Raw genomic sequence first — 72,089 nt, 5'->3', positions numbered from 1 at the left:
TTCTAAGGAGATTTTTGACAGACAATATTTCAAATTTTCCTTTCACACACCAAGGGCTTGTGGTTTTTGGTCCTCTGGGATTTTATTTCCCTCATATCATAACTCATGCGTGTGGGTGTGTTTCAGGAGCCAAACGTCAAATCTTGACAGTTGAGATGGCCCGACTCCAAGCCTCAGCAGGCGATCACTGCCACATGATAAACGGCGGAACACGCTGCCAATGTGGAGATGCCGACAGATTGATACAGGTCGTTCAAGGACAGAAATCACGTCCTGACATATCAGGATTTTCCCAAAAAATGAAATTAGATTATAATCTACACATGATCCGAGTCTGATCTTTCCCATTGCACGTCTAACATGCAAAACCCATCAGGGACGAGTTGAAAAAATACCTTCCTGTTGTGTAAACTCCGGCTTAGATTATCACATATAATCTAATTTCACAGTAATGCTAAATAGTTCCAATCAGTGGGACGATTTGTGTTATAGGATGAAGTGATGAGCATTTCAATTTTTCATCGAACAAGCATTGGTCTCTATTTGGCGACTAAGTCAGGGGGCTCACAAAGTGTGTGTGTGTGTGGGACGAGTAAATTCTGTCTTTTGTAAGGATTCACCACTTTCTAATTAAAATACAATTTAACAAAACAATTTATTTTGCAATTGTGAGAGGAAGTAGCTAATTTCCTGTGATGCAGGGGTCTAAATGAAAATGCAGCATTTTCGACTTAATTTAGATTCTCAGATATTATCAAAATGTAAAACTACTAATCTTACAACTACTTGTATTTTAGACAAAAAAAAGATATACCTTTAAAGGGTTAGGTTAAGACGCTTGTGAGCTTCTCACTCATATGATGAAACGGAATGGGATTCACAGAAATATTCACGCAAAAGGTGGATTGCATAATCGGAAATATAGTAGACATAATGACATACAATAAAATAAAGAATGAAACAATAATTGTTTTTACACGGTACACCTGGATACATATTACATTTTCAATTTATATGCTTTGCAGCAAATTTCAGCCCTCCAGGCAAATATGCTTACTAGGCTGGGTCCATTTTCTCTATTTCATTTCACTCTGGGGATTCTAAGGAGATTTTTTACAGACAATATTTCAAATTTTCCTTTCACACACCAAGGGCTTGTTGTTTTTGGTCCTCTGGGATTTTATTTCCCTCATATCATAACTCATGCGTGTAGGTGCGTTTCAGGAGCCAAACGTCAAATCTTGACAGTTGAGATGGCCCGACTCCAAGCCTCAGCAGGCGATCACTGCCACATGATAAACGGCGGAACACGCTGCCAATGTGGAGATGCCGACAGATTGATACAGGTCGTTCAAGGACAGAAATCACGTCCTGACATATCAGGATTTTCAAAAAAAAAAGAAATTAGATTATAATCTATTATAATCGATTTTTCCCATTGCACGTCTAAAATGCAATACCCATCAGGGACGAGTTGAAAAAAAACCTTCCTGTTGTGTAAACCCCGGCTTAGATTATCACATATAATCTAATTTCACAGTAATGCTAAATAGTTCCAATCAGTGGGACGATTTGTGTTATAGGATGAAGTGAAGAGCATTTCAATTTTTCATCGAACAAGCATTGGTCTCTATTTGGTATTTCCAAACGTAGTAAAAAATAATGAGGACAGTTTTGAGATTGGCAGTTTGACTATAGAGCAAGCTGTGTGCATGCACACACACATGACACACACAACACACATGCAGACACACCTACACACACTCACAGGCACACACTGGAAGCTAATACTTATAGTTTGCTTTACAATTTACCCAAATGCTTGTGTCTTTAATTGTGTTCTGCTTTTCCATTCCTTTTGTTAGTTTTGATAATTTATTAAGCAGTGTAAATGTGGCTTTGCAGGTTCAAACTAAATTGAATTTGGTCTTGATAGTGTGCAATCATAACATGAAGGTTTATGATTGATTATTTGCATGAGGTGTTGAATAAATGAATGCTACAGCATCATATAGTACCTTGTTGCCAGATGGAGAGCAATTAGAAACTGATAGATGAGGTGGGGGATAGAAAGAAAAGAAAATGACTATGCCAAGAAAAACGAGTGCAGGGAACACAAGCCAGGAGACCTGAGTGGAAAGAACAATTCCATTTGACTTTCTCTTTGAATATGGGTTACTGTTTGCCTGAAATCTGTAACTGCTTCAACCATTTTTGTACCGAGTCTGCAGCCGAGTAGCTTTTCAAAGATGGAATAGATTATCCTTCTAAAAGGTGACTACTTCAAATGATATGAATAATAAAATGTATAAAGCAACCCCTATAATTTCACGATCTAGAGGTTTTTCCCCACTATTATTACTTTCACGTTAACTGTAAGGTTCTACATTTCATGATCTTCTCTTATTACTTTTAACCGTCTGAAGACTCTGCCAGAAAAGCATTTTTTCCCTCCTGCTCCAATTTTTTTTTTAAAGATTTCCTTTCAATATCATCTTCTTTGCTTTCTTCCCCTTCTTCTCTTTCTCTCCCTCTTTCTGCCAGGTGTAATGAAACATAAAGAAATGCTCTCGCATGCATCTCTCCTCCATCAGTCTCACTTTATCACCACAGGCAAGCTTTACCGACTGTAACAAACCGATCGATTCTAACCCAAGCAGCTTTGAAACAGTCAGTTATCAAACTGCTCCTTATGAGATCTGACAGTTTTGGAGATAGAACAAAAGCAAAGCAGGGATTTCTTTGTGAGCAGCAGGTAACTGATTTTTACACATGGCTCCATCTGTAAACCAGACTGTTGCATCAAAGCATCTGAGAAATCTCTCGCTGACGATTAAAAGCAGGACGCTGTAAAAGCAGATTTTAAACGGGGCAGATATAAGATTTTACTGTTTGAACGCTGCGTTTTATTTCACCATAAAGACAAACTGTTAAAACAATGCAAAGGGTGCTTTCTGTTCAGACACTGGAGTAACAACTATATTTGCGAGCCAGGCCTGCAAGGGTTTCGGTTACAAGACACCTCTTCTTATTCTCTGTTATGATGCTGGTGAATTGTTTATAAACAACAAATACAAAATATGACTGTACTGTATTTTCAAGAGAAGGACCGTTTTTAGTAAATAAGCCTTTCGACTGTAAGCTTGATTTTTCGTCATATCTCAATGAAAAAAGCAAACCATCTTCTTTCATTTAGAAAAACCTGAAACAAAACAGTAAACAATCAACTTAAACATGACAAAGAAACATCTTCCAGAGCTTTTCAATTGTGGCCTTCACGCCACTCAGGTTTATTCAAGAGACATATGCAGTAGTGATTGTGGAGTGGAGCTGCCTTATCAAGATCCCACTTATATAAGCGCTCGACAAAGCTCACCCCATTATTATAGCATCAAATAAATAATTTAAAACCAAACTTAGATAGATAGATAGATGGACACTTTATTAATCCCGTGGGAAATTTAGAAAAATGTACATAAACTTTTTTCATTTGACATGAACTTTTTCTATATAGTTTGTTCCAGGTCCCTACCACTTACATGGAGGGGGAAGGGTTTATCACCAATACTGCAGCCAGCAACCAGGGGGTGATCGAAAGGTTATAATATGAATAATAATATGAATAATAATAATCTTACCTTACATCGCCCCTTTCAAGAAGGGTTCACTTTTGGAAGCGTTAATGTCGTTCACCTTTAAATACATCAATCGTTAATAGTCCGACGGATGATGATCACATAAAAGTCAGTAACACAACCTTCATTTTGGATTTTCGGCATGTTTCTGCAAATTCCAGCACTGTGATAAACCTTACACTAACAAAAAGCTAAAAAAATTAAATAAGCCTAACTCCGCCTGGGCCGTAGGACAGTCTGGTAAGTCAGTGTTTCTGCTCCATCAACAGAGCCGACAGAGCGTTCAGCCACACCAAACAAATGCTCCGCTTCTCCTGGTTTACAGATGGAGAGGACGAGATAACATTCAAGTGAAACAAAGCGCACAGAGGCAGGTTGTTCTCAATGAGCCAGGGACAGACGTGCGGTCTAGAATGTACACTAAATATGTGTGTGTTAACTGATTGGGTCTGATTGTGGAAGAAGTCAGCGCCACAAACTACATGCTCCTATATGAGCATAAAGTTGAATCAGCATATCACTAAAAACGTGTCAGTATTCATTTTAACCATGAGGATTTATTGGAAGAGAATATAATACATGTTTGCCACTAGAAGGTCTGTCAATCCAAACAATAACAAAAGACCTAGCTTGATGGCAACATGACGCAGTGGGATCTAATGGAAGGTCTTGGAAATCGACCTGACGTGCAATCTGGTGCAATTCATGGATCATAAAGTTATAGTTCAGATGAAAAACAGACATGACATAACTAAAAATGAAACTTCTCGTTACGTTGTAAACAAGACAATACAATATATTCATTAAACATATTGTTAATATTTTATATCAGTAATCCCTAAAACTATTCATAACTATACGGTTTCTCCTTCAAATAAAACATACCTTTTTATTTTGAAAAACTGGTATAGTGTTACTTTTAGATGCAACAATGCCTCTGACAGTGAAGATCTTTCTTCATTAAGCTATCAAACTGTGAATGTGAAATATGAGCTCATAGAACGACTGAATCTTATGTCGCAGATGCAATTGAAGGTACAAGTTGGTGCAAAACACTTCACCAATAAATTCTTCAAAACTTTATATTATTGTCATGGAGGAAAAACACGCACCAACCAAAACGTCATCCATTGTTGCCAGTAAGTGTATCTGTGGTGATCAGGAAGCCACTGTGGGGTCAAAGAGAATATCAGATGTGATTTACCTGGATAGATAGGGGGAGACAGAAAGAGAGAGAGGCTAAGGAGAGAGAGAGAGATAGAGCGAGAGAGACAGAGAGAGAGAGAGGAGGTGGACTGATGACGCAGTTCAAATCACGATGCCTCATCTCCCGTAATCACTGATTATGTTGTAGATGTGTGTGTGTGTGTGTGTGTGGGATGAAGGTCATAGACATATGCCTGTTTTGTTATTACCAAGGTCCAACAACCGAACTTGCTGGTGATGTTTACGGTTACGGCCCCCTGGAAAGTTTAATTTCCCTTATTTTACTACTGTATGTGATGTAAAAGATAAGAGGCAAGAAGTGGATAACATTTGTTTTGTAAACACGTCGGTGGTCGATCGCATTAATCCTGCACGAGAATCAGGTTAAATGTTGTAATTAAATTGAGCCTTCAGGTTCCACAGTGATCACATGAGAACATGCAGCACATAAATCTCTGTTGTGATGAGGTCTGCTCCAATGTGATCAGGTCATTCAGTTCTTGCACAGAGACATGATGCTAATCACCTAAAAAGCTCAGCTCCCAAAAACATAAAATTGGGGAAAACACAAACAAATTTACTTACAATGACCTTTTAAAAGAAGTTAAATAAATTACCTGGTAAAGGTAAATACCTTCAACCGTAACTTTGAGTTTGAGACCTCATGGTGGTTCAGAAATCTCCTGCAGCTCAACATTAAGGAAAGCAAGGAGCTGGAAGTGGACATATGACACAGAAGGAGTTCCTCCTCCCCTGTTGGGATCAATGGGGAGTGGGTACAGATGGTGCACAGCTACAAGCTTCTAGGGGTGTGTGTAAATAACAAACTGGTCTGATCCCACAGGCCCTCTACAGGAAGGGCCAGAGTCATGTGCTTCAAAGTGCCTGGGGGGGACTCCTTTGTGACATCAGCCATTAGACTGCAGACACCACAGTTCAACACTGGACTGTGGTGTCTGCAGTCTTATATATGTCAGGAAAGAACTGCTGCACATTTTGTACTCTGTATAGTACAGAAATGGACACATTGCATAATTACAACTTTGATCCTTTTCTCTATATTGCACTTTTTGGAGGTAAAAAACCCAGCCTTGTAACTAGAGCATTACTATTGCATGTGATATTTCAATTTCCTCTTGCCCTGCCACTTTCTTGAGTTGCTGTGTCATTTGTGAATTTCCTCTATGTAGGATCAATAAAGGTGCATCTCTTCCTTTCAAATAGCTGAGTTTTGATTGATGCTGACTTTTCATTTACATCAATGTTGGCAAAGAAGAACCAAAATAGGCAGTTTTTAAAATTTTCCTTGAATGCAATTTAGATAAACCACGTCGTTCTCGACCTCAGAATGATGGTCAAGGTCGATCCCTTGCTTTCAGCTCACCCTCTTGACTCCATGTCTCCCTCTCATCGTCCCTTCCATCATCCCCACAGCACCTTCTCTCTTTCGTGTATCGTCTTCATATGTCCAACTTCGTGTCGTGTAGCCACTCCCTCGTCTCAGGTCCCACTTGGAAGAGGCCCTCCTCTGAGGGTGGTCTATTCCGAGGACAGGTGGTGATGATGTGGTCGGCAGTCTGCTCAGGCTCCCCGCACTCACACGCTGCACTGTCTGTTAGGCCCCACTTCTTCATGGACGCTTTGAAGCAGCCAACCCCTGTGCGAAGGCGGTTCAGGAGGGTCCATTGCCGGCGAGGTAGATCTTCTCCCTCAACGCCACCTCCAGGATCCTGGATGTAATGGTGTAGGCGTGTCTGTCCTGCTGACTTCCACTCCTGCTTCCATGCCGCTGCCAGCCAGGCTTTTGTTGTCAAATCCTCCGGGATGGAAATAAGCATCTCTTGTGCGGCCTGATTGTATGGGTGGCGGGACTTGAGTCTGCTTGAAGGTGTTGCCATGGTGGTGGTTTCATGGAGGAGGTGCCAGCTGTGTTCCTGGGCTTTCCTTGCCAGGGCGAGGGTAGCAGCCTCTCGCCGTAGGCCGGCTGGCGCTATTCCTGCTAGGACTGGCAGGTAGGACACAGGGGTGGGTTTCAGGCAGCCACTTATGATCCGGAGGGCATTGTTGATGGCCGTATCGACCTTCTTGGCATGAGGGCTTCTACTCCAGGTTGGGGCACAGTACTCAGCTGCAGAGAATACGAGGGCTTGTGTGGAGATACGTAGAACCTTGGCCGAGGCCCCCCAGGTTGTACCAGCTAGGCGCCGGATGAGTGAGACCCTTGCTGTTACCTTAGCCCTCACTTCATCCAAATGCTGTTTGTAGGACAGTGTCCTGTCTAATGCTGCTGATACAGTCTTTCCCTTACTGAGCTGCAGTCGCCAGCTTCGAAGGTAGGCAGCCAGGACGTCCATGTCCTGATTGAGACCCTCTTCAACCGCCTTCCATGTGGGCCGGTGTAGCATGATGGCTAGATCATCCGCGTATCCATACCTTCTAGATGTCGTCACCGGTAGGTCAAAGATGTAGATGTTGAAGAGCATCTGTGAGAGGACAGACCCTTGTGGGACCCCGTTTCTCAGCCCTCTGAGCCTGCTGCGCTGGCTGTCACTGGTCTGGAGGATGAAGCTGCGGTTTGACAGCATCTCCATGATGAAGTTGACCATATGACGGTCCGGGATTGTTCTCAGCAGCTTCAGGTGGAGCGCTCGGTGCGAGACGGTGTCGTAAGCAGCAGTCAGGTCCAGTAGTACCACCCCAGCTTTGGTTTTGGCCTGGAAGCTGTCCTTGAGATCTTGTGTGAGAAGGGTTACCTGGTCCACTGTAGACCTGCCCCAGCAGAAGCCAGCCTATTCCCTTGGTAGCTGTGAGTCAACTACTGGCTCAATTCGGCTGTGTATCATCCTCTCCAGGATTTTAAAAGGGACGCACAGCAACGAGATTGGTCTGTAGGACTTGGGGTCATCCTCAGGTTTGTTGGGTTTCAAGAGGGCTATGACAGCGGCCCGTCACCATGCCCTTGGGAGCTTGGATCTCCGGAGGCACGCAGAGAAGAAAGCACACAGCCAGGCGGATGTTATTTTGCTGGTGGTGGGCTCGCAGGAGGTGGTTGCACTGCTCGTTCCAACCCGGGATGTAGTTTTCATTGTAGCCTCGTGGTATGGTTTTCTTCACTGCCAGCACTTGGCAGTGAGTCAGCCTACTGTGAAGTACTGAGTCAGCAGTCAGCACTTCACAGTAGGCTGCATATGCAGCATCCACATTAGGAGTGTCTGGGTCCGGGAGGGTGACAGATCTTCTCTCTGTGTCAACAGAAAAAGCATGCCAGTTCGCCTTCCGGAAATTCCATCTTTTGACAGGCTTCCCTGCGACCGGCTGCACCAGTGATGGTATTCTGATGACAGACGGTCGGTGGTGTGATCGGGGGAACCTGTCAATGACCCTTCTCTCTGGCATCGGGTCCTTAATGTGGAACACAGCAAAGGCGAGGTCTGGGTTGGTGAAGGTGTTCCATCTGGAGGAGTAGAAGCTTGGTGGCTCTTTGGGGTCAAACAGGAGATGGGCGTTGGCATTGGAGGCCCACTCGCTCAGCGTCTCCCCATCCGGTGTTGTGTGGGAGTATCCCCAGTCGGTGTGCTGGCAGTTGAAATCCCTGGCGTAGATGGCGGGTGCCAGGGTAATTTGGAGGGCCGATGTGGACATTACAGATGGTGGGGGCTTGTACACGTTCACAACCGTTGTTGTCTGTATCCTCGTGGACATCCACTCGAGACTAGCGCCTGGAGGGGATTGGCCTGTGGCTGTCCAGCTGAGGTCAGACCTGACAAAGGTGGCCATCCCGTGCTACCTGCTGAGGATGGAGCCGGTGAGGTGGAACACGGGCAACCTGAGAAAGTCTGCTTTTCCACAGTGCGTCTACTGAAGGAGGACGGCCGCGACTTCTTGGGAGTCGGCGAGGTGGCGTATGATGTCCAGTTTGGCGGTGGTGAGGCCCTCGACATTTAGCTGGAGCACTGCCAGGCCCTGGCGCTCGATGGTCGTGATGGCTGCCCGCCCTGACGTGAGCTTGCGTCCCCCCGGCCTCTTGCGCCCTGATCTGACAGCGTGACGATTGGGTGGCGACATTAGTTTCATGAGCTGGTCTTGCACCATATCTCATTACTTGCAGGGGAGGCCGAGTGGAGGCTTTCGTCTTCTCTCCCTCTCTTCTCAGTCCCTCTCTCTCCCTCAGAGGGACTGACTGATATTCAGATGTGTATCAATTAATTAAATCTTCCACATCATCTAGTTGTGGTTTGGAAACAGTGGCGCCCCGAGCAGGTTTCACCTGATGTTAATGCTTAAGGTCAAAGACATCTGACTGTCATAACAGACGTTAGAATCACTTTGTCTCCGTCTCAACACAACACACAGACAAGAGCTGGTCCTGTCCCATAGACATTGGTGCACAGACACCAGCCTTCTTTAGCATCACTGCTTCAGGCTGTTGCTGAGTTTAGCTGACAGTAACGGATCCATAGAAAAGTCACAAGGCGAGCATTGCTTGAAACCATATTGTGTCTTGACACACCTTTGGCACAGATTCATACAACTCTATGTCTGTATCTACATTAAGCGTAAAACAACATGTAATACAATAATTCTATTTGGTCTTTGGAAGCGGGAAACAAAATATCTGGAGGATAATGTCTTGCTTTTCCAGCAACAGCATGCAGACTGATTTGTGCTACTGGTAATTTTCCACAGGTCATCCTCTGCTCAGAAGGTCAGTGGTTCAATTCCAGGCTCCTACAGTCTGCATGCATCAGTGTCCCTGAGCAAGACAGTAAACCCTAAAGTGCTGCTGACGGCTGTTATGTCAGAATGTGAATGATGAGTGATAGAAAAGCACTGAATATGAAAGTGCTGTATATAAGTCTGCAAATGGATGAATGTGATTTGTAAGGTAAAGCGCTATATGCTGTTCATTAACATTCTGAGTAACGTTTGCAATGATATGATGGTGTTTCCAATTTGTCCAGTCGATATGGGTCATATCTGTACTGAATTAACATAGACATACAAGCATATATATAGTGTCCATATCCTCATGGCCATCGAGACTGGAAAAGGGTTTCAAGAAACAAGATTAAAAAATGTTTGAAAAACCAAATAACCGACACTACCTTTAATTAATTATTGGAGTTCAAGCAGTATATAGTACATCAAAAGTACCTCACCCTCTGGTTCAGCAGTAAATGAGAGGTTAAATTCCTGCAGCATGTTCAAGCGGATAAAGGAAACAATATGACACTGATTCTTTATTAGTCTTAACATCATTCCCTTGAGTGGGCAGCCTTAATTGAACTTTTATGTATAATTGTACAGGTTTGACATGACATGAAGCAGACTTGTGTGGTTTACATGCTGCCCACACCCAGGTTTGACAGTGGGGCCAACTCTGTGTGAGAGGCAGGGCGCTGCTTCAATTGGGTAAATAATCATTGATAACATATCTGACATAACACAAAACCGCCTGATATCTGCGCTGAGTATGAAAGCCCAGTCGACGCTTTACAGCAGCAATGGAAAGAGAAAAACAGAGAAATACTTAAAAAGGTGACAGCTAGAATGATTATCTCTTATCTAGGACAGAAAACACACAGCGTGCCTGATGATAAGCCACAAAGAAAACATACTGGTTTGACGGAAGCGTAGCAGAAAGGCTTGTCGACCTAGTCAACAGGTGTATTCAGTTACCAAGGAATTCCTTTAGTTTGACTCTCTCTTTCTTTCTCACAGACAGACAGATAGACAGAGAGACAGACACAGTTTTGATTGTTTATCCGGCAACACAAATTGCTGTAAAATTAAAAAAAAATACCCATAGGTGAGTTGTACATGTGCTTACTGTACCACTACTGCTCCTACCCTGGTGCTGGATCAGCAAAGGGCGAAACATGATACTGCTACTGTTTTATCTGCACTCGGGCTTGACAAGATATAATAAAGAGACGAAATGTTTCCGTGATTTGAACCCAGCAATGTTTGAGCGTGTCCCGAGCAGGGTTAAAATTCCAGGTGAAGGCCTGGCACTAACAAACACCAGCACGTCCAGTCACAGTTAACCACAGGTAATGCATTCATATTAAAATGTCAATTTGATTGATCTGCCAAAGGAGTTGCCAAACATGCACAGGAATGCATGCATGCATTCACACACAGTGTAATGGCTCATGAACACAGTAGTTGTAACCCATAATACTTCCTATTGCACATAATTCGTCATTTCCCAAACAATGTATCATATTTTTGGAACATATTAGCCCCTGGGTGGGGGTCTCCCAGGTTTCCCCTGTCCCCCCACTTCGTATGTGACCCAGGGCAGTGGAAACAGACTTGGTACGAGGTACCTACAGCGTGGGACTCATTGTTCGGCCCAAAGCAAGCTTGTTACTGAGGTAAGTGCTCTGGATGTGTTCTAAAGATGGCTGATGCACACCACACAAATATGGCAAGCCAGGGAAATCAAAACAAAAAGCCCAAACGCACAAAATTGCTAATTGACACACCCTGCCAGCCACACTGACCTCCTCTGACTGAAACAGCCAACAAACCAAATCAACTTAGTGTTTCTACATGAATCCCCCAGAGACAGGTTGTGCTGGACTTATCCCTGACCACAGTTCTCAGCCAAAAGAATGCAGTTACAAATTCAAGCTTACATCAGCGAGGACAACGGACATCTGCCACATACAAATCAGATTTGGATAGCAGAGTCGCAATCAGGACCATGACCAAAAAAAAAGAAACCCACAAAGTCAAGCAAATCAACCAATTTTTTTTTAAAGTAATAAATCTAGGAGGAGAACTTAAACTGACGATGGCAATGCAATCTAAGACATCCGCAGTGTAGGTGGGGGTGTGAGTGTAATGTTGTGTGGTCCCAAATGCCAAACCACACCTAACTGTGTGGAGTGATGAGAAGAGTGTAGCTACCATCACACTTATACAGGAGGCAAACAGGAATGACCTATTTGTCACTATTTATTTATATTTAATATCTTACTACTTAAGAAACATCTTTATTAAAAATCCTTTACCACGTGATGTTTATAGCATTTAGTATCATTATTTGTGAGTTTTATATTTCCAATTGTATTGAAAAGAGCTATACAAATAAAATTACAATTACTCTATTGTTATAATGGAATTCAACTACAGAATTAACACCACCATATTCTCACTTTAACGGTCCATCCTCTGATGTTCACACAGCACCAGCAGCGGATGGAAATAAACACAAATGTATTTTGCGATATTTCTTTTTGCAGATTTTCTGATCATTTGACTCAAATGTGTGTCAATTAAATGGAAACCTGGCTTATGCTAGCACTGGTGGTGTTGCTTTCATGGGTGCATTCGTGGTAACTGAAAATGAGCAGGCTGCCAAACCTCTGTACCAGTCTGGTGACTTCAGCATGTTACTCCACAATTTGAATCTGGGCACAGACAAGTGCAGAAGTGCTGAAATCATGGGAAAAAGCCAAATGGCAAACTGGTTAACCGCAAACTGGTTAACCAGCTACATGTGTTGCTGTCTCAGTAAACCTCCCAGACAAGCATTATACAAATTAAATAACAGGACTGTTGCACATTAGAATGAACAATTAACAATTTCAAATAACACAAATAATCTTTAATACAATATATCTGTAATTAATCTGAACTGTGTTTGGAGTTTCGACTAATTCTGCAGCAATAGCAATCATGTCAAAAACATGCTTGAGTCTACTTTTCCATTAATGTTGACGCTGTTACACAGTATTAACAGTAAATATATTTCTTCTTCATTCCTTCACTTTAAATTTATTGAATCATATTAAATTAAACAGTAAATCAACGCATTTTGATATTGGAGAGCTATGGGCGTCCCTTATATATTACGTACATGGCGGTCCCAGCCACACTGATCTGGGATCCCTCAGAGGTGCAGAGCAGCAACACCACACAACCACTTTGTGACAAAGAGAAATTGAGCCGTTGATTAATAATTCAGCTGTTTGCACTGTTCAACCTAAAGCATCTACATGCATCAACAAGGTCTGTGCCAAGCAGCAATAACACAACCCAGGCGTTGGCTTCAACCCTGTGACCCGGGCTGTACCCCGGGAGGAGACTTCCTGCTCCTATGACCCTCCAGCAGGTGAGAACACTGCACCGCCATGAGAACAGGAGACGGAAAGTCTGATTGACAATGAAAGCCTGCTCCTTTCTCTCTTCCTTTTTCCTTGAGGTTGATGTGTAGCGTAGAGGCCTCTCTCTCTTTCCCTGCTGTATCACCTTACACTGTTAGGTCCAGTGTTACACACCTGCTCTACCAACATGATTTATCAATGAGAAACAATTAGACAAGTCATAACAGAACTTATGACTAGTTGTATATGTGCAGCTTGCTTAACATATGAGCACATTAAGTTCATCTTAAATTCGAAAATGTTGTTCCAACAGTTTATGGTTGGAATCTGTTTTGACTTACACTCATCGGGTCAAAACACAGACTGTGTATTAAGATGGACGATGCTTTTCCCATTCGTCCTTGTTCATTTGGAGCTGGTAGTAATAGGAATGGAGAAGTGATAGCGATGTCCAGCTGATTCCCCCAACCCCACCAACTGCCAGTCAGTCGGAGTTATCAATCATGACTTTTCACTGCCTTCTTATAGCATCAAATAATTAATTAAAAACAAACTAAGCGGACAAAATTATCACTAATAAATCAGGGTGATAAGATGTACCTAAAAAGTCATAGAAATTATCTTTGAGTACATTCTTTATTATTGTGCTGTCTAACGGTCAAAATGGTAATTTTCAATATAGTTCAAATCAAATCTGTCCAAAAAAAGGTTATATTCTCATTCGAAAAATATCAACTGTTCAGGATCGCATCTAATTATTAACCTTGTTGAGATTTGTATCCTTCTACTGCTTGGTTTTTCCTTTTATGCATGACCCGTGACATGTAGCTGAAGGCTTCTTCGGGCTAAACTGACACAAACGCCACATGAGGAACATCATGACAGTTTTTTTTGTTGTCCCTATGTCAGCACACAGTGTCTCCTATGGGCGACGCCCCACCTGCCACGCCCTGCAACAGACCCCAGATGGCCGGCATCACTCACCCTGAGGTGACACGCAGGCCAGTGGGACAAAGTGACAGGTGCTGCGGATGGGAGTGGTGAGAGACTGGTTTACCTCTTTAGTGACATTATTCTGAAAGCTTTTTCAACTCTGGCATAAAAATATGTACATGCATAGTACTCAAAATGAAAAAGTGCAGGTTTCATTACAGCCCAACAATCTCTTCTTTTTGCTGGTGTCATCTGTTCAACAAACTTAAGTAAACTATAAAGGATACTATTGAGTTTATGGTACACAGGAAAATTATGTCAACAAAGTGACTTCTAATAATAAGTATTTTGATGCCAATTACACCTTGAAATGAAAAAACGGACAAATATAGAGATAATTAAGAATATTACTGTAAATGTCGAACTGAGCAACAATGTGCTGAAATATGAATTAGAATAAGGATTGTTGGTACTTAGTTAACCCAAATCAATAATATTTAGATTATTGGTGAATTCAAGAAAGTTGGTGCATATAATTAGTAAATCTAAATGAATTTGACCCACATAATTAGTACATCAAACTATTGCTCATTCTTAAATATAGAAGTGTTTTCCTTTTGAAATAGATTTACCAAGTGACCCTTTGTTACACGTTTGACAGTGTTTAGAATCTAATCAATTATGTTAAACATAGACCAGTTAGAGTGAATGTAAGACAATGTCAGGTTGGTTTGAGAATATAAGTTCCCTCCCTGTCTGCCCTCAAGAGCCCAGGCTACACAAAATACTTTGTCCTCCTGCATCACGCCCTTCCTGCCTCTACCTCTACTGTTAATTGCCTACTGTTTAGTGACTCTAAATTCCCTCATAATACTCCACAGGCCTACACCCTTTTCCTTTCTATTGTACGTTTCCCCCGTTCTCAGCGTGCGCTTTATGGCCTGTTGCTTTTATCAGAGCCAGCGTCCTTGTATGGAAACGTGCGGCGCCATGGTTACAGTGCTAGTAAACACTGATGCAGTTAATGGCGGTGTGGAGCAGCGGGACGGTGCAACCGCTCTGTGCTTCCTCAGGTTCACAAGCTCGACTCTCTGCTCCTGCCGCTGTTTCTTTTGACTCGACTGAATGTCAAGATCAGTTAGGAGGACCACTATCAACATAAATGACAAGTCATGGACCTGTTAACACTTGCCACATGTCAGTGTTTGCTTATTTTTTTAACTCTAGATTTAGCCATTGGATGACAGCTAATTAAGTATTCATTATATTATATTCTGCTGTTTTTATTTATATGCAAAATGTAAAAACACTTATCTTAAATATAAGAGACATGCTTTTTTAAATAACCTCCTTACACATATATGGTGTAATACTACACACGTAAAGTCATTCTGCGTCCATTTCCTGCTCGTGATTGGAGCCTAGTTATTGTATGAACAGTATGTGAAGGTTTCATAACCACACAAATACAAGCACATGTTTATAAATTATTATGTGATTGTATGTTAAGTAGTTTAATTGCTTATGCTGCAGTTAATTGTTTCTGGACTACTTTTTATTAGTTTTTCATTACCACTATGCTGCTCTAAAAAAATCCCTTAGGGGACGATAATATCCTGAATTGAAAAAAAAAAACAGAAACACATTGATGAGTTCACTGGATTCCGTTAATTTTGTTGAACTTGAAACAGAAGTAAATAAAAACTTGCTGAACTTCCAGGTCTCACCTCTTCCAGGTTACAGTCTCAGCTCCAGGTTAAATTAGTATTTTCCGGTTAGTGATGCAGTAGTCGTCATCCACAATAAGTCATAGATACGTCTGAGCAAGTAAGATTTGCTGCATTTTTGCAAGGTTACGCTGTGTTTTGTTAGTTTCAGCGCTGAACTTAATTGGAGAAAATTGTACAAAATCTGCATGAGCTCACACGAGAAGTGTGTTGACCATGAACTGTGGATCGGTTCAAAAAGTCCAGACCCGGAGAGAAGTCTGTTGTAGGTTGAGAGTCTATAACTCACTCCCTTTGTAACCACTGTAATTGGCTTGTGTCGGGAAAATTAAGCAGTGAGCTCCAGAACGTGTAGTAACAAATGGGGGTCATGCCCTGTGTTATCAGTCCTGACTGTCAAACACTCAAGCAGCTATGTGCTGACACCAGTGTTGTGCAAGTTCACACCTCTCATGAACTAGTTCAAAGTTCAGTTCACACAAGTAAATATGAATAGTTCACGTTTATAGTTCACCATTTAAATTCTGAACTAGTTCATAGTTCAGTTCATTTCATAGTTTAAGGTGGAAAGTGAGCCATTTTTGTAAGAGACCAGAGCTGTTGTGTTGCAGGTAAAGCCTGAAACATGCTTCTGCGACTGCGTCTGCGTCTTTTCACACCGCTGTGGCGCAAGACTCGTTTTCATTCATGCTTCCCCAACCGTTGCGCGTCTTACAAAGCAATTCCGCGCCAGAACACTAGGCGGAGTAATGCTTTTTGTCGAGATGACCTTAGAGACGCCTTCTTTCTTCTTCGTCGATTATTTATTTACATAGCCACTGCTGCTCCTCGTAGCCTTTTTCTGGCGGACAAATCCGCCAGTCAGTGACAGGTTATACAAGTGATCATACTATCGGATATCTTCTGCCAAGTGCTCTTCTATTTGGTCCATATTCGTTCTTCTAAATCTTCCGTGATTTCTGCCGATATTATGGGGCATGAAACCGGAAATGCAGCTCCAGAAGGGATGTAGAGCAGACCATTCACAGCCTTGCGGGCTGAGTGAGCTTGCGGAGCTTTGCCGTAAATTTTAGAAAAGGGGGTCGACACCCGTCAGCACATAAGGAGGGATACATAAGCACGTAAGGGACCCGGAAGGGCTCTTGCGCTTACGGGCCCGTGAAAACGCAGAAGCATGTTTCAGGCGCAAGGCCTGCCCCTTTAAGGAAAGTTTGTAGTGTGTGACGTAGTGCACCTGGGTATTGTGGGAAGAGACGTTAAAAGTGTGTTTATAACGAAGTGACGGACCACCTAGAGGTGATGCGAGTGTTGCTCCTGCTGTATATCCGAGAAATAAAGTGTCCGCATCCCAAGTAAAGAAACATGTCCTCCTCCTTCTTCGCGGAGCGGTCCGGACGGTTGGTTACCGGCCAGACAGCGAGATAACCCGTGAGCCAAACTCCAGACTACGGCTCGGAGCTGAGACACTGGCCAGAGAAGAAAACACTTGGAATACGTTGCTTGTTTGGTGTGCATGTGTGTGTGCGATGAATCATGGGTAACGTAGTGCGAAGTTGCGTTACTTGGTTCAGGTTACGCCGGGTTCACACCGGACGCAGAAGCGACGCGGAAGCGAGGCGTAAGCGCAGCGCCAATCCTCTGGCTCCCATCCACTCCCATGTTAAATCGTTGTGCTGAACACACCGGCCGCTAAAGCATAGCGTTGCGCTGCGGCTGCCTCGCGCCGTGCAGCGATCGTTTCGGCGTCGAGTCTATTTTTTCCGCTTGACGCGAGCGTATCGCGACAGGAAACACACTGCAAAATGATTTTAAACGATATTGACGACATATTTTATATGATGTAAATGATCAAATACGCATCCCATACTTTGTATTCACCTTCTGTTTTCCTGGAGTTTTAATTTTACCACTTTTACCGACCACATTATTAAATGTCCCCCTCTGCCCTTCCACTACAGCCACACAAGCAGTCGAGGATAAAGAGAGAGAGAGAGAGGGGGGGCTACGTATTATCCACATAGGTTTGAGTGGAGAATACGTAATTTACCCTCAACACCCGACATTTAACGGAGCAAACAGCAGAGTAGTTAGTCAACATGGATTCAATTAATAATTTAAGTGGAGAAGTACAGAGATGTATGATCCTCGGAACATGTTGAATAAAGACAACACTAAAAATGACACATGTTGGGACGCTGTTGCAGTTAATTTTGGAGCAACAAGTAAGTATATGCTTGAAAAAAATTATTAAATGCCGTTTTTACTGCAGGCTGATAACAGCGGCGCTTCGGCGTCGCTACCGCGCCCGGTGTGAACCGCTTCTCCTCAGGAGAAGGAAAACATTCCGTAACGTTTTAGCTAGACCTCAGATAATATTGTTACGGACTGGTAGTTAGGTTTATGTTCTGTTTGACTGCTATGTGTTTGTTATGACTAATGTTCAGCTAACTACACCATGTCAATAAGTATTGGGATTTCCAGAGGGTCAGTGAACCAGTCGGGGTGGGGCAAGTGACAGTTCTAGACCAATGGCTGGAGAGTTACCTGGCATGACAGGCTCTCATTGGCTGATGAGTTGGCATGTCAAGGGTGAATGAGGAAGGGGAGTGAAGAACACAGTGGTGGATGACAGGATCGGAGTTACAACAAGAAGTGTGTCATGTTCGCTGGACTTTAATAAAGTTACACATAAAGAGAGAAGTTTCCTGTCGTATATAAGCGAGGACGCTGAAATATGAACGTGTTCACCGTTCAAATTCATTATTTGTCATTGAGGTGCGTTCAGTTCACCGTTCTCGCAAAAGTGAACGTGTTCAATGAACGCGTTCTTTTGCGTTTGTTCATGCACAACACTGGCTGACACTCACCAGAACAAATCACTACTTGTTCAGCCGCAACTTTATAATATGAAAGATCAGTCTTCTAACCAGTGTGAAAACATCTTAACCACAAAACCACAACTGCTCTTTTCTCACTGAATAATAGCTGTCCCACCCAACATCATGATCTCATAAATGCGTAAGCTGGAATCCATATGGAGTTTAGTGTTACCCCATCGGACAAGACCAAAGAAATCGAGCACCGCTTTTCTTTTTTGTCGTCTTACACACTTTTTGAGTGGAGAAGACAGGCAGGCTGTCCCGAGCCCTTGACAAAGTAATTTTGGCTCTCCACAGCATCTGACAGTGTCATGTACTGGCTGTACTGTGGTACTGCCTCGGTTTAATGCCCCCAAGGAAATATTAAGATGTTTTACAAGCTAAAATACATGTTTGCTACTAATGTAAGTTTATTGGTCTCTGAGAGGCCATCTCTCCAAAAAACCTAATGCCCTATCTTTTCCACGTTAGAGCAGTGTTTTCCATTAACTATCTAGACTGTGGCAGCACGCCATATTCTAATTTGACCCTCCAATGTTTAAACTTCTCTAATGTAAGAGATCTCTAATTTGTGCTAGGCTGTGCGCTCAGGCTTTTGGCCATAAATCTGTTACCAACCACGCAGACAGTCAGACCTCATCGTTGAGAGCTTGCTCTCTCCCTGAGGCAAAAATGTCTCATTCTCTCTTTAGTGTGGGCTGCGGAGAAAGTGAACATTTTGAGTTCTTCCCCGACCCATACCACATCCTTCCACCAAATTTCATGGAAATCTATACAGTATTTTTTGCAGACAGACAAATCGAAAACATATTCGCCTTGGCGGAGGTAATTCGCCTACAAAATGGATCAAGAATCGAATCGAGGCGCTGTCGTATTTCACTCATTAGCCGTATAACTGTTTCACTTGCTTTTCCAATTCCTCTTTCCCTTTCACAGAAGAGAAGTCTGTATTTATTCCAGGAGGACCACTTATTCTAGTGTTACCTGTTACCTACCTACTCCCATATGGGAACTGCCGACTTATCAGACACGGCAATCTAACCCGACAACCCTCTTGTGCTCTCGTACAGTCTCCCACGCACGCACGCAGGCACGCACACACAATCACACAAATAAAAAGCTCTCTCTCCCGCTCTCCTATCTGGCAGAGTGATCTAATGCAGGAGCGCCCCTGCCGTCTGGCTGCCACGACAGGTAAACCAAACCTGCAGCCTTGAATTACCCATCTTCGCTCCCTCCTTCTCTACCTCCACCTGTCTCCTCATCCCTTCCCCTCCTTCCCTCCTGTCCTGTCCTCCCTCCTTCCCCCTTTCTCTGTCCTCTGTGACTTTCCACATGGTCTCACGCTTGAGGTTAGTAAGCGAGGGATTGGACAAGCCCACACAACAGACAGACTTTGTGTGTGTGTGTATATGCAAATGACTGGGAGGGAGAGCTCGGGATAACAGTTACTGAGACAAAGCACACCCTCTTTCCTTGAGCTCCAACACTCCGGGAGGAAGGAGGTGTATCGTAATCCCCGCTCTCCCTCCTGCACCCCGTTGGTCAACTCTTGACCTCAAACAGATGTCACTCATCTATGAGCTGTTGTTTCAACAGAGCTCTCATTAAAACTCCCGTAAAACCAAGAAGTATTTTCCAGGTTTCCTCCGAAATCATCTGCCCTCTTGCCATCATCTTTAATCCATTTAGAAAGAATGCAAACACAGTAAATGCTATCTCATCTCAACCTTTAATGGCACATTCCACGAGAGCCACAATAAGACGGGAAAGACCAAATGTTGCATTCATGGGCCATGCTAAAGGAGGTTGTTGGTTCTTGCAGATGAGGATATAAAACTGCAGAATGAAAGCAGAATGACTAAATTAGCTGCCAAACATACAGTATATTCGACATGCAAGTAGCATAAGGAAATACTGTATATATGTAACCACAGTCTTGCTTTGTAGGCCTGTGCGTAATCATTTTACACACACATTGTACACACTATCAAGCTGAATCCTAACTCGGTGGCAGTTAACTGCTGCGGTGACGCCACATCACATTGTTTCCAACTCAGAGTGGAGGATATCCTATCTTGTATTCCTACAACGTAGAGGTTGGGGCAATCAGGAATAAAAAATTGTAAACAGATGCACAATCCTAATTTTTAGGATAAGCCTTTACTCCTCAGATTAATGTAGCACTGTCAGATTAATTTGATTTGTTTTGAGTGGAGACTGAGGCTCAACAACAGACTGACAAACTGCTTTCAGACCATGTCCCAATGAGCCTGTTGTGAGAATACAGTAGAAGATTCGACTGAGGGTTCATTGCAAGTGAGTGACATCTTTGTCATCAAGCGATGGATGTATTATTTAAAGAAACAAAAAGAATACAAATATCCCAGGATGAAAAAGTTATGCCATACATACAGAAGACACCTACAGATATGTCAACTGGCCAAGACAAAAGGATTGGAGAGCTTTAGGGAATAAGGGCCGATGCTGACTCCAGTGAAATGACCCGTTTGACAAAAAGTGTACACAGCAAGAACATGCAAACTCCACACCAGTAGACATCAGCCGAACCGGGCTTTGTTCTGTAATTCAGATTCAACTTTTCACCCTCTTCTTGTATTTATGCCCTTTGTCATCTAAATGAGCACAAACCTAATAGACTATAGCTTGAAGTCAGAGACTCTGGGAGTTTCTTTGTGTGTAGCATGTTGGAGCCGGGGAGGCACGGAGAGAGGAGACCTTGTGTGCCGACATGCAAGCCAGGAAACCAAAACCGTCTGAGATGATCTGCACACGGACGTTTACACTCGGCTGATGCTCACACACATATGTGTGTAGAATAGCAAAGATGTGTGTGTGTGTGTGTGTGTGTTTGTGGGTTGGTAAACAACATCGGACAAGGACATCCTCGGCCTTTGATGTAATGTTTAGTGTAAGCAAAAAGAAGTGTTGGTCCTCACAGATTAAATGTTGCACATGTAAGCGAGAGCATCTGAGTGTTTAAGCAAAAGAAAGAGATGGGGAGATAAAGGCAGTGCGTATGTGAGTGTATGTGTGTGTGTGTGTGTGTGCTGTAAATATGAGACTGAGCTTACAACCGGGCCAAGGAATCGAGAAGCCCTGAGGGAAAAGTCACGAACTTCAAGCTGGGGAAACTTGTATCGGGCGACCGTCTAACATTCAATATTTGGGTTTGATTTGTTCTTTCTAAATGTAAATGATTTGAATGTTTTTTTTAATGTTATCTTTAGAATGTGTATACTCTTTTACTCAATTTTTTTTCCCTTTTCCCTTTGTTAAAAATGTTTAACGTTCCTTAATCACCTTACTTTTGTTATCATCTTCCTTCATGTGCTTTTGAGACGCTTTAATCGATTTCTTGAGGTTCCTGTGCAACAGTGGACGAGTGTGTGTGTGTGTCCATGACTTGTATGTGAACGTGGACATTGCTTTGTGTTGATGTTTGTGTGTGTGTGTGTGTGTTTGTGTCTGTGTGTGTGTGTGAAAGTTGGGTAAAAAGCAAAGCGATGACCCATGAAACTGAGTAGAAATCTGATCCAGACAGGAGTAAAAGCTGCTCTCCTCCTACTCCTCCTCTCTCTGTCCTGGTCTCACCTGTTTTCACCCTCTTTCCATTAAACCTCACTTTCCCTCGACTCATGTCTTTCCTGATCTTACTTCCCTCTCTCTTTCCTCCCTCCTTCTTCATGCAATGTCCTTCTTTCTCTACATTCTTTTTTTCGCCTTTGCCCATCTCCTCATCCCTCGCTCCTCTCCTGTGCTATTCAGCCCCAGGCCAAGGATCACTGTCACTTGCCGAACACACAGACACAGAAGAATGCAGTAAGGGGAGAAGAGGGTTGGGGGGGTGTAGACACAATGTTAAAAAGAAACAACAGTAGAAATGTGTAACACAGGTTTAACCACCAGTGATAGTTGCACTGAGTTGTGTTGAGGACTGAAGGATTGGAGTCCTGCTTCTTTTTCTTCATCGCCATTATTTTCTGGACAGGGACATAATATTATAGAATGTAAACAATAATTCACAATTATAAAATATAATAAAAATACAGTCACAGTCAGCTGAGGCATGGGAAGCTTCATAAAATAAGAAAAGCTGCTCCTAAAGTCTCTCTCTTACAAAATAACCCCGAAATAAATAAAGAGAATCCCAGTAAACAGTCTACAGAGCAGAGGTGCCTTCAAGCTTGTATATCATCATGAGTTATGGCAAAGTGGTAAAGTTCGTTTGGAAAACTCCAATAGGTCAAAACCGCTTTCCTCTGGACAATAATTTACGGTCCCTCGTCATCATCTGTGAGAAAATATCTGATTTCCACACAGACCAATAAATCGAACTTATGTGATGCTGCCAGGCTTCAGGAATAAAATACCATCAAATTAGTTTCTCTCCAGTTTTCCTTTTTTTTGGTTATAGACCCGTTATAAACAGAATATGGACAGAATATTGAATAGTGAAATTCTGGCCTTCTTGAATAATGATTCAAATCAATGTCGGGACAGATCCAGGAAATTATCTTTAACATTTCTAGATAGGGCTTTAAAAATAATGATTTGGTCTTTATGAATAGAAATCTGGCATATTTCGGGAACCAATATCAATGAATGTGTGTATTTTGGTTCAGCCTGATTGATCTTGAGCAGACTGCTGGGCCTTGGCAGAACTATGCTTTTTACCAAGTGCCCTTCTGATTAATGGAATGTTTGCCATCCTGTTATTGTCCAACTCTTCAGAAACAAAGAGAAAAGCAACACAACACATAAGCAGGCCTGTTCATTAGAGCTCACTAGTGGAAGCCAGTGAGGAATTGTGTTGTTGTTGCTGCGTATATGCGACTCCTTTTAAAACTTAAATGCACACTGCTGGAGGCTTGTGGTTTTCAAACCCCCTCAACGGGCCCAGAGTTGAAGGTAAAAGTGACAAAGATGGAAAACAGGGAACATATGAAGGCACGGAGGAAAACCACAACTGTTTTATCTGAAACATTTACCAGCCTCGTGAGACAGTCCTCTTGTGAAAAGCATCAGAGGTTTCACAAACGTCCCAAAACAAAAGAAACTCCACCAAATCTTGGGACCTGTTTCCAATGACAGTCAACATTCATTATTTTCAAACCAGGAACACAATCATCACCCAACCTTTTTGTTTTATTTATCTGTCCTTGTATTTCATTGGGACCTTGTTGGTGAAATATAATATTTCTTCTACCAGGGAGTCCAGGTCAAAATGTGCAGAGGTAAAGTTAAAAAGTTTAAAAAGTTTACACACACACAGGCACATAAATAAACACACACAAACACACACAGACACATACATACTCACATACACTGCAAATAGCTTAAAAACAAAGAACAAACATAGAAACATACAGCCCACATGGTCTTTATGTCAACAAAGGTCTACTAAATCGGACACTGAGATTTTATTAAGCTTGTGATTTGTGTGAACGTATATTAGATCTTCAGTAACAGTTTAAAAACAGTCAAAGTGCTGGCAAGTCTTATTCTCCTAAGGCAAAGATTCCCAGAGCCTTGGGGACCTGAGGATAAAAGCCTGAGGGTGGTTGCCATATCTTTAGGTGAGGTTGTTAACTTACATTTGTCCTGCCTTAACCTCAACAGCTTGGTAATTCATATATATAGTCATGTTTCTTTCAACCATGACCGCAGCCAGAAAAGCATTGACATACATCCTACTGGTTAAGGTCCCCAGATCAGATTCGCGTGGATGATTCGGTTGTCTGTAACAAATGCCATTTTTACTGTGAAGGACGCATTGGAGCAATGACAACAACACAATCTTGAGTTTGTAATCCAGTCACAGATGGTAATCTTTTTGTTTTTTCTATTCATGGGCTCCGAAACTAAATAAAATTCCAGTAATACCCAGCGGACAACAATCTATCCATCTAATGTGGTCTCTTTTAGCCCTATCAATTGGCTGCAGATGCCGGACTGGCACTTGGAAAATGTTTCCTTGATGCTGACACGCAGCATCAAGGAAACATTTTCCAAAGAGTGAGATGGATAACACCTACACAAATGCTAAAGCCAGGTCGGGCCGAGCACAGGACACACAGTGGCTGATGATAACGACACAAAACTGCAGGCGCACACACACACACACACTGATGCTGGGTAAATCAAATCCAAACATCCAGGTCATTGCGAAAATTCGAAAGGATATTTTGACTAGCATTATTCCGGATGAGATTTAAAACCATTGGGTAAGTAGCTGGATCATCTGAGTTTATTATCTTGTCATTGACTCCCATACCATCTTTGTAATTGCAGGGCTCAGAGGGTGTTAAGTGAGAAAACAAAGCTCCTAGGACGACACTTCTATGAGAAGCAAATGATATCTACTGGCAGGATTATTATTATTACTCTAACTCTTTATTAGCAGCAACACAGGGCAACAAAAGTCAAAGGGAAAGGACATCTGGCTGGCCAGATTCTTCCCGATGGAGCTGAGGCTATTTTACATCCATAAAGAGATTATGGTTTATTTTCCCTCCTCACACGTATTTCTGAAAAGCTGCTCTTAATAAATATTCCGAACGAGAGCTGCTGGAACAGCAAAACTCCTTTGCATGTCATGGGAAAATGTTTTGGACTGGCTACTCAGAGGAGTGGCTGTTGACCTCGTGGCCTCTCGTCACATCTGTTGCAAATGCGAAACGCAGTTTAATTAGGGAAATACATTCGGGAGAAGTATTAATGGTAAAGACGTGGTGATTCCTGTTGATCTAACACCTTGCTACGATACTTCACGTTGGTTTATCCTTTAACCCGTCACCCATCTGTTTGTCTGAGCTTGCATGAAGAAGACCAGACTCTTTGCTATGAATGGAGTGGGATATCGTCATCTTTAAGAACAACGTGGCACAAAGGTGTGCCGGGATGATCAGAGGAGGATGACACTGTAACATAAAGCTACAACACTGTGCAGTGTGAAGTTTGGAAGTATGTCAGAGCCTGCCATGTTCAAATATGTTCCATATTTCAGACAGTGTGTTGTCTTATACGGATTTGATTCAATCTGACAGCTGCTGGATGAAAGTTGTAAATTGCGGTTATTTCTACCATATGGGTTATTGGTGATGACAACCCTTCTTATAGATGCTGACCAGATGACACAGCATGTATGAACAATTTGGTTTGCCACTATTTGTGCTACAGATCGCCATGTCTGCTTTATTGCTACTTATATACTCCTGTGGTGTCATTACAGCTCATTAGGTACAGTGTACACTTGAACAGAAGAGAACAGTAAAGAATTGAATAAAATATTAGTAATCTGTGTCAAGAAATATGCATAAAACTAGAAATTACATTCTACTTTACCTATCTTATGTTGAGAGAGGCTATGAAGCTGCTGAAGTCAGTGGCCATCCATACTTATCCAGAACAATTTCAGTTTCCCATAGTGGGCTGATTGTTGATTGGTAACAGATCTGTTACACATACATAGATTGAAATCCCCTCAGACACTGTACAGATGGTACACAGAGGAAACACCTGCCTGGTTGAAGAGATCTGAAATCCCAATGTCGCACTTTCAATTAGTGGCGTCTAAATGCAATGAAGTAACCAGGTTGTCTGTATCCTGTAAATGTATAAGAACAAATGCATGACAGAGAACTCAGACAGTTAAATGTCACTGTGACAGAAATGCAGCAGCATGGAACAGAAACACATGTAGTTAGGGGTGGATTCAGAAAATAGCAGAAGACATTAGAACTTGAATAGAATAATTTTTTTTAAAGTAACAACGACAGAAAGCCTGTTGTGGATTTGCCACTTTACCACTGTGACGACATTGGTTTTTGTAAAGTCTCACTTCAGTGATTCTGCAACATGCAATGGTGACTTCAACTTAATTTTTAGAGCTTAAAACTCCCAGTTAGAGGGTAAAGGAGAAGTTGTTTGTTTGTTTGAACTGGCTTCTCTGTTCAAGATTTATTTGTTTTGAGTTGGATATCATTTGGAAGATCATTAACTGAAAAAATAGCTATCCATCAGGTTGTTGAAAAAAGCTGCTCCACCTGAGACACACATTTAAACATTTTCTGTAATCACAGGATATATTATATTTAATCCAGATTAACAATTACCTGTTGCTGGAGGAGGTGCAGTAACTTCACAAAAGTAACTTTGAACTTTTCTCTCAAGATATTTTCCCCGTTATAAAACATCGAGTTTTTCTGTAACATCTCAATGGACTGCTTTGAGCTGAGAGCACAATGTTGATCTGTCTAATCCAACCCAGCGGATTAATCACATTTTATTTTATCATTTGGGTTTTTAGATAATGATTGAAATACTTGTCTTTCTCTTAAATACATGTATAGGCTCTTACTGTGTGATGCTGGCCCTTTACCTAACCTGTGCATAGCTGGAAGCAGGGTTCTTCCACTATGTGTGTGTTTGTGTGTGTGTGTGTGTGTGTTTACAAAATAATTCAAAAACACATGCCCAGCTATTCCCCTACCTTGGAGGGGTTTTTATTTTGGATGATTGGAGCTCATCTGTCAGAGTTCAGAGATCATGGTCACAAAAACATGACATGAAAAACCCATTTACCAAGACATATCCAAAAATAACGGAACTAAATACACAATCTAAAGTTAATATTGATCAGAAAAGTATATGATGTCATGGGAGTGAGTGGATTCATGAAAGAATTCATAATGCATGTATAAAAAAATGCCTTTTTCTCGGCATATAGCAGTAAAGACACGACCGACAGCTTAAATAGATTGAAAAAGGTTGGAACAATATCAGACGTCACCGTGAAGTCACCAGAGGATGTTAAATATTGTGGTAGAGCCAATCATTCAATGTGGATTTAAGCAAGTATATTTTTATAGGGAACATCTTTCTTTTGATCTCTGGTTCACCCATATGTGCACACTGTGAGTGAGTCTATATTAAATACAATTAACCTTTATTTACTCAGGAAGGTTTGTTCAGCACAAATTTTCCATCGCCAACGCCCCATTCCTCATTCAAACACACAGGCAGCCGAGTATGACCACATTTTGCAGCGAGCGGAGCTGCGTGTCCTATTGTTCAGGGGATTATCATTAGTCACTCACGTTCGTTGGAGAATATTTTGGCGTGTCCGAGTTCCCTTTCTCTCTCGCATGTCACCCAGTAGCACCATATTTGTGTAACCCGGATATTTGCCTAGTATTTCTTCTCCAGTCAGTCATCAAACCATTTGTGGTGACTACAGGCCCTGTCACAAAAGGCGACAAAGAGGTTGCGTATGAGACAAACAAAATTTGAATTTGGCTGCAAATACGCAAAAGCAAAAAAACTCAAAGATGCTATTCACACAGCAGGAGGAGAGACAAGGATTTATTATTCATTTAACTCGGCTAGTTAATTATTCACTGGTGCATGTCTGCACACATGGCCTTGGATTTTTCTTGTGTGAAGCACTTTGTAACATTGTTTAGATAAGTGCTATACAAATAAATTATTATTATAGGCCTTTTTTTGGGGTGCAGCATTTATCTCAACAGCCACATTTCTAATAAAACCTTGAACAAAACAGAATTCACAAAAATTTAAGAAGAATCAAGAGATTATGTATGTACACTAATACACTCCTATTTAAATATTCCCTCATAAGATTCCATTCATTACTCATTATCATCCATTAAAGAAACGTCATAGATCACAAAGGATTTTTTGCCTCATATAACATTAATAAACATGAGTAGTATTAAAGCGTTACTTCTCTTCTCAATCTGGGCACATTTTTTATCTGTGACGTCTTCTGCTTTTGTCACAAGTCTCATCACACACTTAAACAAATCAAGTGAGGTGGTAAAGAGCCATGAGCACATTTCAGTGATTACATAATAGTCTGTAAGTTAGAAAATTTGATTGCGGTTTTATCTGATTATTGACCGAAGCAGTCCTTGATATTGGGTTCAGGATTTGAAATTTTGCTGAGGAGAGTCTGCATGGATTTAGAAATAATCCACAAATTCAACATTTGCAGAGACCAACTTGATTCATCGATGGTTTGTTTTAATCTTCATAAAATAAATGGAGCCGGTACATGTCACAGTAGAAGGCAAGTATTGAAAATAAGGAAAAGCACAAGTACCGGCTGGGGTTGTATAACTCCACCAGCCAATGCAGTTTGAGTCCCCTTAGGTGCTCCCGACATGTTTCATTCACAATTATATGAGGTCACTGCGACCATTGACCTTTGACCATTGAACTCTCACCAGCTCCTTTTTGAGTCCAAGTGACAACTGGTCATAATATGAAGAAATTCCCTGAAGACAGACTTGAGATATTATGTTCAAGGGGCCAAACACATGTTTTGTGAGGCCTCTCTGACTCTGACCTCAAAGTGAACATGAGTACGTACAAACCCACTCGTGACTAATTCTTGAAAAACTTGTTTGTTTAGCTCAACTCAACAACCTCAATCAGATGATGAAGCGTTTAAATTGGTGCAACACATTTGTTTGAAACAGTAGCATGGTGTTCTTGCCTCCGGGGACAATTAATTAAATTAAATTAGGAAATTAAAAAGTATATATATATATAATGTACAATTCCTAGAATCGTCACCAAACTTTTTAATCCATCACCAGGAGGCGATTCTTCATTATTGCAATCTTCAAATTCATTTATTTATTTCACATTTTGTTCTGAAACTGACTGAACTTCACATAAAACAGTGGTGTAAAGAAACAGTGACCTCCAGTCGTTTGTTGTACGTCATCTGTCTTTTTTTATCGAGACACTAGAAAGTTGGAGCTTAAGGCAAGTGATGATCGTTTAGGTGAAACATCTTCCTGATGTGGTGATTCTAGTGATGACACTGCTCTGGTGATGGTTCGGTTGAGTTAAGACACAGAGAACCATGTGTTTGGGATTAGAGAAACACATAAACCAACACTGACTGTGAGAAACAGGATGTTATCAACATTTCCTGTTTCTTTGAGAACATAAAACACTTCCTCCTATAGTCACTCTTCCCTTTCTCCCATTTCCTTTTCACGCTCTCTTTCATCTCTGTGGTTTTTGCTCTTTCCTCCCTCACCTACTTTTTTCACGTTCCCTCACTCCATCACTTTTGCCCCCGTCTCTCTCTCTCTCTCTGTCTCTAGTGAGCGGGATGAATAATGCAGTCTTCTGCTCTGGTAATCATCATCATCATCATCATCATCATCATCATCATCATCATCATCTTCATCCCTGTTCTTTCCTCTGATAGTTAGTGAAACATTTCTATATTTCTTCCTCTTTCTGGCCACAACAAACACAAATGTTTGTCAGGCAAAGGAGGCAGGATTAAAGATCTCAAAACATAACTTCTCAAACTTCTTCTGTAATGACTACATCCCTGAACACACACATACACACACACACCCCTAATCCGATCTGACTTTGTGTGCCTGTGTCAACACAAACACGCTCGCTCCCTGTGAGTTCTGCTAATATATATGTGTGTGTGCGTGTGTGGGTGTGTGTGTAACCCCATAACCTTCACTCTCTTCTTCCTCTGTTTATTTGTCTAAATGTCTGGGAGGCAGTAGAGCACAGGGGCAACCATCTCCTTCCTACTGTTTTTTTTCTTCTATTCATCTATTTCCTCCTCTCTTTGTCCACTCTCCTCAGTGTTCTCACCTTTGCTCCTTTGTTTCCCCTTTTCATTTACTTTTTCCACTCCTTTTTTCAAGTCTTTCCTCATCACCTCCTTCCTGTCATCCCTTTCTTCCCTTCCCCTCATCCTCACTAATTAATTTTACTTCCTCCCTCGGGGTGTGTTTGTTTTTCATACTAGTTCATGTCTCTCCCATCTAATTATAAAGGTGTGTTTGTGTTTATCTTTTTATTGCAGTTTGAAATGCTGCATTCAGCTTCTTGTTGATATGTGCGTGTCCGTCATATCACTGCAGATTAATTTTCCTCGGAGCAGAGAACAGAGTGTTCCACATTGTGCCGTGACAGAGTCATTGTCCAATCAATACTTGCTGTTGATATTTTCAACATTAGTGTTTGCTGTTGGTGGCTGGGATTGTTCCCATAAGAGTGCAAATAAATAACAAAAGTGTCAGTTTGGGTGATGTCAGAATAAAAGACGTGGAATTTACTGTGCAAACAACTCTAATCTGCCTCATGTAATCAGCATCCTACTTCTCCCTCTAAGAGGCAACTCCACTGTTCATATCTCATATTTTTTTATGGGGAAGATTAAACAAAACATTGGGACAGACAAAACAAAAATAAAGGGACACAAGACAAAATAAATGCAGCAACAGCAGGACGACAGGCGTAATTCCCACAGAGAAACTCTCATTATATATTTACATTCGCTGTGATCCTGGTTTTGAGTCTTAATATGATCATATTCAGGATACAGCGTTAACGTGGAACATGAGGATCCTGCTTATCAATTCTTGTAGGAATGATTTTAACAGTATCCTGAACAGGCAGGCGACCTATACTCACCACTGTGCATCACCACACCCAGTGATGGAGGACTGTGAGTGGAGTGAGGAATGTGAAAGCAGTTTTACTCCAACATCATAATCCAGTGGGGGACTTTATGTGAATAAATGGAACAGAAACTATCCTGTAACATATTTATTTCCCCTTTTATCATTATTTGCATTCTGTTTCTCACCTTTATGCAAAATGGGTGTTTACGATGTCGTATCTTTCCAGCAGTAGAGTCTTGGTGAAGTCGGTGAGACGCAGACCCAGTACTTACAAGTATAATGTTTATTACACAAGAGTATTACAGGTCAGGACGAGTTTCTAGAAAACTCTGAGATAACAAACCAGCGAATAAGTGAAAATCTGACTTGACTTTGCAAGGTAAGGCGTTTTATAGGGGAGTTGTTTACCACAAAGCTAGAAATAAAATGACGTCACACAACCTTTCCTACTGCCTAAATTTGGAAGATTTAGGTCCCGCTGAAAACCATCTCTCCTCTCATTATTTCAGAGGCAGTTCAAGGATAGTCAGACAAGTAGAAACACACCGAACACATCTAGAGATAATACTTAAAGGTCTGAACATAAGATTCAAGGCGCCTTAAGATATTAACATGTCATTATGATCTATACCTATGCTAGAGAACTGCTACTGGATATAAACATATCATTTATGGTTTGTAACTGTGCTATGGATATCTATTAGCTACGGGAATATACTACAACGATGTATGCTTGAAGAGTTGCTCTAGTTGTGTCTCCAAAAAGAGCTTCGATAACACACCACGTGTTACTGCTTCAGCTACCAACCTGTCAGGATCCGTTGCCGATAGAAAGTTTTACATTGATAAGAACAGTGACGTCATTCTGCTGATCATACAATGTGTATTTAATGAGTGTGTTAGTGTAAACACTGCCTTTGGTTCCTTGGTAATCGGATGGAACTCTCTAAATTCAGGACCTTGGACAGCAACTGGAAAGCAAGAGCCAAACAGTAAAAGGTCTTTATTTGACCACCAAAAGTACTTTACAGTAACATTTTTGTCATTCAACCATTCACACACATTCAGTGCATCTATGATCACTTTTATCAACAAGAACGATAATTTGACTTGCTCAAGGAAGTGGAAGGGCAAGACTAAGATTGAACCAACAACCTAGAAGATGACCTGCTCTAACCCCTAAGCCACAGCCACCACAGTGTATCTTTTTACACCCTAAATTAGTGTAATGCTACTCATCATCAACACATTAAACTCTGACGTAAGAGGGACAAAATTATGATTTGGTTTAAGTATGAGTATTGCAATGACAAGTGTTGCAATTGGAGTTACACCATCTATTGGCCGAGTCGAGTGGTTTCTCTGCCATATAAATATTACGTCTTGTGGCTGCTGGAGCCATGGATTTTGAGGTGGTGCCATCAGAGCATTCCAGCACATCCGGGAATCAATCTTCCTCCAAAACATGTTGTGCCTTTGGCAATCGGACAAAGCTACCAATGTGTCTTTCTAGTTTGAGAGCCACTCCCATAATAGCTCTGCTGACAGTTGGCTGTCAAGATCTTAATCAAACCAGTGGCATCATAATTAAGAGTAATACAAACATGTAGACCAGTTAAAACTGCACTTTTGTGGTCGATCTGTTGTACAAAGACGGGTGACAGGATCTATAATCCTCTCACGCCTGAATCAAGAACATTCATTTTATTGTTAAAATCCAGTGACTGACTCTGTCACATTTTATTTCCTTAAGAAAAGTTTGGATGGTGCAACTTTCTGGGTTTTCTATCTTTCCTAATAGTCCAAACACACGCAGTTGGAGATTAGACTAATTTGAGACTCTAAATTGAGCACACGTGTGAATGGTTATTTGTCCCTGTATATTTGTCCCTGTGATACCCCAACCTTCGCCCAGTGTTAGCTGGGACTGGCCCTAGCCCTACTGCAACCCTTTAAAGTCAAATGTTTTACTGCTTATCCAAAGAAGCTAGGTATATATATTTCTACTCCGTCTTTCACTACTTTATCCTCTTCACTTCTGACTCACGCCACTCTTCTTCTCCTCTCCATCTTTCATGTCCTCTCCTCTTGGTCATCACCCCTCCCTCCTCTTTTAATTTCTCGTCCCAGGACTCACCATTCTCCTCGCTGTCTCTCCGCTAAACCCCCCCACCCTCTCCCTCGCTTTCTCTTACATATTTGATGAATACGCTGCGGTCCGGGGTAATAATTACACAGTTGTCAAGTCACATGGCAAGCCCAGGGTAAGCTGCAGGAGATGTGGGTTTGCCGTCGCGCTGATAAAAAATTCAACACATCTTCACAGTGATGCTGAAAGAAAGGCCGGTGTTGAGGGACCTCTTACGATGTGTGACTAAACGCTGAGTCATTGAGGTGAAAATAATAAAAACAGACCACACTATATTCCTCATTTTGTTACAATGCAAACATTGTGTACAATTTTCTTTATTAATGGAATATACTGAACTGGGCTCCTTTGGAGGCTGCTTTTAAAAAGCGGTTGCATCATTTGGACGCAACTATGCTGTCCCATTTTCAATGTGAAAGAATCCACTCACTGTCCCCTCTCATGTTTACGAGACCTAATTTCTCTGAGCCACGTCATCCTTACAGGAAATCAGTCACACCACTTGTGTATCATCATTAAAAATGTGTCATTTTTTTTGTGTGTGTGTCAGAGTGACAGATACAGAAATGTGATGACAAACCTTGTGGATTTTGTTATGCGGCCTCGAGGGTATGGTCATATTAAAACCTAATTGAACTTTATCACTGGACTAACAGGTATGATTTACAAAGTAATTTTCACAACAACAACAACAATCACAGCTTCATGCTCGAGACACTCTTGCCATGCTAGCTGTCAAAGCAGAGTTTAAGGGAACTACACGTGGCAATAAAATCCTCAACCAGGTGATAACACACCGGGTACACCGGCTGACTCCGCCTCCTCTCTCACATTATTGATTTGCATGATTTGATTTTCACCATGTTTTTGGCCTAAATGTGCCCGATAGCCCTTGAGGAGGAGAGTTCACATATACCACTCACACACACACACACACTCACTCCCCTCTTTTTATGCTGTATGTTGTTGAAGTGGTCAACAGAATTTATGCTTAAACTGGCTGCAGCATTCCACGGGTCAAGATCTGGTCCAAAACCAATTTCTAGACCTCTGAGTTTTTAAAGTTTTTAAAGTTCTCTTGACCAAAATTTGATAATTTAGTGGAGTTTTTATGTAGCAAGAAACAAATCCAGCTGTGAAGGAAAAATGTTTTTCCTGGCAGCATGTCACACTGGACTGGAGGAGCTCGAGCTGCTGTAAATCAGGAGCAATAAGCAGGAGGCGGCCGACCAGTAAGTCAAGTGAGAACAGATTTCAGCTTTGCCGCGCTCTTGTGTTGCTGAGTCGAGAGCTCCTGTAAATTCTTTCATGATGTATTGTTCGATTTGTGTTTCTTCCTCTAAATCACTCATTTACTGTTTCCTCTTTCACTCTCTCCAAATATGCCCAATAAAACCGGGCTGCAGCTTTACACCTGCTTTATCCAGATGTTCCATGTCACAGGAAGTTTCGCTCCGGTGCATCGGCAGGAATGTGTTTGTGCCTCCACCCCTTTAAAACCTGTGAATGTGCATAACATGTATTCATGTGTGTGACCTCATGATACAAACAACATGAAGACATCCAAAAGTCTCAAACATTTTGAAAATGAGACTTGATGCCCCAGGTTAGGCCTTTCAGGTAAAGCATCTGTCAGAGGGTGAACATGGTGGCGAGCAACGGCGCTGCGGATAGAGGTTTATATTGAATCAAATTTGTCTTATGCACTAAATGCACTAAATGCCAGGACTATACATCATGGAACCGTGCCTCTTCAGAGTCAATAGAAATGCTTCACTGCTTTTATTTTGAGGGCATCAACATGAAAAGCAAGACGTTCTGTCACGCACAAGCGCCCCTCACCCTCCGGATTGGACATCCGGAGGGTGAGGGGCAGAACCTCTTCTATCACATTGGAAGGGGACAGTTGGAGTGGTTTGAGCATCTAGTCAGGAGAAAACCTTGCGGGCAGTTTCAAAATGGAGATTTACCGGGCACACCCAACCGGGAGAAGACCCAAGAGTAGACCCAAAACTCACCGGAGGGACTGCATTTCCCATCTGACCTGGGAACGCAACTGCATTGCAGAGGTACAGCGGAGAGGGACTCATGGGAAACCCTACTCAGCCAGCTACCTATGCAACCCGAGCCCGAATAAGCAAACTAAACCAAACTAGACTAAATTAACTGTAGTTTAATCTGGCCCACCCACCTGTCCGGGCCGGGTCTCGCCTGTGTACACTGGCCAAAGCATCCATATCTTCCCAGATGTGCAATGGAGGCTGACATGAGATGGATAGGCGAGACCAGATGTGCGGAGTGCTGCCAAATCTGGTTTGATGTGTCGGGTTGAGAAATCAGCTCAGACGCAGAAACAGAACAAGAGTGTGTCCATATGCACGCATAAGCTGAATAAACAAACATACCTAAACCATGTGTGCGGACACACACACAGCAGAGAGAGCCTCAAGTAGTGCAGGGATTGGCCAAATCTGACGCCGTCATCGGAGTCTTGAGGAGAATCATCTGAGTTCACAGACGCACAGTGACATTGAGCAAACAGGGCCCTGATATGTATCAATAGCAGTCAGATGGCTTACAGCAGCGATTGGTCGGAGTGCAAACTGTTGTGTTAAGACACGCACTTTGTTGGACTTTTTACTTTAAGTCTGTGATGAAATAATCAGCTCCCAGTCAGAAACATTACAGATTTTTCATAGAGCCCCCGATAAGACTTGTGGCCGCCTGAGGAAGCGGGAGGAGGAACCAACTGATTAGTCCTCATGTTCCAACAAAAAGTGATTTCCCACTTTTAGATTAAGGATAATCCTGGTCAGACAGTACTCTCAACTTTTAGAGCCACTAAAAGGGAGAAAATTGGAAATGCTGCTTTGCCACATTTTTCAAAACTCACAGGAGGTGTTGGTCTGGATGGGCAGATACAGGAACATTTGGAAACGGCAGGAACTTGCGGCTTGTGTTTTCGGTCACGATGTGGCCTTCGCTGACTCCTCAGGCTATCATCACATGCCCCCCTCATGGAAAAAAACAACCACTGGCCCACCGACATTATCCCCAGCTAACATGCAGAAAACCACACGGATAAACAATTACAAGTTTGGCTGTTCCTGTTGTTATTGCAGACAACTGAGGAACAGTTACATTTGCGTTTTGCAATGATAAAACTGATAATGTGTGTAGGAGATGTGCACACTCAAGAGTAATAACGCATGAACACTTATTAGTGTGAATGTTGTTGGTTATTGAGCCAACAGACCCCTATACTTGATATAAACTTTCAGTCTTGGGGAACTCAACTTGCAGGCTTCATTAATCACACACACACACACAAACACACACACATGCACACACACAAGCACGCTCCTAATTCGGTGTCCTAATTCATGTCAGCAGGCTTGTTGCACTGACAGAGAGTGGCAGCATGCATGAAGGTCTTTGCGGCAACATGCGCCAAGAGCCATCTGTCCTGTAACAGAAAGAGCGGCGTAGATTATGGTGCCCAGAGAGAGAGCGAGAAAGAGAGAGAGGGAGGGCGGGAGAGAGTGACAGAGAGAGAGAGAGAGAGAGAGAGAGAGAGAGAGAGAGAGAGAGGAGGAGGAGGAGGAGGAGGAGGAGGAGGGGGGGAGAGCATTACGCACACGCTGATCCTTTTTTCCACACAGAACCAGTGTGGCGCACAGACCAGGCGGCAGCGCTCAGAAAGTGGGAAGTTTTCGCCATTCTGACAGAATAATTAATCACCTTCATGTCGACTCTGTTGGATACTAACCCGCCGAGGCTATGGTTACCTTTATTACGGTAGGAACTGCTTTACTTGTTCTTATTTGCTTCGTTTAACACTATTTTTTCCCCCTCGTTAAGAAACTGTTCTTTTGGGGACTCTGGCACCAGATAGAAAGCGATAGACCCTTGACTAGGTTTTGCACTGACAAAAAGTCACGGAGTTGTACAAAAATGCATCTGATTATATGAGAGCAATGCGTTTGGAGTTGCTGGAGTTAAAGCTTGCAGGAAAAGTTTAGGGAAAGTGAATTTACGCACCACAGTTGTGTATATACAGGTTTTAGGTGTAGTGGCTTAAATCATTGATTTCCGTGTAACATGTGTGGTGGGTTCAGGAATTTATTCCCCCCCACTCCCCGCTCTGCTTGACTTTTGGCCAGTTTAACAATTATGAGACACGAAGCGCCACAGGGAAGCAGAGAGGACATCCTCTTACTTCCACCCGTCTCTCCCTGTGTGTATGTGTGTGCGCGCGAACAGGTAGACAGACGGTATGGTCTTTTCACTGCTTGCTAATACACACAAACATTACAGTCTCCTGCTCTTTGCATATGCACTCGCTCCTCTTAGAGACGCGTGTTTGTGTATATAACAGGGAGCGGAACTGGCTCGACGCGCACGGGAACCCCGCTCAGATGTGACAGGCTAGTGTGTTTTGGATTTCCCAACGCGCAGATTGTGCCTCGACTCGCTGTTAGAGGACATGTCAGAGACGACTGCCAACTCATAGGCAAACTTTATTTCCTCCTTACGCGCTCCTTGCAACGTATGCGCGTTTGTTTACGTATATGCGGATAGAATAAACAGTGCGCACGAGTTGGAGACTGCGTCTTTGCGTGCGGAGGTCCTTTTTAAGTCTTCTGCGGACTCAGAGGGGTCACTTTTTGATGAAGGCATCTAAATAATGTATCATGTTTGTAGGATAGTGGGTGTTGACTACATGTGTCATGGGCCAGTGAACTCAGATATGAAAAACTGTGAAAGTTCGAGTAAAATGAATATATGGACTTTCTTCACTAATAGGAAACTCACCCACTTGAACCCAAGTCTTCCAAAGTCGGGAGCTGGTGATGGGGATTGAGCCAAAGAGTCCAACGACCCGAAAACTACTCCTGCTCCCTGCTAGTGTGCCCGTGCGCGGGTCCAGTCACAGTCTGATGAAATAACATGGATACATTGCTCTGCGTAATGGCCCTTTGCCGGAGCTGCGGGGCAGCCGGGTATGTCTGACATGACATGTGGCCTGGGTGGCTTTGCGTAATAGCGCGCATCAGTGGGCGTCTTGAGCCTTCGCTGGATGCATTTCCTGTTGCTGCTGTCCGCGCGTGCGTGGTTGTATGCCTATGTGCGTGTGCATGTGCAGAGGCCGCAGAAGCAGCTGTTGCAGCTGCGGATCTGAGCAAGGGCTACTCCTGACATGCCGGCACACAGCAGGACGCAGCGAAGGAGGCGAGGGGCCACTTCGAATTGTTACTCCGCGTTATGCGCACTGGAGTCAAAATGGCCTCCCAAGCGGCCTGAGAGAGAAGCCCACTACTACAGCTGGGTTGTTGCCTGCATGTTGGAGCTCTGGGTGCAGTACAGCTGCAACGACTCAGTTTAACAAGGCTCAATTTGTGTTTTACTGCAGGAGAAAAGTGAAAAAGAAGGAGTAAGGGGTGTGAACAGATTAGGGGTTGGCCTCATGGAAAGAACATAAAGAAGATACGGATAAAAAGGCCCGCAATGGCTCCCAGGTGGTTTAACAAACCACTAGTGTTACTATAGAGCGTAAGTGTTATTCCTTTTTTGGCCCTGCATTCCAGCCTTTTTGTGTCTTTTCGCCCTCCCCTCTCAATCTGCTTCAGTCTACCTGGTTCGCTCCACCCTCTTTTCATCCCGGCTGCAGGATCTGTCCAGCGGCACCTGCTGATAGGGATACACAACATTCAGCTTATAGCGTCGAGCCTCGGGAAGCAGCCTGAACCTGAGTTTGCTGGTTTAAATCCCTGGACAAACTGAGGCGTGTCATGAAATTACTATTGAGTAAATAACAACGTTGCGGTGAGCAGGGAGGGAAGCCAAAAAACAGTCAAAGATCAAGACTGAAGTTTGAACACAAAATAATACCAGTAAACCGGGGAAGAAGAACAAGTGTCTCATAAGGCATGCGATTAACTTTCACTCCCTGTGGCAATTTACCGCCATGGTTCTCACTGTTGCCCAATACTCCTCTGCAGTAGTGTTTTGAAGCTCACAGATGTAAACGCTTAAAGGTTCAGTGTGTACGATTTCTGTTAAGGGAATCTACTGGCAGAAAGTGAATAGGAAAAAATCCTAGTGATGTTTTCACTATTTTGTTTCATCCAAATTGTGGTTTTCTGTACACTCGAAGGAGCCCTTTGTGTTTACATACTTAATATTTACTTCGGGAATGGGTCCTCTTTTGATTTTTAATGACAATGGGATGCTGAGGTGACGGGGTATTCAGCTGCAACAACCAACTTCACCACTAGATCTCACTAAATTCTACACACTGAACCTTTAAAAGTACATGTCAAGTGTGGATTATGGGAATGTGCGCTTACTTAACTTCGCTTCCTAGTGAGAAGTTTAAATAAAGAGAACTGTTGCAATGATTTGATTTAATTCCCCCTTCATGCTGTATAAACTGTATTATTACAGCGATTTGCTGTGGTGATCCGTTCACTCAACACCGGATGTTCACATTTCTTCACCTCTGCCAGTGCTTCCCCACATTAACACAAGTAGCTACACATGCTTCAATGAAAGCATGACGTGTTTTTATCGCACAAGAGAAAATAGGAGTTGACAGATGAGGAGAATGCTTCTCTGGGAAACCTGCAGAATAAGTCTGAAGGTGTTTTGTCTGCTCAAAATCTTTTTTTAAAACAGGGTGAATTTGAAATGTTGGGATATTTAGCCCTATTATTTGAGTTTATGTTGTACTCACAGGGTGTAACAAAAATGTAAGGATGCTTCCGTTAAAATATTATTGTACAAGAATACTGGAAATGTAAAAAGGTTTAACACCAAATGGATATGATCAAAAAAGCTGCATAGCTAACTGACACATACACAACTGAGACAACTGCACAAAGGGGGGTGTAGGAGTGAGGTTAGTATCGGGGCCTAATTGCAGATCTCAGCCCAGGGCCTCCTAACCAGTTGCTCTGGGCCTGCATGAATGTGCTCAGTTGTCAGGACTCAGGACTCAAACTACAAGAGAAGTTAAGTTCCGAAGGAGTTGAATTGTTAGTTAATAATTCCAGCTGTGGCTCAAGGGTCATTTAATTTGGTTCATAATCCAAGTGAAAATTCATGGACACTTTTATCTTCTGACTTTGTCGCTGCTGCATTTGAATCTTTATGAAAAGCCCTAATCCCAAACCCTAAAAGAATCATCAGGTCAAATAGCTACAGGCAAATATTTATTGCGATAAAAAAAGAATAAGAATAGTTGAGACTGAGTACAGCTCTTGGATTGTGACATTTCTGGATCACATCTGTTCTTTATAAACAGCCTTTGTCTCAGCAGACCTTTTTACTTTTGACGTTACTAATATTATTAATGCATCAATGTGCAAGTTTTCGTCTCAGTTGCGGACATTTTAAACTAAGCTTCCAGAAAATTAACCAAAGAAATGCAAGTTAACATTTGTTTGTGCCGACAAGTAGGGCTGGAGCAGTTAAAGCCAAAGTAGACATCAATTAGAACAATGCTCCTCAGATGCATCTAAGATCAGCACCCCGTCCCGATTTGATTTTGCCCCTTTGCATGCATCTTTTGTTTACTGCCCTCTCGTGGGCGCGGCTAGCTAACGTCTCTGGAAGCTAGTGTTACGGTAATAATAATAATTTATATTCTTGAGGGCATGGCTGTGTCCTCTCGACAAAGACTGGCGGGGCAGCCTTTCTCACACTTTTGTGCATTGTGGGTAGTCCTGCGATCTCTGGTGGGCAGTTACAGCTCGCGATGGACAAATGGGCTTTTCAAGCTGTCCTTGACTCAACTTCTGCTGTTCTGAGATCAGTAAGGATATTGCAGCAAATTATTTTAACTAGGTGCAGTTTTGAGAAGAATCTGGACTTGTACATTAGGAATGTGATTCATCCTCTTAAATGTGCATGAGTTGTTATAGATCGACTTGGTCAACACGTGACATCTTGTCCTGCCCGTTAATGAAGGTGAAGGATTCTGTGTTTGAGATCTGCTGGGACTTTGATTAATTTCAGACAACACAAGACGACAGATTCACACTTAGTTTGAAGATGGCCGTAGTACGCAAGTTTTCCCTTCCACGCTGCACATTTGAAATATTCTCATCCTTCCTCAGACAGGAAGGAGTGCAGTGAGGTGGAGATGTCCAGGCAGTGTGCAGCAACGACACAGCAGAGAGTCTTTAAACGCAGAAAAGACAGTAAGCACTGAATCACAAGACAACATATCTACAAAGGCTCAAACAAACATGCTGGGCCAGCAGGTGGCAATAAGGTCCACATCCACGATTCAAACAGATACATAGCTTCATGGTGGCAGCTTTTGTCGGATTCTCAGTAAAGTAATCATGACGTGTAGGAAACGTATGCAGAAACCAGAGTTTTTGAAAATCTGCATTTTGGAAGGCGTTTGTAAAAATCTACATTTCAGTGAATTAAATCATAGAGAGATATCTGCATTAGTGTGGACAGGGCGTTTGTCGGGTCCACATGTTTCTTGTTTGTGCAGTAACCACCTGAATTGCAGACAGTGGTTCATCTATAGGCGTAAATATCTTGCGTTCAGCACCGTGTCACCTTTAGAGGACCAACAGGAGCCTCTGGATGTCCCAGCCATCGCTCTACACCTCTAAAAGCACTTGATGTCACTCGTAGATTGTTTCAGCCTTTCAAACGTTTTTTGTGATTTAAGTCAAGTGGCTCAAGTACTTTCCTAACAGATCTCAGTCAAAAGGTGGTGTTTGTCTGACTTCCGGGGTCAAGCATCTAAAATGTTCCTACGATGCTCTCCAGACGAGTGAAGCTGTGGCAATGGAGTATGAGATGGAAAAGAAGTTAGCATGTGTTTAGAAAAAAGTCGAGATTCTTCCTCCGTACTCGCTCTGCCGGCTGGAGCGAGATGCACCTCTCGTTCCATACGGCCGTGGCTCCACATCCCCGCCTGCTCCGAGATGGTTTACACATTTAGCCGAGTGTTTATACGGCGCACATTCTTATGGCTAGTTCGAGCAAAACACGCTGTAAGGATTTGGGACACGACACAGGCGTCTCTCTCCGCTCTGTCGATGGCACAGTGCACACTCAAGCAAACACACACGCGTGAGGATAGTCATTACACAAACTCATCCATTTAACCTGTAACCTCGACTCTCAGCGTGATGTAAACAGTTCTAAATCTAAACTGAAATCCAAGCGTCGTCCAAACCGTGCAGAACTTTCTCTTCCCGTCTGTTTTATTGTCTTCCCCACATTTCCCTGAGAGGCAGATGGAGATCATGTGGTTTCAAGGTGAGGCTGGAGCTTCCCAGCAGCTCAGTCATATGACGGTTCAGCCTTCCTCCCTCTGTCCGTTCTGACCCGGTAATCTGCCTCTCTGTCTCAACGATTTTCTTTATCTCCCTCACATCCACTGTCTGGATCTTTATGTCCCCCATTTCCCCCCCTCTCTCTCCCTCTTTACATCCTCCTCTCCATTTCTGAGTCCCCCTCCCAGCCTGTTTTTCCACTCTCGTGTTTCCACATTAAAAAGTAGACTCGATGACCTCCTGATACCACCCTTATCCTAATATAGATGGACGCTGATAGAGTCGACCGGGACGGATTCCAATTCAAGCATGTATTTATCCTTCATTTACTCATGCCTCTGAGGAATTGACTATGAAAATGTAACGCAGATTAAAAAATATTACTAAACTGAGATGACACTTGCGCATCACCAGGGTAAGAAATAGCGAAAATCACATGTAGCATCTTTGAGAAAAACAGGTTTGACATGTGCTATGGTGTTTTAGTTTGGCCCATATGTCCCATCTGTTAACATGGAGGAGAAAGGATTTATGCATACTGCAGCCAGCCACCAGGTGGCGATCGAGGCACTTTGGCTTCACTTTCAAGGAGCCGTCATGTCGTCCATCTTTATGTACTGTCAATGCTTCCACTGAAGTGCCTCCAATTCTAACCAGGCTGCCAATGAACACATTAAGAGATGTTGCAAAGTTGTCGATGCGTTTGCTGCGGTGGGAAAAAATCATTCTACTCATTAACACAGGTTTTAAATTTAAGTTTTACCCCAGTGTGGAAAAACTTAGGTGATCTTTAGAGATTCCAGAAAACAAGTTACTATTTTTTATTTTCAACCCTACTAAAAATGAAGCTACCTGGAAAGTTATCAAGAGGAATCACTGTCTGTGTAATTGCTCATAAATCTGTAACAGGAGGCCTCACAGAAGAAAAAAGTTTGGTAATCGCTGCTTAATAATTTACGATGCATTGCACATCATCAAATATCGATATTTTTCTTTTTAATCAAACAACTTTTAGATAGATCTTTGTAGAAAAAGCAGCGTCAATATTTATTTCAATTATTCACATTCTCTTGTTAGTCAGTCTGAAAGGCAGCTGGCTGTCCAAAGCAGCATTTGCAATCACTTTCATTACATCTGGTGGAAGAGTCCTCCTTATCTAATTTGCGATTGCATGATACTGCAGTCGGTAGTTATATCAGATTAAGATCTCAGATCTTTTTTTCCCATTAAGACGATTAATGTTCCCCACCTATAACCATGAAACCACAGCCAAAGTCAAATCTATTTTCAAAATGAGAGCAGAGATTAACACCAACTGAGTGTCTTCTTGTTAATCTTCTCAAAAAAACCCTGTTGTATAATTTGTTCTGAAATGCCATGGACAGTTTATTTTTGCCACGTCGGCGTCAGGAAAACGGTGGAAAGGCCTTTTTGTCGAAGCACTGCAGAGTTTCTTTCTTGATGATCACTCCAGAGTAATGACACCCAGGCCGTGTTTAAAGTAGCACAGTGTTTAGTGGATACAGACAGGGAGCGCAGGAAGGTCACCGTGGATTGATGCTTTTAATGCCTCACTGGAATGAAAGGACACAGCTCCGGTGTGCCTCAGACAATCCAGCTGAAACCACACGCTGCATGATCGCAGCTCAAATACTCGGGGGCGGCCATGTTCAATCTCTCTTTATAGAAAGAGACGCCCATGGGTGACATCTCAGTGGACTGATGCGTCTTTGATATGAGAGCTGACAGATGTTTGAACGGCCTGAGGGTGAAATCTGCCGCCTTGCGTCTCAGCGGCACAAACCCAGTCGCTACTTGTCCGCTCGTTTGATTCACCTCCAACCCTAACATGAGACTAATCTTTACTCCCGAAGCCAAAAATCCTAACCCTTGACTCGGCTGTTGAAAGACTCATTCACGCACTGCCCTGTCACATGTATGGATCATACCATACTTGTTGCAGCAATACAGTGTGAAATACGCCAGCCAATCTGACACTGTGTTAGAACATGTTATAACTTTTATGAAATATTTGTCGACGTCAACAAATAGTCCACAAAGAGGCCATATAGGTTTTTATAACCTACATGTTCGTTTGCATTTTGACCAATGAGCAGAATTGAACCAATGCTGAGTTAGCTATACGCAGTCCCTGTTTGTCATGTAGTCACGGATTTACAGACAACTATCAGTGGATTACTTTGACTGAAAACAAAACTATAAAACCTGTTGATTCCAAATTAATTTCTGAGGCGTTTTATTTCTCTTGTGATTTCAAAGTTGATAAACTGACGTTCTTTTTACGTCAGACATCACAGATAATGAAACCTCAGGAAGCGACAGTCACACTCACTGACATCAACGGGGTTTAAAGTGACTAAGTCATGACTCCAAGATAGAGATCGATTTATGACTGAGTTCACAGCATGAACATATAAGATTTTCACTACTTGTCAATAACAATAATAATGCATCTTATTAATGACACTTTACAGCAAAAAAAGTGCAAAATATTAAGGCATCACTAAAACAATATACAATAATAGGCAAATAAAACAGGTATGAAATCAGCAATAGTAAAAACAAAACTTCACACAGATCATGGTCACACAGACTAAGCTTTAAGAATAAGCAAGTGTTATTTTTAATCTCTAAGATAGCTATCAAATCTTAACATTTACATACAGTTTAAAAAAAATACAATTTTCGTTTGCTTTTTTCTCATTTGGCAAATGGATGACCCATGCTGGGATGTGCACCTGATATTTGAACAACAATGGACAGAAATGGAATTTATATAAGACGCACTTCATTATTGACACAATATGACGATTATGTATTCTTGACAGTAGCATGAATATTTTATTTTTATAAAAAATATCTTGGTGATTGTAAATGCTGATATATCGTTACCCCGTAATTCAGACTCACCTCACACAGTATCTAACTCTTCTTCATGAGGTTTGAGGATTTCACTTTTGGGTCAGTCCATGTTCAGAGTGCATCCTGTTAAAGTGCAGTCTTGAACAATGAGTTGAATTACCAAGGATTACTCCACTCATGTTAATCCTGTCTGCATGAGGATTTAAGTTGGGCCTAGAGATACCTTTCTGCTTCGGCAGATACATATTAAAAATCACAATTTATTGTAACGTGCACGTACACTTCTAAAACAAGTGTAGGATGGAAAGAGTTCGAGCTGATTCCCCAGTGGAGTGGGAATTAAAATACATTTTGGGTGGCAATGCAAGAGAGAGCCTCCGTGGTGTGTTTCAATGCTGCTTGGAGACTGTGACAGCTAAGTCTCACGCGTGTGTGGGAGTAAAGGTCAAGCAGCAGAGGTAGAGTAGTTACATTCAAGTCCTTAAGAACAAAGCTCCCAATCCTGCTAAACCCCAGTTAACATCAAGTTGGTTGGAATCCAGTATCAACAGGTTTTCCTGCCTGTGCATGGTCGAAGAAATAATTTAGAAGCAATGTTTGTTGATTATGCAAAGAAGGACTTGATGGATTAACATTTGCATATAGGAAGGCAGCGTGGCGGGAGTAATGATACAGGACGTTACATGCCACTCCCCAACAGGAGAAATGATTGGAGCTAATTTGTTCCACTCTGACGAAATTGCCAGCACAGCACTCATTGGCAGTTCTCACTTATTTTACTTCACTTTACTACTTTACCAGTGTACATGCACTGACAGGAAGAACAGCGATGACGTGGCACGCATGCATACCTGTCCACCCATCTCTACATTGTTTGCATGAAATGCGATAACCCCAGAGCACAATGTGTCGTACAGGGAAGAATGCAGAAGTGTAAGTAAACCGGTAGTGAGTGGGACAGAAGAACCGATCCTCCAGTGCAGCAAGACTTCAATGGCTGAGATTTTGACTTTGGTTCTGGGTTCTCGAAATGTAGAATGGATGGAATTACACTATGTTATGGAATGTGTACACTTACCCTGTGGCACTAATTCCTCAATATGCTGGAATGCCTCTATTTTCCTCTGTATCTGCATTAGTGCCCCCCCCCCCCCCCCCACTGTCAACAGAAAATGCAAATAGCCAATACTGCTCATGTTTGATGTTAGGAACCGTAATGGTCATCCGGCGATTGTCAAGACAGTTGACTCTAAATAACAAATGCTTAGCTCAAGTCGGCATTAAATAAAAAAGTGTGAGGATCAGCATTAGTCATTGGGATTTAGCCCCTGTGGACAATGAATGTCAAAATTCTACTGCAACACAAAGTTGTCAGGATCGTTAAGTCAGATTGACCAACACAAGACAACAAACCGACCCACGTACATTGCCATCTATAGAGCTATGCAGTTGCAAGTCTAAAAAGGCTCTGTGCATGACATCACATCAGACTTTGGCTGCATTCTCGCCACGTTGCATGTGACTCAGAGTTCAGTTTCTAAAGTCAGATAAACTGAACTTGACACCTTTTCACAATAAGCTCCAAATTTGAAAGTTTAATTCTAAATTCAAACGAGCAGATTAATCGTAGTTTTTGGCCGCTTGGTTGACGACAGCTGGCAGAGGAGAGAAGGCCGAGCAGCTATGAGAAAGACAAACAGCGGCAAGAGTGGTTTTTGGACGGACTCTGACTGAATCGTGAGCAAATCGGTTTGAAATATGAATGGATGTTAATTCCTTGTCACATTCGCTCATTATTTTTCTTTGTAATGTTTTGCAATTATGCATCCCGGTGTGACTGGAGCCATTATTTGTCCTGGGATGGCCAGCTGAGTACAGTCAGACCATTTGTTTGCTTTGATACTAGTGATGAAGTTCTGGTTTGGACGTGAAACATTGAAGAAAAGAAGAAGAAAAGATTTCCCACTTATAAATGAAAAGGAAGCTTGTGTGAGATTTGTGTTTTTTGACATTGAAAACGTGTTTTGGCACATTGTGCCTGTAATGTGGTTGTGGTCGACCTCCCCTCATATCTTTAAACAATGCCTCATCAACACGAGGCACTTGAGGGATGTTGCAAATCCCAACAAAGAGTCACTCTATTTGCCAGAATAATGCCAAATCTTTGAACAGGTCATTAATCATCCAACATCTGATTTAGTCTGCTGTAAAAGAGCAGGCCAAAAGAAATGAGTTGTTTCATAAATCTGATTCTTTAAGGATGAAAGGTGTGAGATTCAGGTTTCCAGCTAAGTGCTTAGTTTCATTCTCCCTTGTTTGCAGGTTTAAAGTTCTCAACTACTGTGTGGAGAATGTTTTTTTTAAGCCACAAATATAAAATATCTAGTCTAGTTTGTGCTAATAGGAACACATCTGAGGCGTCTGGTCTAAAGAAGTTGAAACCGAATGTAGCTGTTGTGGTGACCGTTGTTTTGAGAACCAGAAACTTGAGATTGATGAATTTCAGGTTGGAAAAATTCACATGTGCACAGGCAAGTAACAGGCCGTTTTATTAGGTTGAGGGATGCTTTAATCCACAGAGCTTCACAGTGCAAATATTGCAGGTGTTTTCTAAAACACACCTTCTCCTTGAACTCACACTGCTTCTGTGTGTGTGTGTGTTTGTGTGTGTGTGTGAAACGTCTGCTCTCGGATTTCTCCTCTGCTCTTTTTCTTTTTGCAACAAGTCTGTCAAGATTCCCCAAACAATAGACTGCCGGGTGTAGTGAGGACAAAACTAAAAACATTGTGTTACAGAAGGATAAATGAAGAGTCAACAAGTCGGCGAAATGAAAGTGTCTTAATTCGACTTTTCACTTGTAAGAGGGTCCCCCTCTTTGTATTTCTACATCCATAAAGATCTGGGATTGAGTGAACGATAGAGCTTGGTTCATTACCAAGCCACACAATGCATTGAGCAACTTAATGTTTAGGGTTTCCCCATTGGCGGATTGTCTTTTACTGGCGTGAACAGTTTCTAGACCTTTTTTTTTCTTCTTTTTCCGAAAAAGCTTTTTGGTCAAGCCGTGGCTTTTTCCCCTAGAGGACAGTCTCCATTACTGCCCCATGTGTGAGAAGAACATTTCTCTCTATGCGTCTACTCCCAGAACTTCCGTTGACATCTTTGTGTCTTCTTTCTTCTGTGGCACCTCTTTTTCATTCCGAGATACTTGTGTTTAAAAAACGCAATCAACATGGCCACTTGCTCGCAATGAGTTGCCTGCAGTTTTCTCACATGGGCTCACTCAGAGATTGTTCACAGTTTTTACGAGGGGGCTAGCAGCAACGGACTCTTGACATTACTAACATTCAGCCCCAACGATGGATTATCTCCGGAAATTGTCCGAAAGCAGCTATAGTCCAACTTAAAGAAGCATTATTAAGAAGCAAGTTTGAAGCATTATATTTGATCCGACTATAATTTTTCGGCTTCTCTCCTGGAACAATTGGCACACAGACCCATGTTCGGATGACTGTCAGATGACCAACAGCGCCTGGGAGGACAAAGCAGCTGAGCAGATCCCATTGTGATGGAGATCATCATGACCTGTTCCAGAAGCTCAGTAATTGACTGATGTTTCCGTTGACATGCTCGGTAAAATTTATTGCACTTCTCTTATCACTCAGGGGATGTCTGATCATGTGCACTGCATGTGACACATCATCCTAATGAGCCATTTGCGGCTTATCTCGTCTCCCATGGTTTTAGAGCTAATTATTGGTAATTACAAGGAGGAGATGTGCAGATTTAATTAGGAGTCCCAATTTAAAATGTTGACTACCCCCCCCCCTCCGACTGATGTCAGCAGTTTAAAGACAACAACAAATACAATTTGAAAGCTTTAAAGTTCATTAGAGTTCATAGACCACAGTTTGTGTTTTGTGTGTTTTTGTTTCATGGCCATATGAACCTCCTGAGGCCCCTTAGGATAACAAATTATTCAATGATTAACTATGACCTGTGTGTGTGGATTTGATTAAACATGTCCATTCAAGCTGGGGCTGGTAACCTTCATGAAATTAGCAAGAGCAGGCTCCCCCCCCCCCCCCCCCCCCCCCAATTTCGGCTCTCGCATCAAAGCTACATTCGCAAATTACATGAACGCAATTTTCTCTGCTCTGGCACTGTACTGTATGTTTCTCCGGCCACAACCTCAGGTCTTGCACATGGAGAGCATGAATAACTTGCAATAATTAATATGCACCGTCAAGCAGGAATACTGGGCTCCAAGCACCTGAGAGTGCTTGGATTTTTGAGGGGGAGGTTCACTCGACTCGGGCCCTCGTCAAGCTCATTCACTTGCTGTAAACAAACTGGTTATATAGTTTGTGCACTTTCACATCCAAATGATAATGGCCACAGGGACAAAAAATGTCATGTGCCTTGAGCAGCAAAGCGACTATGACAATTGCTAACAATCGACACTTGCCCTAAAATGGGAACGCACACAGTGAGTTTTTTGGGGGCTGTTTGAGTTCTGTGCCAGATTGGTAATCTGGCCCATTAATCCAGGAAATACTAACATAATACACACACTCACACACACACACACTGAAGCAAGGTCAAAGCCACATGCTGAGCCCTGCAGTCTATTCCGGTGTCTGTGATTCTATTAGGATTGACACTGGATTAGCTTCCCCTGATCTCTGCAGCTGATTTGGGTTGGTTATTATCACCCATTACTGCCCGGACTTATTCAGATCACACAGTTCTCAGTTGTCAACCTGCTCCGGTGTTCAGACGTGGCCCGCCGGAGACACTGTTTCCGGCCTGTGAACAAGCGCGGCTTTAAGTGCTCGTGGGATATCAAGTCACTTAAATGTAACTTTAGAGTGCATGTAACAAACAAGTGTGTCACAGAGTGGTGGGTAAGGAGCAGAAAACTGATTAAATAAAGGAGGGCAAGTGGAAGTAAAAGCACAAACCGCTGTGCAGCATGTGTGTGTGTGTGCGTGTGAGTGTGTAGACACAGTCAGAGTGGACCTTGTCAGATGTAGGGCATAATGGAAACCACATCAAAGTAATAGAGGATTCTTTTCCCCCTCACTCATTGATGAAACCGCAGACATCCAACACTGGGGTCGGCCCTGTTTCGTCTGTCTGGCCTGTTGTGTAATGAGATGGATAGAGGATGTCTTGTTCTGTTCCTTCATCTCTCCGACACACAGGGATAAAACAGGCATGAGTCAACACAGCCTCACTGGTTCACCCGCTGGACCAGTGAGGGAGAAACATGCGCCACTGGCGGTCAGGGGCTGAGGATGCCGGTTTGGCGTTGCTGCCCAAACACTTCAGCAGCTGCTTTCACTCAATCGTTCAGGCTAGTTCATGTGTTTGAGGTGCGGAGGCTGGCTGTGATGATGCTCTCACACTGCGGTCATCTGCTGCTGTGAGTTCTGGACTTTCTATGTGAGTGAATGGACTTTGACACTGACCCTAAAAGGACAGTTCATCCATTTTGCACGTCAGAGTCCCACTTTACAACCGTTGTATAAGATCCTCCTGTGAAGGAGCTTTGTCGAGTCAAGCGACTCGCGAAAGGCAAAGAAAGAATTTCCTTGTACAGGACTGTATACAGGACAATAAACGCTTTGAACTTGAACTTCACATTGGTTTGGATATTTATTTTTATTCTACCCCCGTGCCAGAGGCTGGAGACATTGTGGTTTCGGGTTGTCTGTTCCTACTTCCTCACATCCGACACATATCCAAAACACACTTTGAGGAATTTGTTTCTTCATTTGGTACAAATGTTCACTTGAAGCCAAAGATCTACTAGTTATATTGCAATGGTTGAAGGTCAGGGTCATGGGGGTGTTTTTGGCCCCTCAACATGGTATCTTAAGTCTGCCTTTAGGGGATTTCTTCAAATTTTGACAGGTTGTCACTTCGCCTGAAAAATAAACTGATTCGATTTCCGTGGTCAAAGGTCACGGTTACCTCATATGAGACTGCAAAAACAATGTATGTGGACTGAGACTTTCCTGTTTGGCAGAGGCATACAACCACAATGCCCCATCAAAGAACATGCAATCAAAAGTTATAGAGGCTGAACAAGGTGTGTATTCACCTGACAGAGGACAAAAGAGTTGCATTATTGAAAATGCAGGACAATATTTGGTACTAAAACAACAAACAAATATTAATTTTTAAACCATCTTTCTCAAATTGTCCAACTGTATGGAGTGGATACTTAAGTAGTGACGTATTTTTTTTATATAAAACAAACTTTTGTGCGAAACATTATTGTCCTTGAGGCCGAACACGCTGAATCAACTGCCTTTGTCATAAAACATAAATTTTAATTTATGTTTTAATTAATCACCTTTGGGTGACATTTGTACGCATTTTGCTATAAATCCTGCATTGTTTGCGTCTGTGTTTACCCGCCTGCAGCCATTCGCTCAATTAATGGTGTGAAAGGACCCGCAGGAATGTGTGTTGCATTGAGAATGTGCACGATAACGTGTATGCAAACAAGAAGTAACTTGTAAAAACAGTGTTACTTACATTTACTTATAACATATTTCCCAGTTGCCACCCACTGCAGTTTGTAGCAACTAGCATATCATTCTACCCACTTTCTGAGGTGGAGGAATTACATTTTACTTTCGGCTTTTATTAAACCTCGATCAGACCTGTGTGGCTTCAGAAAAATGACCATTGGAAGATGAATAGTAGGTTCTTTAAGACGCCCTCCATGGTCTCTAAATTTGCAGATAATCCAGAGGCAATATACTGCTGGAGACGATATGGAATGGTTGGCGACCACTCACACATATTTTGGGATTGCCCAATAATGCTTCCTTTTTGGAAGGGGATAAAGAGCGAGATAGATCAAGTCAGTTTCTTTTCGATCTAACTCCTGAAGAGACCAAGAGTACTTGCTACATATATTCTTGATGACTGCTAGGAAAATGGTGACAATAAAATGGTTGAATCCACAGCCACCTACAGTGCCACAGTGGAAACAGAAGCTGGAGGAGGTGTATGGAATGGAGGCTTTTACTGCTCAATTACATTTAAGGTCTGATGTTTTTGTGAGGAGGTGGCTACCTATTGCAGGATACCTCTCTGACTGAGGGGAATCCTGTGGTATGATGGAATGTCAAAACTGTCCATTTATTTATTTATTATTTTTCACTAATCAGTCTGTCATCGTAGGTTATCCTTTGCTACACTTTCTCCATACAATGGCCATTTCTGTACTAAGTCACATTGGATGTCACAGGATCAAATGGTGATGACAAAAACAACTTTTTAACATTTATTGTAGTTGCCTTTATAATATACCCAAGTTACTTTGTGTCGATAACAGAAGGGCATTAGGTAAAGTAATCATAGTCCAGACGGTCAGAGATTTAGAGAGACAACAGGGCTAACCTCGCTGTGGTGAATGTATTGAGACTCCCTGCGATGTGTGTGTCCTCACCAGTTTTTAGTGTAGGCTGAAGGAATGTGTACCTGTAGCTGTGTGTTCTTTTGCACATGTGCTCTGTTCAACCACCTACACTCGCGCTTTTCTCAATCACGCAACACTTTGACCCCAACACAAATACAAACGCTGCCCGTTTCCCCGCCAGCTCGCACCACCGCACTTTATCATCACTCTCACTCGTGAAAACAACCACACCAAAGCCAAATCCACTTGCCTTTGCAACCACACTCGTGCACAAACTAGTTTTCTCCAGGAGATAATCACCACAAACGCAGATGACTCACATGGCTAGAGGCAGCTAAACATTCAACGCGTTGTTATGATAGGAATTCTGCCCTTCCCTGCACTTACCTTAAAGCCCCGGGGGGGAAAAGAGAGCTCGGTGGGAGGTGGAGGAAGACGAGAAGGATGAGCAGCTCAATGTGGGGCCTCAGGTTTATTGTATTGACTCCGGTAATATGTGGTGTGACACTCGCTTCGTTTCCTGCAGTAAGTAAGAAAATGCACACATGAGTGAAATATGAATGTCGGATAAGAAGAGAAATAATCTTCTTTTCCAACTCTTAAAATGACAGCTCAAAGCAGGAGTGAGATTTTAAATTGGAAAGTTTATTCACGCCTCCAAAATGATCCCCACCGTGACCTCGGTACTCCGATACATCAAACCAGTTTTCCAGTCAGGCCTCTAATGCATCGCAAATGCAATGCAAGCGGTTAAACGACATTCCCTCTTTTTATATTCCTCGATAATCTCCTGCTTGCACGTCAAGTGCGTCCGTGTGGAATCCCACATTTCAAAATTCCCTGATCAGTTTGGAAACCTGCAAAGAACTTTTCAGTTTTTCCCTCACTCAACATTCCCAAATAGATTTGGCTTCACCGACCCACATGAAAATGAATTGGCTTTCTATTTTGCAGTAGTCTAGGGACCACAGAAGCCACTTGTAAATAGCTGCTTAATTCACACTCAGCATACCTTTGATCCAGAACATAACTCTACCCATAACAACATAGCAGTGTTGACCTCACTGTTTCTGTTTATATTGACACTCTCACCAAATCCTCCCCTTTGCCCCCTAAATACATTATCTTAATCTTTATTTTCCCTTCTTCACTTTCTTGTGTTAATTATAATGTTGGCTGGAATCTGAGCGACACACAGGGACCTCTATATTTCTTTTTCTCTCCGTCCCTGTGCTGTAACATCTGGAGTCAATTGGACGGTATTAGGGCTCAGACTTTGCCGGGTCAAAATCCCTGTGGAGGATTTGTTGGTTTGGCACACCGCGCCGTTAAGCCCCATCACTAAGCACCCTGACTGCATCATCACCGGGGTCTCCACGGATACTACCACGCATGCCGTTCACACCAGTGCCCTCAAATGAGTATCGTTGCCTGGGCCGGCAGGTCTCTGCTTTAAACCATAAGGTCAAAATAAGTTCATGCAGGTCATGGCTGTTTTTTTTTTATTATCGTAGCTGTATTAATTTGGCTTCATGAGGATCAGGAGTGCTGCTTGTACTGAATCAGGGTTTGACCTCCGCTGTACTGTACAGTCATCTCTGTGCTAAAAGTGACGCAGAGTTTAGAATCAGTTCACAGTGACTCAGGATAACTAGTCAGACACTCATGGTTTTTGACGTTTAAACATGTTTCTGACTTTATTCTGTTATCTATCCTAAAATCTGATAATTAGGATTACACTTGTATTACAATAATAAACATTGTAACAATTCTGTTATCCAACGTTGTATTATAAACAATCACGAATTTGAATGATCTGGTCACCAACCCTTGTTAATGTTGCATTGTTGCTTCTATACTGTCCGTTCCTCTAGGTGCGTACATTGTAGGGGCTGTATTATTTTGGAAAACTTTCATGGCATCAAGAATATAAATAATACCTCATGAAAGTTGTTATACTCTCAAACATTCCAACATCAATTATCCTTCGCTTTATGGCCTCAAACACCAACTCAGCCGTTAGCTCTGTGTTACAGGCAGTCAGGAATCCTGACACTATCGCCATTGTTTACATTGTTTGGCTGCTGTTGAGATCTTAAACTTTGTGTTTTTGCACAAGTCGTATTTTTTGCTAAAAAAAAACCCCAAAGCACTTGTATCCTCCCTGGCAGTGTGAATAGCTCTATAATAAAGCAACACATACCCAGGATTCACTTTAGTGTCCAACATCCCTGAAGGCCTAATGATGGTTCTACATGCTGTTCTACCAGAGACATCTGTGTAAATGGGAAAATGTCCTTAAATTATGTTGAGGAATGTGTTCGGGGTTTACCAGACGTCTTTAGCCTACCCCTCATTTGTGTTTACTGCGAGAGGCTTTCAGGCTATATTGGCTGCTACTAGCATAAGATAGATAGATGGATTACTTTATTCATCCCCAAAGGGAAATTAAGTCGTCATAGCAGCCGGTACATTTGAATACAATAAAATAGAATAGAATAGAATAGAATAGAATAGAATAAAATAAAATAAAATAAAATAAAATAAAATAAAATAAAATAAAATAAAATAAAATAAAATAAAATAAAATAAAATAAAATAAAATAAAATAAAATAAAAAATATTGCGGTAGAAACAATAAAAACAGAAACACAAGATAAATGGGTAGATAAGGTGCAGTGGCAGATGATGTTAAGTACTGATGATATGGTGGTAGATGGTAATGTTATTGTTAGACAGTATATAAAAATAGTACAGTATATATAGTATATAATATATATTTATATATGAAAGTAATTATACCAATATAATAATAGCAGTATATAGTAATAATAGCAGCAACAGTATATATAATAATAATAGTAAAATATAATAATAATAACAACAACATGTACACATGTATAAATATGTGTATATAGACTTATCAATACAAAGAATATATAAAGAGTATGATATAATATATGATATATAGTACGGGTATAAATATAAGTATTTGGCGATACAATAGATAATATGATATACTATTAGAGTGTAAGAATATGTAGACTGAGTGTGCAAAAGACAATATTATTGTATAAAGTTATGAATTGAGACAGGTATATTTAGGTCAGTTCTGTGATGGTGGCTCTGACAGAGGTAGATGAGTTGTACAGTCTTATTGCGGTTGGGAGGAACGATTTCCTGTATCGTTCCTTAGAGCAGCGGGGTTGAATGAGTCTGTGGCTGAAGCTGCTCCTTAGCTTGTCCAGTGTTATGTGGAGGGGGTGAGAGGGATTGTCCATGATTGCCAGCAGTTTTGCCAGCATCCTGTCCTCCACCACCTCCTCCAGGGTGACAAGCTTAGAGCCAACCACAGACTCTGCCTTCCTAATCAGTTTTTTCAGTTTGTTGGCGTCCTTAGCCTTGATGCCCGCACCCCAGGACACCACAGCAAAGAAGATGGTGCTCGCCACAACAGACTTATAGAACATCTGCAGCATCTTGTTGCAGACATTGAAGGACCTGAGCCTCCTCAGGAAATAAAGCCGGCTCAGGCCCTTCTTGTAGACGGTCTCTGTGTTGGTGGACCAGTCCAGTTTATTGTCCAGTGTGACACCCAGGTACAAACAAACAAATAAACAAACCCCCATGTTAAATTGTTGGTGGTCAAATTGTGTGTGTGCTCCCAGGATTGATGAGTGTGAGGCAAATCTCTGGATGTTGTCTTCAGGTCATGTCTGAAAACTTCTTGAATGCATGGCCTGTGAGAAATTCCAGGGGCATGGTGATGGGGAGGGGGTTCTTATACGGCCTAAAAGATTACTTTTTGGCACATATAAATGTATAAAATGAAGGACATGCTTACAAGCAACTTCTATTTACCACATGAAACATATATAGCTTTGTTACAGCATAGTGGGAACCTGTGTCACTAATCGGATTGCCTTGTTGAAAGTGTCAGTTGTGTAACTAAGTTAGTAGAACACATGAACGTGTTCATCTGACAGTTCCATGTGAAAAGCCTGCGAGGTTGGTCTGCAAGAAGAAGACGAAAAAGGCAACTGAAATACACCATAAGGTTTTACATGAGGTTATAATCAAAGATGTCCCGAAAACAGCATCAATGGCAGTACAGCGAGTTCACAAATCTATGTACTACATCTTTATAGAATAGGAATATCCCCCAGATAAAACTGCAAATCTCTCTGCCTGCAAGTCACTTCTTCTTGACAGCTCCAAAACAGCAGTTGTGCTGCCACGGACAAGATTTGTTTTTAGAGAGGCTAAGAAGACACTTGCTGTATTTGTAGCATTAGCCAGATCGAGCTTAAATGTCCTAAATTTGACTATATTTCACGCTGGGAAGTCCTTCAAGTAAAATGGTGATGTGTGTCGAGCTAGATAAAAAAAGAAGTTCAATGGCATTCATTCAAGGGAACCTGAGCCAAGGTCTACACCAGTTCCGGCAGACTGGCAATTAAACTGCAGCTGACGTTAGCTATGTATTAACAGCAAAAACTCCCATGTAGCCGCTTTAAGACTTTGTAATTGAAGTAGCATGTTTGTTTTCACTGCTGGGATTTGGGAGATCTCAGAGCTGTTAGCGGCGGCATTTAAAAATGTACGCTCCACCGCTCCGCTCTCATCGGTCTTTGGGTTGGGATGACTCAGGAGAGACGGAGATTTTTGGAGGCGGCGATGGTTAGGGCACGTCAGTCCTGTTCTCCTCGTGCTCCACATGCAACAGTGCATCTCTAAATGGCTTAGAGCTGGTGTCCTGACATTTTTAGCCTGGCACAGAGAGCAAAAGTGTAATCACTTGGCCTTAGAGCCAGGGTCAGGAGCTACTACTCAGACTCATTGAAGGTAAAATGCAATATATGAACCATTGTCTTCAAGATGCTGCTGATTCTTTGATGAGTTTAATCACAAAGCAGGGATGTGTTGCCAATTCATAGTATTCACAGTTCTGTAATTTTTCTCTTCGATGTGGATTTAATATTGGGTCAAAGGTGCAAGCGCCTGATTCATTTATCCTTTGGCATTATTTATTTTGATTGCCCTATTACGCTTTACAGCCAATTAATGACTAGGTTGGCGTCCCACGCACAGAGGATCAGTGACTTGCTGGTCTCTATTGTTAACAACCCAGCTCCTTAAAATAACTTAATCTTCTACCATTTTTATTTCCCTCTTTGCCTAATTTGCCTCCTGACAAATGTCAATTATTGTTGTGACACTCTTCTCTGGGTCCGCAGTCCCATGCACTCTTTACTACACAAATTGTGATCAACTGCCTTGTCAAACCAGCGACCTCGGGTCAGTCAGACCTTCCTCCAAAGCTCATGGAGGTCGGGGAGGAAATCCTGAAGCTTCAGAAATGTACATTTCAACTGAAGATGAGTTCTGTTCCCCGATCGGACACATTCCCACAGTCCACCTCTCAACCTCACTGCCAGACGCTCAGTGAGGTCGCCACTGTCATTACTCTGTGTCAGTCAGACAGACAGACTGACTGACTGACTGACTGACAGACAGACAGACAGACAGACCGTCTGCTTGGTCTTTGTCCTGCTCCGACATGCCGCTGCCAGTAAACAGCCCTTTTCTTTTTTCACGGCCTTTACAATCTCCTTGATGAAGTCTGTGCAATTAGTTATGACAGCTTTTTTATCACCACCACACCCTGATGATCCTACATTACATCTGCACTGTGATCTCTGTCAGTCACACACCCACACGAAGGATTCTGTTCCCACTCTAACGTGGTGTCTTGCATGAACACCCCCCCCCCCCCCCCCCACAAAAGGTTGTTACAGCATAAAGAAATTATATTGATGGTTTAAGGTATTTCAAATAAAGTAGGGTTCATCACACCCTCTTATTAAACGTCCCTTGTATCAGCATGTGAAGCTATTCATATCTACATTTCCGAATATTGCTAAATGTGATGCGTCTGACTGCAGATGTACGAAATGTGTGTTTGCCTCGAAGCGATGAGGCAGCTGTTGTGGTTTCGTGTTTATTTGAACTGGCCTGCAGATCTGTGCTGTACATGTCTTTCATAATCCACCGTGCACAAAGAAGCAACCATTGACACGCACATGCACTCACACAAAAAAAAGAAAAAGAAAAAAATAGCAGATACATACAGGAGTTTTTGAGGCTCACAGAGAGGTCACACAAACACACACACACATACACACACACACAGATACAGACGTGCTTTTACTTTGAAATTGGGTAGCTGTTGGAATTGTAATGAGCAGGTTGAATCTGTGTGACTCAGAAACATACGCTCTGCTTGTCTGAGGGTATGAATCACATCCCTGGGAATGGATCATTACAACATGTCAGGTGCTGGACGTGGACGTGAAAATGCAAAACTCAAAACATCACATTTATGACACACTAATAGTCACCCATCAAGCCACAGTGACACAGTCAGTACAGTATGTGACTGCAGACAAAACTTTTTCCTAAGACGCTGCCACGCTGAGGCTGATTATCGGCATAAATCTCTCAGGTGTTAAAAGATCAGAAGGCATGAGACAACAGCTTTTACCCCGGGCTCTCAAAGACTTCGTGCAAGAGGCACTTTTTCATTTGCAGCTCTAACCTCGGGGCAGTTCTTCCATCTTATACACCTATCGCTCCACTCACATTTGAGCACGTTACATATGCATTCATGAACATTTCTGTGCGCAGGCAGCTCTAAGCTCCAACACAGGCTTGTACCAGATTAGCAGCTTCAGTGAGCGCAGAGCGGAGGATCTAACCAGGTCCCTTTTGTAAGCAAGGTTTAGCGTATTGGTCTTTCGGCCACAGGGAGATACAAAATAAAGTTAGCTACATGCCCAAATGTAACTCAAAGAGCTCTGCTTCATGCGACTGAACTCTTTCCACTCTTTGAACTCAATGATTTGTATCAGCAGGTGAGATTCTGCCTCCTGTGCTTGGTAGACAAGTAAAAATGGATTATATGGAATATATATATATATTGGTTTAACCCCAGCATTTGCAGTCTTCTAAATAAATACAGAACCTTCATTTTTAAGAGACAAAGGAAAGGGCGAGTGGATGGAGAATGTAGAGGGAGGAGAAAGGATTGAAGGGAGTATGAATGCAGATAGGACGATGAGATGATGAGCGTCTGAGGGAGAGATAGTGTGAGAGGGAGGGGGATGCAGGCTGGACACAGACCTAATGGCTCTTGAGCCCCCTGTGCTGTGTCTATGAAGGCAGCAAAGGGCTATCACTACCTTGATGATGAATTATGGCACCACGTCCATACAGATGCCTCCTGTGACCATTGAGAGGACCACGCAGGTCATGTGATAGTGGGTCATTATATTTCTCCCTGGTTTGTTGATTATCTAAAAAATGGACTGCTTCTTTTATCAAGATCATTTGAAATGAGGCTTGTAAGAAGGATATTCTGTTGAGAAATACAGTAAATTATATATTGGAGAGAGGAAATGTTCAGCACATGTGGGGAAAAAATAGCCTTTTGTCCAGGCAGCTTTTTTTATCTTGACAGTATGTTGGTTTTAAGTGAATGTGATTTGAGTTCAATTTCAACAAATCTATAGTGATAAGGAGTTGGACAGGAGTGGTTAAACTAAGATTGTATAATTTTTTATCCAAGCAACTATTGCATGAAGCAACAAAATTGTATCTATATATCTAGAAGAAGTCAAAGAAGTGTGCACAAGCCCAAAGCGGTGCACCTTGAGGAAACAAGCCTGTGCCAAAAACTGTGCTGTTCCTTTCTTCCTTTCGTTTTCCTCTCTCGCTGTGCTGTCGGAGAAGACTGCACCAGGTCCCTCGCACCTCAGGCTCCAGTATGAAAGGGAAAGTCGCCTGTGACATCACAGCGGCAGCAGAACCGCAGCTTAAGAAATCTCTCAACGAGCTCAAATCAGTCCTCAGGTCTTTTTACTGAGCGTCAGTGAATCATGGTACAGAAAACCCATCAGCCTCAGTCTACTAGTGGCCAAGTCTCTGCTGTACACTGACGATGTGGTGGCGTGATTTGGGTCAGCAGTCTGTGATGGACAGGGGGACCGTTTTGTTGAAGGGGAAGCTGAGTCACAAGTTCTAATCTTTCAATTTACCGGTCAGTCCATGTCTATATACGGTCATGAACTCTGGAGCGAGATAAGAAGAGTCTCCCTCGCAGGGTGTCCGACACAATATCCCTCTGTGTAATTGGATTGTTTGACATCGCCGCTGTTATGAAGAACCTGCTGTGAAATTTGATGAATTCAAAGAAGATGAGCTCCATGTTGACTCACTGAGTGTCTGGAATGAGGCCAGGCGCGTTTCTTTTTATAAAGTGTGAGGTGGACGTTCATTCCAAAGATTCAAAGAGAACCAGTACTGACAATTAAAAATTAATAACTTTGGCTATATCGGTACTTACGCAAGATCCCTAATCAGCATACCACAGTCTGGATCCAGACCCAGTCGCTGTCCTATCCGATCCCAGGCCTATAACTAATAAAGTATTGTGAAATTATAAATGTTGACAGAATGTTTTAACAAGCGCTGTTTTTTTATCTTTTACAATACTGGTTTGTGGGCCAGGGAACACACAACCAAATGTGTGTAATGTATTTGATATTTTCTGATGCTTCCGAGCAAAGTGAGAAACCAGTGTTTACACCTTTGCTAGAATAGTGTTATTAAAGTACAAACTGAGTGTAATCTACTAATTCCCCAAATCTCTACCTGTCTGTGGCTCACACATCTTGAGAACTATTCATCTTATCAACTTCATAATTGTGCATGTGTGTTGTTAAGGATCCAAGGAAGTGCAATGTCAAATTTGGAGACACTACATGTTCAATATTAATATCGGGAGGGCATGCTCGGTCCTAGGATGAGCTCTTGACTCAGTGGCGGTGCTTGGACGGAGCAGGATGATGGTGAAGCGGTCTTCTCAACCAGTCCCACCATCACAGCACTGGGCAGCTCATTTAGCGACAGACTGATTCACCCCAGGTGTCTGAAGGAAAGGTATCGCGGGTCGTTTCTTTCTGCTGCTGTTGGACTGTTCAACCAGCTCTGCTCCAATCCGACCACAAGCATCTTCTATGGGCTTTTGCACTGTTAACTCAGGGTTTTCACTTTCTAAATGGGCAATACACATTTCTGACTGTGAAACCCAAAGGCTAATTTGCATCCAATTTCACTTTACATGTATTGTGATGTAAAACGGTACATTCTGTCGACAATTCTATATGTTTGTTCATATCTCCAACATTTATAAATATTTCATTCTACGTATTATTACTTTACTGCCCTTTAGCTTCTGTAATGTTGCAAATTTCCCCACTGTGGGACAAATAGAGGATTCTTATTTGATCTAATCCTATTTTATTTTATGCTGGTGACACTTAACTCACAGAGGCACCCCCACATGTACGCCAAGCTGTTTTCATGCGTGTGTTATACACGAGTGCTTGAAAGCTTGGTGGTGACCTCCTGACAGTAGGGATTTGTTTGTTTGTTTGTTTTGTTTGGGACAACATAAAAAAAAAACATAAAAAACTCTATGCACATGTGACTGGTAAACAGCGATGTGACTTTAAGATAATGAAATTTACTTCACGTGAATCTACGTGAGCCAACACAATCCTGCAGAGCTGTTTTTGTGTCGAACAAATTTCATGACAGTTTTTTTCAATGCGGAGCAGCCCTTAAGTACTGGGACGCCATTTGTCTTTTAAACGTCTGCCAGGGGACAATTGAGATTAGGTGACAGATTGTTCCAGGACCACATGTCCCAGTGAGTCCTGTACAACCACCAGTCATATGAGGGCAGAAAACAAGAGTTCTTCTGAGTTGATTTAGCTGGATAATGTTGTATAGATATTTATTTAAGATGCAAAAAAAAATCTACAAAACTTAGCCATAGAAACAATCCAGCGGAGGAAGGAAAGAAAAGTCAGATATGTTTGGTGCTTTGTTCACTTTGAACCAGCCTAGAGTTAGAATATAATTATTTGGTCACATGAAAACATAGGAAAAAGTACTGGGGCTATATGAATTAATAAAATGATGAGCTTCACATTCATCAGTTCAACACAGGCATCAGACCGATCCTCTGATATTTTCCTTCTGACATGACATTTAGCCTTAAATCAGACTATTCTCATAATATTACACAAAAATTATATATATTAACTTATCTCTCGAAATAATTGTTCAGACACAACTTATTTGATGTTAAATAATAGTGACTCTGGGCTGTATTTGATGTTTGGATGGGTCAGTTTGAGTCAAACGTCCAAAGCTTATGTTATATTTCCACTCCGTCCCCGCCTGTAACGTCACGGTGTCCATGCCACCATTGACAGAGAGTTTCTAATGCCTCCATGACAACAGCAGCTGTGGCCAGAGGTGTTGTGTTTTGGGGTTGTGTGTTCGTCCCGTTCTCGTGAATACGATTTCTCCGGAACGCCTCGAGCAAACTTCTTCAAATTTGGCACAGTCATTGGATTCCTGGAGTCAAGGACTTGATTTTGTCGCAGAAAGGTCATACAATTTTCAGACAGATGTCAAATTGGATAGAAAGGATTAAGTGGTGACATTTTCGTTTTAAAAGGTTCAACATCACATCATTATAATGCTCTAAAAAAAACCTTCAATGGCCAATGTTCATTGCCATTACCCCAAAACAGTAGAGCAGACTGTCTTTGTGTTTCCGAAAACCTGACTGGTTGGTGGAGGCGAACGACCACGAGGTAATATTTTTAGTTGAAAATGAATTGAATACTTATAGTATGAAAGCTCACAAACACAAAGCCTCCTTTGAAATTATTTTAATGATTAAAAATCAGCACCAAACTCAAGGTTCTGTTTGTTGTGTGAGGATATGAGGCAGGCTGTGCATGATTGCAGCTCTTTGACTGGATAGTTGCCCTGGGATAATCATTTAAGAAAACCGGTCTGGACCATTAGCACCAGCAATCGGCAGACAACTTTCAGCCAATATTCATGTTGACATAATGGGAGTCACATGGAGTGTGGTGGTGGTGGTTGTGAGATGTCAAAGCCCCAAAAAAACGTCAATCCAGTTTCACCCAGTTCTGTGACTGTTTTCAGGCCACAGTTCCATCTGAATGTCACATGAAAAATATATTTTCCCTGAGCAATTATCCATTTAAGTGTGAAGTCCAGGGCTCAGAGGCACACGGTGCACTTCTTGAAAACATGCAAACCGCCGTGTTCGATTGTGGGTTTAAGGAAAACTGCACAGAATAGATGCTGATAGTTAACTTTCTCTCAAAAACAACAGGCTGGTAATGGGTACAGATAATGTATTTCATGCCTGGAACACAACTGCACAGACTTGCTGTCATCCTAGACATGAATGTGAAGAATCCCATCGCAGTTCCCTTGATGATTTAGATGCTTCTTCTTGTCCAGACCTGCTGCTTTAGTAATTCCCAGTATGTACACTGCATTTACTCCCGTAGGTAACCGACAAGCCCAGAGTCACATTGAACGAATTCTACGCTTCGATGATCACTGCTGCAAAAGGGTTGCAGGCTCTGCCTCTGCTTTCTTCTCCGCTGATGGAATGTTTTAAATAAGCGAAAAATCATGATAATGCTGTGTCCCGTACTTCCAGGAAATCTGACATTTTGGAGAAACAAGTTTGGCGACTTGGTTGTAAACTCATCTGCCAATTCTCAGCCAACATCAAACACACACACACACACACACACACACACACATAAACATAAACACACACAGAGGGGGGTATGTGTTCATTCGTACATTAAAAACTGCAAGGCTGTGTTGTGCCTCAACAAAGTATTTAGCTTCTGTATTTTGACCTATGATTGATATCAGGCCTATATACTTTGGTATTTAAATGCATAAAGGCAATGTGCAAGTATGGGTGTCCAGTAAGGGTCGGAATGTTACTCATATTGGTGCCGAAAATTCTCGGACAAAGTGTATATCGATCCTTCCGAGCCCGAGAGAAAACTATCTAAGCCCATCAAGGAACAGACAGGCAGTCCCTATTTTAAATATTTTACACAGTAGTTGTTGATGCACCAATAAATTGGATGTTACTCTCTGTGAAGTCATGCAAAACTGTATTTTCAGATGTTTTGTGAATCAATCCTCCGTCTGAGAGGTTTTTGTGTTTGTTGCACAATCAGACGCACAAACACACTGTGCGTCTGAGAATAGAGTCACCTTGATGTCTTTAAACTGGTGGAATAATATCCAATCTGTTGCAGCACACTATTATTATATTGCACATTATCATTCTGAAGCATTAACATCTGTCAATCCTTTTTTCCCCCTTTTCTTTCAACACACACACACACGCACACACACACACACACACAGTGGCTGCAATTACTCCAAATCCGCTGTGTAAGCGACACCTAACCCTAAACACAAATCCTCGTCCTAACTTGTAGACACGAGGATGGGTGAGCGTCCTGCCCGTGGAGGCGTCTCCTTCTGTCAAACGACAGAACAACTGACACATATTGTCTTGTTGTCCCTCTGCCCACTGGGCAAATTGTCCTGATTTACAAAGAGATCCTTATTCATGCGCTCGGATCTAATAACCAAAGCAAAGGAGAAGAAGTTGATTGAAAACTCAAAGGTTGTCTCAGTGTCACAGTAAGTGCTTTGGATTCGTTTATAAACCAGTTTGTGGAATAATATTATCAATGCCATTAAGATCGTCTTCCAAAGCAGCTTCAGTGACAACATTGATGTCTGGGAATGTATTTCCAGTGTGGCCACATTTAACTTTCTGGAGCTTCAGCTACTTTTTATTTTGAAAGATGAAACTGGTTGAGGGTGGGTTGCGGTGCTTTTTGCTTTCTGTTGATGACAACTTATAGGCTACCTTAAAATGAATATGCCATTACTATTATTATATTATTATATATTATTATTATATTATAAAGATTGACCATCACTATAATAATAAAGACGATAAGACTGTGAACACCTGAAGAAGAAGAAGAAATTGATGAAAGGGTTGTATTCTGGATGCTTCATATTTCTTTTTGTACTCATATTCATTCACAGAACGTAACAGGGGGGCAGCACAGGAAGAACACATGAATGACAACTTGCGTCGAGATGCAGGTACAGATGAAAGTGTAATTATCACGCTTATCGACATTGTTAAAATATGCTGAATACGTTCAAAATGCAAATTAAAACAATAGAATAATCGGAAATGAAATTAATGTGGCACCATATGACACCACAACTCCACCCGCCCCTCTGAAGCACTTTGGACACCCTTCTGTCAACCGCATTGGGAAATGAATGAACTTGTTCTTACATCATAAAACTTGTTTTGGTTGATGCTGGACAGTGGAGTATGAAAGGGTCCAACTCACTGTCGGGACTTTTATTGTGTATATTGTGAAACCATTATCCATTTCAAAATATTGTCATATCACGAGTCAGACTAAAAAAGCTGTTCTCCTTTCATAGATGTTGTTAATTGGACAGAGCAAACCATCTTGTCCAAGGTGGAATAAAAACGTTACTTTTATGAACATTGAATAGGTTTGAAGACCGGATTGATGTCTGTATTTGTTGTCAGTCAGATCTGAAATCATAGTAATTCTGTGTGTGTGTATACTTGTAAGTGTGTGTGCGTCTTTTCTGAGCCACTGATGGTAAGGTGACATTGCCACTGAACAGATGCCCCTCCCTACCTCAGCAGCTGTATCAGTCAGCCATAACACTGCTGATGGGAACAAGTTGTCTCTTTTGGTTCGCAGCCGTCTGTCGCCCTTCACCCTTTTTCTCCTTCTCTCTCTGAAAGACATTTAAACCTTTATTTGTATGGAACTTTTACAGGAGATGCATGTGTGCGTTTGATTCAGACACAAATAATAAACTTCCCATGCTTCCATGAGATACCCATGACCACCTGCTTGTCTGTAGAGGTACCATAATTATGGGTGACACAGTGGAAAAGTATGCTGCTGCCTCATGTTGATGTTTGACTTTAGCATTTTTCTTGAAGGAAACGTTTATTAGTCTGGACCAGAAGCTGGGACTGACTTCCCATTGCTTGGTTTTCAAAAAATACGGTTTACAATAAAAAACAATCAATGCGTGTTATAGGTACACTAGGTCCTTTAAAAACATGCTCAAGCATTATTTCCACCTCATATTCACAGACACATTCACAACTTGGGATATTGATTAAAGTTTAGCTGTTTACATTCCATAAACCCCACAGGTTTCCTTCAGTCAGTCAGTCAATAAACAAAAACCTGTTGTTCGTGGGTTATTGTTTATCAGAGGTGGCCCATTTCTGCCAACAGTGGAAATCTCCCCTGTGCAAGTCAGAGAGATGGAGTTCATAGAATTGAAGGCTAATGGGACTTCAAAAATGTCTATTGGCAGCAGATGGAGGATTTTTTGCAATGAAAAGTGCAGCAGAGAAGCCAAATTATATTTTATATATTCAACTCTTCGTCCATCTTGATGCTAGTGAAGTTACTGTCAAACCAAATGGAACACAAACTATTTTGCTTTGCGGATAGCCGCTGTGGTGCTGTGTTACAGTCTTTAACTGTGGTTATTTTAAATGAGTTCCCCAATAGGTGGACCATTAAGGAAGAAGGAAGGGAAATGAGTTTGACCAGAAGGAATAAATAGGTCCTAACTATTTGTGTCTCTCTGTCTTTTCAGATCTTACAGGTGAATCTTGTGATGTCCATCCTGCTGTATGTGATGGTCCTTGTGTACCTCTATGGTATCCAGGCAACCAACATGGAAAGCGGTCACCAAGGGCAACAACAGCAGCCGAGTCCCGACTCTTTAAACTCACTCATCATCCAGCTGCTTCAGGCTGACCTGACGAGGGGGAAGACCAGGGGGAACCAGAGCCAACAGGGGAAAAGCAGGGACCCGGAGCCCCGGGAGGTGCTGCCTCCTCTCCTCAGTGCAAACTTTCCTCAAGAGGACCAGGGTGATTTGGAGAACTGGGGGACATGGAGTCGCAGTGGTGGGAGCAGTGAAGGCACGGTGGACCAGCCGGTGATGCTGTTGAACTCGGACCTACTCAGGCAGCACAAGCGGTACAACTCACCCCGGGTGCTGCTCAGCGACTGGCCGCCACTGCAGCCGCCGCCGCTGTACCTCGCCACCGACTTTGTCAGAAGCGGACCAGAGGGCGGGGCGGTGGGAAACAAGACACGCAAGAAGCGCTATGCTGAGCACAAAAGCTACCGAGGGGAATATTCTGTGTGTGACAGCGAGAGCCAGTGGGTTATTGACAAAACCCAAGCAGTGGACTCCAAGGGTGACCGGGTAACTGTTCTGGCTAAAATCAAAACCAGTCCCACTCAAGAGCTTAAGCAGTTCTTTTATGAGACGCGTTGTCGGACCCCCAGGCCCTTCAAGGGCGGCTGTAGGGGCATCGACGACAAGAACTGGAACTCGCAGTGTAAGACGACGCAGTCGTATGTTCGGGCGCTAACACAGATTAGAAATTCAGTGGGATGGAGGTGGATACGCATAGACACTTCCTGTGTCTGCGCATTGTCGAGGAAACGTCGGCGGACGTAAACAAAACAGCACAAACTCACCAGTGGACTACCTGTTTGGAATTTTACTGCCTAGAAAGGATTTTGATGCAATGCTCGCCACCACAGGATTATGTGTTGGGCTGGTGAAGAGCGACATTCTGCTATAAAGTGAGACTTCAACAGAAGAAACCTTGGGTCCGTTTAAATGATATTTCACTTTTATGTGCTGCAAATCCACAAACCTGTGCTGCGCCGCTGTTGACTCGTTTGAGAGGGGTAGGGAAGGAAGGCGCGAGTGTGTGAGGGAGAACTGTACATATAAATTATTTAAGTTATATGAAATGCATGTAGTTTATACATGTTAATCTATCTATATATGATGTATGAATATATTTGTGTTATTTATTGAAAGAAGTCTTCTTCAAAAGGCAAAAAAATGTCTATAAAAAAGAAATGAAACAAGCTATGAACTCATTCTGAGACTATAACACAGAGCTGGGCTGCAAAGGTGCTTCACAATAAGACTTTACATGTGCCTTGACCAGGGTGACTGCAGAGCAGAGAGATAGGACATTGTAACTGACAGACAGAGTGTGTGTTTAGAGGTGAACCGAGCTGCAGGGACCCGTTCTGTCCTGCAGTCCAACGTGGGGCCCAAATTCTTAGCATTGCCACTCAACCAGACGGATAACAATATCATGACGTACAAGGAATACTGTGACCAATGGGATTTGTGATCCAAAACAGAAAACATGTACCCTGTGATCACAATTGACCATACTGCTGTAATACACCTTATATTCATTCATTCAACTCTGGGACACTTTGACGAAATAAAAGCAGAAATCGCTTCTGCTGAAAGATTCAAGAAAATCCTTCTGTTTGGTTTTCCTCAGGCCACCTCGATGCTCACATTTTAATCTCAACTGGTATCATGAGCTGTTTGTGTGTCTTCCTATTAATAAAAAACTATATTTCTTAACGTTGGAGACATTTCATGAACAATTGCCAATTTAAATTTTTCTAAAGAAAGAAAAATAAGATTATGCTGTTGATACCATCTCACACTGCATTAAGAAATACTGCAGTCCTTTGAGATATGTTTCGACCAACCGCCTGCTGCACACTGCTGGTTCTGCTCTTTGAGGGAGCATGTTGGGTGACTGCTGATGAATTTTCTAACAAGGGTATTTATAAATATACATTAATCTGAATATATGAGTTGTACAGTGTGGAAGTCGGCCATGCCATGGGGCTCTCCCACACACAGCCAGAGACGATGCTGACACACACATGAACCTCAACTTAAACTTCTTCAGCTTTTTAGCTCAGTCTCTCCTCCCGTGTGTCTCTCCTGTGTGGATGTCTTAGTATCTCTCTTTTTGTACCAGAGGACCAATCAGCTAACAGCTCTCACCTGCACTGTAAAAACTGGAGAGAAACGGCCCTGCAGACTTTTAACTTCCGGCTGCCTCACACCCTTTCACTCAAATTGCACAAAGTGTTGCAACTAGATTACGTGTAGGACAAACGTAGAACGGATGCAGGAAGTATCTAGACACTTATACAATGCACTGTGTGCAGCACTAATGCAGGATAAATACAGGATGAACTGGAAGGCCTACTTATTGGAAAGTTACACTTATATTAACTTATATGTTAAGAGTGTTTGAGTTTTGAAAATCCAGAAAGGTCAATCATATTTATAATGTTCATCCACTGATTCATAAAAAAGGTTCCAATCTGACATGAAATAGGAAAAAGAACATGTCTTGAATAGCTTTTGAAAAGCTCTGAGATGTGTTTAATTTAATGCATAAAAAAACAAAATATCTGTGGTGAAAACCATCTGAGACAAAGACCTGAAGAGTTTGCAGGTAGACACATCAGACATAAACACAGAACAATTGAACTCAAATTAAGCGAATTCGAGAGAACAACGTGAGACAGAGACTGACCGCGTGCATTGTGATTGACAAAGGTACAAATCGGTTACAGCGCAGCACAGAGACATGCGTATGTGTCTAAGACTGGCAACCAGGAAACGGTGAGAAGAAGCTCTCAGATGGAGGAGTGATACATAACAGAGGACCGCTTGCATGACAGCAACACGTGTCCTAGGTTACCACGGGGTATGCGTCATCCCGAGGATCAGACAAAGCAAAGGAGAACATTTTTTAAAACAGATTCCACTGTGTTATTTAAAATGGACTGATGTTAAGAAATAAAGACATCCCAGTGTCAGTAAAAATAACTAAAAAAGGGATGCTGCCCATGTGTTTCGGGTATTTTCAAACCATTATGAATGGGAGGACTGGTAAGTATCTGTTTTCGTCAACTGATTTTAAAGATAAAATCTGCCTTTGAACACTAACAAGAGGCCTGCTGCTAACCTAGCTTTGTGCTCCATAGACAACGATTGTTGTGTTTACGTTCATTCTTCATCATTGGTCATCAGACAATCATGGGACATCAAGTCCAGACGTCTCCAGGGGGCATGTAGCAACCAAGTCTGACATTTCCTGGATATGTTTCCTCATCAGGCTCCACTGAACCAATCACTGACCGTCCTGGATAAATGTTTGTTTTGTGAAAATAGTGACAAGAAGAGTGATTCACAAGACACATAAGACATAGTAGTGGTCTTGGCCAAATTAAAGGGAGTGTGGAGCAGAGAGAGGAAAATATGTGGGGTTAAAACTATACTTTATAAAAAATTATTATATTCCTTATAATATAATAACATAAAATAATAATAAGCTTTATAATAATTAACATACATCTCTATGTAGTTAGGTGTGACACCACCAGGCCAGACTATTTCGGATTAACTGTATGAGGCTGCTTGTCTATTTTCTCAATTAACTCTCGGTTCAGGAAAGCTGAAACCTGCAGGTAAATACAGCTGCAGACAAGTGGCATTCAACAAAAGTGAAATTTTAACAATCTGGTCAAATGATTACAATAGAAAATAAACACACCATGTTTTGGAATCTGTAAATAAGCACACGAATTATCAGTAAGTTTACTACTGAGCATTTTAGCTTTACGTCAATGTTAAGTAATGTCAGACTCTTTCTGCTGCCCAACAGAGAGAAATAATCAATGTCTGCTGAGATCAATCAGAAACTAATGTTTATTTCTAATCAATGGAGCTATTCAGCAGTGTTTGGATCATTCTTCTTATAAAATACATCAGTTTAGTCTTAGTTCGATTCATCATTTCCTCATGTGGGAGAGCTGCAGTGGGCAAATAAGATGGAGAAAGCAGGAAAAAAAAGGAAGAGCTAGTATATATTATTAACAAGAGGCTCTGTTTTAAAACCAGAGTGGACACATGGAAAGTCTAGAGCAGCAAAACGATTCCACTTAAATATAAAACAAACATCTGCTGCTGTTTGCGGTCCCTAACTTTATTATAAAGTCTATTGTCCCCATCAGGATCCTGTAAATCCACGACTCGATGTGATTGGTGAGTATTTGAGTCATTGACAGATTTCGATCCATCATCACAAACTCAACCTTCACCGGAGTAGATAAGCGGTTCCGCGTATGTTGACATGGTGCTTAATCTCGGTAAGAGGTGAACCAGCCACGTGGGACTGACAACACAGAGGTAAACCTGAACTTATCTCAACAACCATCAATCCTGTCTCGTGAAGCGGGCCTCGGATTTTGTTTCAACAAAACAAAACTTTACCCTAAAGCTATATCTATGAAAGCACCAAGGGTCATGTGACAGGAAGTAGTGTGACATTTAGGTGGAAAATAGTTACGATTGACAGG

The 72,089-nt window shown here is 42.1% G+C and overlaps 1 protein-coding gene across 2 annotated transcripts; it reads left to right on the top strand.

Annotated features, from left to right (window-relative positions):
- Positions 1 to 36,817: 36,817 nt before the first annotated feature.
- On the top strand, positions 36,818 to 69,285 carry ntf3 (neurotrophin 3). 2 transcript variants are annotated; one of them, XM_062382361.1, is made up of 3 exons: positions 36,818 to 36,944; positions 65,833 to 65,892; positions 67,465 to 69,285. In XM_062382361.1, exons 2-3 carry the CDS (start codon positions 65,869 to 65,871, stop codon positions 68,341 to 68,343), a joined length of 903 nt encoding a protein of 300 aa, XP_062238345.1. In that variant the 5' UTR covers positions 36,818 to 36,944; positions 65,833 to 65,868; the 3' UTR covers positions 68,344 to 69,285. The 2 variants fall into 2 exon arrangements, with proteins under 2 accessions (XP_062238345.1, XP_062238346.1); XM_062382362.1 differs by lacking the exon at positions 65,833 to 65,892 and having other exon boundaries at positions 36,820 to 36,944.
- The last annotated feature ends 2,804 nt before the right edge of the window (positions 69,286 to 72,089 follow it).

Source organism: Platichthys flesus, chromosome 23 (genome assembly GCF_949316205.1).
Source record: "Platichthys flesus chromosome 23, fPlaFle2.1, whole genome shotgun sequence".
Classification (NCBI taxonomy): domain Eukaryota; kingdom Metazoa; phylum Chordata; class Actinopteri; order Pleuronectiformes; family Pleuronectidae; genus Platichthys; species Platichthys flesus.
Note: the sequence above shows the minus strand (reverse complement) of the source record. Positions and strands in the feature narration are given on the sequence as shown.

Coding starts and splice junctions, on each gene's coding strand:
- ntf3 (XM_062382361.1), top strand. CDS start 65,869: ATGACAACTTGCGTCGAGATGCAG. Junction 65,893..67,464: donor CAACTTGCGTCGAGATGCAG/GTACAGATGAAA, acceptor CTGTCTTTTCAG/ATCTTACAGGTGAATCTTGT.